This window comes from Hibiscus syriacus, unplaced genomic scaffold (genome assembly GCF_006381635.1).
Source record: "Hibiscus syriacus cultivar Baekdansim isolate YM2019G1 unplaced genomic scaffold, ASM638163v2 tig00110577_pilon, whole genome shotgun sequence".
In the NCBI taxonomy this organism is placed as follows: domain Eukaryota; kingdom Viridiplantae; phylum Streptophyta; class Magnoliopsida; order Malvales; family Malvaceae; genus Hibiscus; species Hibiscus syriacus.
This window is the reverse complement of record NW_024062788.1, coordinates 1,849,638-1,921,726: the sequence shown is the minus strand read 5'-3', so window position 1 is coordinate 1,921,726 and position 72,089 is coordinate 1,849,638. Positions and strand designations below refer to the sequence as shown.

Sequence of the window (72,089 nt, the reverse complement as noted above, 5' to 3'; positions counted from 1 at the left end):
TTGATCTTCCAAAAGACAAGAAACTAGTCGGCAACACATGAGTGTTCACAGTGAAATACAAAGTCGATGGTAGCATTGAAAGATACAAGACGAGATTAGTGGCAAAAGGATTTACTCAATTGAAATTGGGTACTACATCAGTTAGACAACAAAAATGCCTTTTTAAACTAGAACTTGGAGGAGAAAGTGTATATGCGAATTCCACCTGGTGTGAAGAGTAGTACAGGAAAAGCATGCAGACTATTGAAGTCCTTGTATAGACTTAAGCAATCTCCAAGAGCTTGGTTCGAAAAATTTACAAAGGTAATCATTCAGGATGGTTACAAGCAATGTCAGTCGGATCACACCTTATTTGTCAAAACAGCCTCGAACAACAAAAAGGTAATTTTAATTGTCTATGTGGATGATATCATTCTAACAGGTGATGATTCTACGGAAATAGAAAGACTGAAGAAGCTATTGGCAAAAGAATTTGAAACAAAGGACTTGGGTACTCTGCGATATTTTCTAAGGATGGAAGTTGCAAGGTCGAAAGAAGGTATAGTGATAAATCAAAGGAAATATATCCTTGATCTATTATCTTAAACTGAAATGAAGGGATGCAAACCGACATAAACTCCCACGGAAGCAAACCTTAAACTAAGAGAGAAGAATTGAGAAGTCCAGTGAACAAAGAACATTATCAAAGGCTAGTAGGTAAACTCATTTATTTATCACTTACTAGACCTGATATCGAATTTCCTATCAGCATAGTGAGTCAATAAATGAATGATCCAAGAGAAGAACATTTAGTGGCTGTGAATAGAATTTTAAGATACTTGAAAATGATACCAGGCCATGGGTTAATTTTCAGAAAGAATGATGACAGAACAGTAAGGATTTTCTCAGATTCAAGCTGGACATGCGAGTTAACTGATAGAAGGTCTACAACTGGCTATTGTTCATTTGTATGGGGAAATTTGGTCACTTGGAGAAGAAAAAACAGGCTGTGGTATCTCGAAGTAATGCAAAAGTAGAGTTTAGAGCAATGACACTTGGAATTCGTAAAGGAATCTGGTTACAAAGATTGTTAACTGAGTTGGGATTATGTTACAACAAGTGTTTTGAACTTCAGAATGATAGTAAATCTGCAATAAGTATTGCAAAGAATCTTGTTTATCGTGACCGGACGAAGCATGTAGAGATCGACAGACATTTTATCTCTGAAAAGGTGAATGGTGGCATGGATCGATAAAACTCAACTATGTCTCAACAAAGAATCAAATAGCAGATATTCTCACCAAAGCTCTTCCAAGACTTACCTTTGATGAGATTACATCCAAGTTGAGTCTTTTCAACATTTACACCCCAACTTGAGGGGGAGTATAGGTTATACGATATAATTATACTGTATATTAGTTTGCAACCTAATAAAATTTTAACTCTTAGAAAGGATAACTTCTAAGTAGTTTGCTTCTACTAGGAAACTTATCTCTAACTTTGTGTATAAATTAAGATCTATCTTTTTCTAATAAAACATTCTGGAGTTTTTCTTTTTCCTCAAAATATGTTGTGTACCGTATTCAACGCCTAACAAAATCAGAATAAATTTGTCAGCTTCTTTTCAAAAATCTTTCGCAACCAAAATTATAATTGGCCAATGATGCACTCCATCATTAATTAATAAACATGCGTGTTAGGAATTTGAGAGCGAAAAAATAATCATAGCGATATCTACATAAAATAAGATATATACGTGATTTAACGTGGTTCAGCGTTGCCTATCTCAACGGACGAGATGAATAATTATCAATTATAAACCTAAAGAACACAAGAGTGCAAATACATGATATCACATATATATATATGTATCCCAAAACCCGGTATAGATACCAAATCCTGGTATATGCCAAAACACTCTTTCAACATCGTGCAAAACTATCTCTACAACATAAACCCCAAAAGTTGCAGAGACATCTCTCTAAAATAATCCTATTTCAAGACAAGACATAATCTCTATTTATAGAACCAAATACTTGGTTATCAAGCAAGATTTTTTTTCTATCTTGCCTAAAATAAATATTACTTTATTAAATAAATTTAATTACCAATTATAATTTATGTCAAAATGTATAGTTTTTTCATTTTTTAGGGAAGAATTCATTGTAAAGCCATTAACTAAGCTTTTTGAAGTTAAAAGGTTGAATATTCACCACAATGAGATGTTACCTTCTGGCCATTTTGATGCTCTCGTGATATTATTGAACCAGAATTTTGCGATACATAAGTGTGGTGATCCAGGGATGACAAATCGTGCTCACTGTGAGTATTCTCAACTTGGACTGGACATTGATCCTTAAGTTCCGTGGTTTTTTACAGCCCACATCTGCTGCCTTTTGAAGTCTTGCTTCTCTGAACACATTACCTTAAGAACACAAGCGACATCATCACTTGACGGCCTTTTAGATCCTGAATGTTTAGCACATTCAAGAGATGCTATCTGTAACATGCAACGTAATGAGAGAATGAAATAAGTTTCATACAGAAAATTTGAAAGCCATGTTCATGCTACTTCCCAACAAACAATTTTTCGACAGTATACATCATTTGAAATGAGATGTCGAAAGCTCAATCCCTGGCAGGAACTGAAATATCATAAGTTCAAAATTTTCAACTAAATTTGACATAACCACCTCTCTAGAATTCTAGAATCTTAAATGCTATTCACTGTTCAATTTTGTAATTTATAAACCATTTCCTATCAAGAAAATGACCCGAAGTATGTTTTCTCCGGTCCTTGGCCGCTATTACATAGTATGCATGTTCATATTATTCTACTCTTTCAAAGTATTCAAATTAATGAGGATGAGTGATGCATCAATATAATTATATTTCAACACCACGAGGACTGCGATTTTCTCGGAAAACCTTTATTGAACAATACAAGGAGCGAAGAACACGATAACAAGATATGGAAACAGGTCACCAAAGCATATCTTCATTCTACATCATATTCCACAAAGGAAAAATTACATAGAAGTAAAATTAAGCTACATTTGTCTTATCTTGTTGTATTGGCCAAATTCAGCCCTCATAACCAAAACAAGAACTTAAAAGCATCTGTTTTGTCAGTATATAAACTAATTGCAGATACAAACTAAACAAATTGAACCCAAAATAGGGTAAGTATAAAAGCTAACCAAGATACAAAGAATTACCTGATCTGATTCATAGAAGAAAGAAGCAAGAGCATGAAACTGGTTCCTGCTAACATTGAATTGTTGAAGCAAGATTCTTGCCTTCTCCTCACAAGAATCAAGAGTCCTCCCATTAATCTCCAAAGCTACACCGTTGAAACTAAAGAAAAACCAAATAATCCCAGTGCAAACAAAGGCTAAAAGCCATAGAAAGAGAAAGTTTCTCTTCCATTTCCCGGAAGAATTTGATCCATGGCCATGATTAGTCTCCTTTGCTTTCTTCAGCCTGGAATTTGCTGATAATCTACCATTAGAACCAGAAAGCTTGCCGTTCATAGACATCTTGAGTAAGCAAACTTATGTTTTTTTTTCTTCCGAGGAGCTTCAAAGCTACACAAATTTCCCAGTTCCAGAAGAACAACTCATGAAACTAAGACCTTCAAGCTGATCCGAGGACCAAAATTCAATCCAACTCATTTCTCAACAAAAACAAGATGCAATTAACTACATTACTGAGAAAGCAAAGTGGTCCAAACTCAATGCCATCCACTTGAAAATTCATATTATCCCATCAAAACCTATGCCTTTCTTTTGAAACAACACCGAAACAGGATCTGCAATCATGCCAAAACCAAAAATCTGAAGCCGGCCCAGAGTTCTTTTGGGGCAACCTGTAAGGGAATCATTCAATGAAATTACAAAAAAATGGCATTTTTTCCTATACTAAGTTCTCTCAACCCTCCTTCAAAGCCTATAGATTCAAAAGAAGGAATTAAGAATGCAACTTTTTTTATATAAAAATCTCATCTCGAAACCCAATTTTTTTTTTTTACTTTAACCCAGCTGGTTTCCGAGTAACCCAACTGGAATCAATCATCAGACTTTGGATAAAAAAGAGTAAACTACTAGTTTGATCACTTTTTTTATTTTATATATATTTGCTCACCATAATTCAAACACCTTATGTTTTGATCACTTATATTGCCAATGTATTAAATTTTGATCACATATTATAGATTTAATGAATTTTGATGATTCAAATTCTCAATTAATTAATTTTTTATCATTTATATTATTCATTAATTAAATTTTAATCACTAAGCAGTTAATTTTAATTTTTTTATAAAATATTAATTTAACCTATAAGTTTTAGATAAAATATTAATTTAACCTCTAAACTTTAGATGAAACATTAATTTAATCTTTGAATTCAATCAAAGTCTTTTGTCGACTCACAAACCCTTAAATTCAATCTAAAGTTTAAGGGGAGAAATTTTTCTATCTAAATTTCATGAGTCAAACTAAGAAAATTTAACAATTCAATAATCAAAATGCATCAATCAATAACATAAATGATCAAAATTTAATAAATTAGTAATATAGACAACTAAAATATAACTTTTTTTAAATATTTCGAGTAAAAATACATAAACATGAAAGAAAATGATCAATAAGATAATTTACCCTTAACTTATTTTTACTTCCATCTTCTTCACACATTGAGGAGGGAAAGTGAGGTGTTTGGGGGGCTACATAATCATCTCATCATGTAGGTGTGGGGGGAAGGTTTTTAGGCCCCAAAAGCAAACAAATCCCTACACAAGGGAACTAACAAAAAAGGGTTTTGTCATCTTCCTTATTATTATTATTATTTTTATTGCTTAATATCACATCCAAGTTTTAATCTTTTTCACCATTTTTTTCTTTCCTTTTTGTGACTTGAAAGTGACTGCAGATGCAACATTATTTGTTTCGCACCGCTTTTGAATCAGAAGAACCAGTCAGAGAGTCTGACTCCGTGACAAGGCTAAACTCGGTATTTCAACACCCCGTCCTTCCTATATAGAATTCAAGGTAAATTATTATATATTTTAACTATTTTATTTTAATAATTTATTTTCACCTTCTAAAATTTTAAATTTAAATTTATAATTTCGTAACTGTATTAACATTAAAATGTAATGATTTTTTAATATCACTTAAATTTAATAAAATAGTAACACTAGGAAGCATCTACTTTATCGTAAATAATAAGACGGAACTAAATTTAGAGGGTATGGGCTAACATGCGCCTAGGGAGGGGGATTTTAAGATTCCTAGTGTGTGTCAATATTATTAAATAATGATATGGGAGCATCAGCCGAAATGTTGGTCGCCTATATCCTTACCCACCACCTTTAATAAATATTTTTTTAATTAATCATTTGAATTTAATATATTGACAGATTAATTCAGATCGGATTTTACAGATGCTCATTATGGGGCGACCCTCCCAACTAGGGGTGTAAACGAGCCGAGTCGAGTTCGAGTATTGTTGAGCTCGACTCGACTCGAAAACTCTGAAATGTAGATCGACTCGACGCGAAAACTCGCGAGCTTAAAATTTTCAAGCTTGACTCGAACTCGAAATCCTGAACTGAAGCTCGTGAGCAGCTCGAAAAGGCTCGAAATAAAAAAAATCTTAAATTTAACTCGATTAAAGCCTCAAACTCGAACATAAACCTTAAATACATGAAATCTTGATGTATTTTTTTTAAAAAAATCAATAAATAAATATTAACATTATTAATAATTTATTTTTAAAAAAATAAAATCTTAATATATTATATTTTCGAGCTGCTCACGAGCTTTTTGAGTCGAATATCGAAAAGCTCGTTTCGGCTCGTTAAGCACTCGAGTCGAGCTTGAGCTCGAGTCGAGTCCATTTGATCCGAGTATTTATCGAGCCTTGATCGAGTCGATCTCGAGTAGCTCGCGATCTGTCTCGTCTCATTTACAGCCCTACTCCCAACCCAGTTTGCTCCATATGCAAACATCAGGATTCGAACCTCTGAGCTTAAGAAATTTAGTGTTTCATCTCGCTAAACCAACTGATTATTAGTAATAAATAATTTATTAATAGCGACAAAAATAAAATAAAATTTGAGAATCCTGTTACTCAAAGCAATGATTAAAATAATAAAAATCATTTCTATGTCAATGCTATGATTAGTTTAACCATAATTATAATATATATATATATATATATATATATATATATATATAATATGCACTTTAACCGATTTTTATTTAGTATTTCGATAATAAAATTTTGGATAAAATGTATATTTAGTCATTTAAATATTATTTTAGTTTTATTTTGGGTCATTCAATTATTTTGTTTCAAAATTATTATTTTACGTTTCAATTTTATTTTGATAATCCAACATTAATATTTTAGTAGAATTACTGATGTAATATTTTTATTTTTTCAATCTGAAGGAACTTCCAAATCAGTTTACTCTTGTAAGAATATACAAACTTAAATTATACTTTATATGTATGCATATCCATTTAAAACTATTTACTCCCTTTTTATGGAAGAAAGTGTATTTTTTAATAGTCTCAAAATTATTACAATGTAATATTTATTTCTAATCTTTTTAATCATTAATAATATATATTTTATATATATAATTGATCGAACATAAAACCTTAAAAAAACACTTTTTAGATCACTAAAATTACTCAATGAATTATCGTAAATATAAAATTAACTTGAAAAAAAGGAACAAATTTGTAAGACAACCAACAAAATGAATTATAATTTCAACCAAATATTGGAATACAATCCAATAAAAAGGTGGTTTGATGTACTTTTTGTTTTCCTTTTGGTACTCAACTCAATGAGTGTCAAAGCTCTATCTCTATATGCTTGAGATTGACAAGTGACAACTAACGTTTTGTATGTTACTAGCACATGTGCAATTTGTATTTAAATGAGTTCGCGTTTAAGATATTTTTACTTACTGTTTTTAATAAAATTAATCTTTTATATTATAGTATAAAATTTAAAATATTTATATATCGTATATTGTATTCATATGAGTTATTGTTTATTTATCATATTTTAATTTTTAATATCTTATCAATATTTTTTTTGCAATTTGAGCTAAATTCGGGAAAATATTATTTTATTACGGTATGGGTATCATTCTGCAATTAAATATCTTTATTGATTCAATATGTGTATTTATACAATTACCCTTGGCGGTCCAAGCTATTTATCTACGATATTCTTCTCGCATTTATCTACAATATGTTAATTTTGCCCATTTATTATAAGAGAAAATTTCTAATATTGAAACTCATTCTTTATTTATGATATTGTAAAAATTAATTTTTCTCGATGAGATATTTAAAATTAATTTATTGTTTCTCACTGAGTCACTTGTAAGTAATAGACCTACTTTTTCTAACCTAGATAAATTGGTGAATGCGATCATTTATGAAGGGTCTTGGATATTTAATGATTATTTTAATTGAGTTTTTAGATTTAACGTATGGTTTGTTGCTAAATTTATAATTGATTTCTATATAACATTAAATTAATAAAGATTGATTACATAAAAATTGTAAACACTCGTCTAAATTAATTTTCTTAAAAGAAAAATTATGTCAAAAAATAAACTTTAAGTATTTTGGCTCATTTACATAACTTTAAAATATCTTTAAATAGTCTATTTTATAGAATTATAAAAAGAAGTTCTGAAATTCTTAGGAGAAATTTCTATACTTTTAGTCGAACAAGTTTCATGATTTTGAAACTCAGAAAAGTTTCGAAATTTGCACTAAAACTCTGTACTTTGGACTTCAATAGTCAAAATTTTCATAACCGTTCAAGAAATTATGTTACTTCCATGTAAGTGGCTATTAAAAGAGTATATGGCAAGAATTCACTTAGTGACACACATGTAGTGGCCTCAGTAGTAGGAGATAATATTATTTTATTTAGAGAATTTATATTTAAGTAATTACGTTGTAACTATTGTAAAAATCAAACGACTTTAGTAGTTATTAGTTGTTATCCTTTGAGGTCTTAAGATTAAACACCGCGCATACAGAAATATGAACATTTATTATCAAACGATTAAGAGTTTTCGAATAGATACTATATTCTATTTACCCAAATTTATATATAAAAAAAGTATGTGGCAAAATATTTGATACAATCCCTCAAATTATATATAAGTGAGAACTTTCAAAGTACAATGTCTCAAGTGCCCCCACTGAATGGGTCATCTTTAGGTTCAATTATTGTAAAATCCAGTTGGACATTGACCCACCTCTTTCACCTTTCTTTCTCCCAGTAAGGTCCAAAAGCAATGTGAAAACAATTTATCAACTGGGTTTTTTTAAAAAGTGAATACTTTATAGGGTAAACTACTTCAATGTCACTAATATTTGAGTATAATTTTATTTTCGCTACTGATATTTCAAAAGTCACAAATAGGTCACTAACGTTATCGTTTGTTACAAATCAGTCACTCGCCGTTAACAGGCGTGACGGAAAACACACGTGGACCATTAACAGTCATTAACAGGCTTACCTGGATGGTACAATTACACAAATAATCCATGTTATTTATATATTCTTTAAATTTGATCATAGTTTTAATAAATTAAAATAAATTTATCTACGAATCAGGGGTTCCATGTGTCATTGGTTACACACATGTGATGACACATGTCATCATTTGATTGAAAGACTAAATTTATTTTAATTTATTTTTAATTTAATAGATTTATTTCTACCAATCAGAGGGTGACACGTGTCACCATCTGGTTGAAAGAAAATAAAACAACAAAGAAGCAAGTAGGGGGATTCAATCGTAGGACTCTTGAGTGAAATAATACAAATCAAACCATTGAGCCAAGGCAACCACTTGATATATTTTGGACAACAAATGATATATATCTTGTATCTTAGTATGTAAATGTATTACTCAAAATTAATAATATGTTATATATCTTAAATTTTAATATTATCTTTATTTTTGTTTTAACTTATTAAATATTTTTGTCTTAATTTATTAAATATATATTTTTTTATTAAATATATTCAGACAAGAGTGAAGTTGATGGTGTCTGTTACCGGAAAGCCATGGGTAAGGTTATTGGGATTAATCTATTAATTTTACTCATTGTCTGAATTTTCTGTTCATGTATATGTATTGATAAGGCCACTCATGATCTTTCTGTTACTTGAATTTCTTACAAATTGCATGTTCAGACCTATTGTAAAAAGCCGAATATGGATGATGAGGGTGGCCGCATGAAAAATATACTAAAATTTATGAGCAATTGTTTGCAATTTCAATTGAAAACGTATCATGCAAGAGATGAAAACTGATTTGAACAATCTGTGAAGGTGAAAACTGGCCGTAATTTTTTTACGAAAATAATACGGGGCAGAAGGTTGTCAAGCATTCCTTTACAAAATTTGTGAGCAATTGTTTGCAATTTCATGACAACACTCGATCAAAGTTGAGATTCTTATTCAATAAACAACGGAATCTAGTTTTGTTATTTTGCAGACTTGGATTTTTCCTAGCGGAAATCAAGTTGCTCAAGAAAGGCCTATCCTTTGACATCTTAATTCATCAGCCTTTACAAGATTGGTTTCTGTTGTATTTTTCATTTTAGTCTCAAGAAAGGATTTAAAAAACTTTCGTCAACATTCCTTATGATTCTTTAACAAGATTAATCGTTATCAAGTTCAAAAGGTGGAAGTTGATGGGGTTCATGTAATGTTTGAGCAGAAGAATGAAGGGAATATTCAAGCTGAAAAATAAAAACAAAATATATTTAATAAATTAAGACAAAAATAAAAATATTTAATAAGTTAAAACAAAAACAAAGATAATTTTAAAATTTAAGATATATAACATATTATTAATTGTGAGTAAAGCATTTACATACTAAGATATAAGATATATACCATTTGTTGTCCAAAATATATCAAGTGGTTGTCTTGACTCAATGGTTTGGCTTGCATTATTTCACTCAAGGGTCTTACCTATGAATCCCCCCACTTACTTCTTTGTTGCTTTATTTTCTTCTAACCAAAGGGTGACACATGTCACCCTCTGATTGGTAGAAATAAATCTATTAAATTAAAAATAAATTAAAATAAATTTAGTATTCTAATACAATGATGTCATGTGTCATCACAGGTGTGTAACCAATGACACATGGAACCTCCTGATTCGTAGGTAAATTTATTTTAATTTTTAAATTGAAAGAATATATAAATAACATGGACTATGTGTGTAATTATACCATTTAGTTAGTAAGCTTGTTAATGGTCCACGTGTGTTTTCCGTCACGCCTGTTAACGACGAGTGACCGATTTGTAACAAACGATAACGTTAGTGAACAATTTGTGACTTTTGAAACAATAGTGGTGAAAACGAAAACTTACCCAAACATTAGTGACCATTAGAGTAGTTTACCCAAAATGTAATGGATGAGATGTAGCTTCCATGTCAACAAAAAAACAATTCACTTCAACATAATTGACTATCATATCGTCCTCTCCCTCTCGTTTACGGTTTAACGTTCAAATGAGAGAAACATAAGTAAATAAAAAGTGTATTGATTAAATTAAAATAAAATAAATTTTAACGACTAAAACAAGAATGAGGTTAAAATTGAGTGATGAAACTTACGATTTACCCTGAGAAATAAGAGTAAAGAAGACGGAAGGAATTTTATACTCGCGATCTGCAAGTAACGTCTTAATCTTTGTTTGTAGCTCCGGATGTCCATTTTAATTTCTTAAAAGGATCCTGAGAAGGCTGGTAAATTATTCTGGAGGGATCTTTTTAGGTTCTCTCTCTATAATCTTGTATCTCTTCCATTTACAGTCAGCCTGTATATATATATAACAATTTGAGGAAAAGGATCCCTACACTATTTTAACTCTCAACATTCAATACGAGTTCAACCTTTATTTAGGGATTCATGTGATTTCAAAACCATGCATACGTAGTTCCTTAAGCACCAATAACCCAATAGCCATACCTTAGACTGCATCAAACCAAATAAGCAGGCTACAATACAAATCAGCATAAATTCTTCACATCCAAAAGCTAGAATGTCTCTACAGAAACTGCTCAATGCATAAAGTTTTTGAATTTTTTTTGAAAATCTGCGATAACTCACCAATTTGTTAAAATCGTGAAACCCGCATGATGTGATGCTGTCTGTGCCTTCTGAGTGAAAACAACAAGCGAGTATCCCATTTCAAAATATAGTAGAGATTGTATCCTTCTTATATTTATCTCCACATAACCGAGGCCGCAGTCTCACCATCAGAACAACCAGTCCAATTGAGAAAGGGAGCAAAGGGTCACATGGGCTAGTTCCCCACACAAAACCATGATCCCAAAGCGTTATCACTAGTCACTGTGATTCCAAACAAGATAACGCTCAAGCAAGAACACTTACAAATTACACTAATCAAGAAAATTCAGAAGCCACTGCCGGAAGAGATGCTGTCAGATCTAGCAGTTCCTGTGGGACCATTACTAGTTTTGCTAATAACCCCCTTCCCAAAATATTCAGCAATTACGGAAAATCCGTCCTTTGAGCTCTTGACTTGTTGGAAGAATCGATCTTGATCTTTTGAATTCTGTTCCAAGCTTCTCTTCATTTCCATTACAGACCTGTACTCTGGAGCACACTCAGGACATTCCTTTTCATTATCACCAAGGCAGCGCTGATGAAATGAGTGCATACACATGAAGTGGACAGCAGGTAGGTCAAGGGTAAAAGTGCAAGCAGTGCACTTGCTCAGCTGAAATATCCTAGCATTTGTCCTCAGGTCCTGAATTTCTTTTCTCATAGCCATTGTGTCTTCCTGCGCAACAAAGACTCGTTGAATTAGAAAAAGAAAGAAAAATCGATTAAACATAGTTTTGTATTTCCCAAATGAGTATCATGACAAGTTCCACTTCCAAGATAGAAATAGACCATATTTCAACAAAGCTGAAACCATTGTGGAAAGGAAATGAATGAATTGTCCATAAAAAAAGGCAGCTAACATTACCTTTGCAGTACGACATCTTTGAATTATAATTAATTAATCACCATTTGTTTCAAATGTTCAAGAAAATGTCATTTTAATCTCTTAACAACACTTTAAGTAAACTTTGGCACTTCGTATGTTATGGAATGTTTTCTTGCTAAAATCTATTGTTACATGATTCAGAAACTACACGTGCAACTCTTACTACCTGGTTAGGTGATCAAAATGACCAGTAAACAACATTGCAAGATAAAAATCAATGGAAGAAACTAGGTACCAACCTGATACTTCTCTATAGCTCGCCTGTCCTCTTCAATCAGTTTTGACTCATGTTCAAGTTTCCGGGCAATATAATCTTTAATAACAGATAATGTGAGACAAGGGTTCCTAGAAAGTGTCTGAAGAACAATTATAGGGGGCAAGATGTCATCCCTCTCAATATATGTTAATACTTCCTTCACTTCTTTAGAGCAATCTTCCCCAAGTTCACCAAAATACTTTAGAAGATCCGCCCAAAGAGCAGGATCCCCTCCCTTACCAGAGTCCCCTAGCCTTTTGCAACATGCAATCAATCCCTCATGGTCATGGGCTTGCATGTAGCAAGCAATCACTTCTTTAAAAAGTTTCAACTTCTCATAGAGATACAATAACCCTTCTCTAAATGCATTCATCTCGCATAGGATGATAGCGAGATCAACATCATAAAGTGGATGTTCCAGTTCAGAAGGCCATGCACTCTTAAGCAAGCGTAGCCCCTTTTCCCGTCTTTCCAGTGTGTCCTTTTCTGTAGAAGAATTCTTACCCTCAGCAACTAACTTCCCATTGGACACTGTTCTTTCTTTAACACTAAAATCTGTTCCATTGTTAGCTTGGGAGATTGATGGGAAGTTCAAATCAATGGACAAGTACAACTCCAAGAGTGTGTTATGAATCTCAACTTGAGCAGGAGAATCTTTTACCTTGTCAGCATATTTTTCAAGAAAATCCATAAGAGATTGTGGATGATGGATGAAAATGTTGAGGAAATCAACAGGAGATGGTAACATAGATAAGTAACCACCATTTGATGTTCCAAGCTTAGCCAATTCCTTATCCTCAGTGCACAGCCTCATGAGTATATTAATTGTCTCTGCTGGTTTGTGCTCTACGAGAATCTTCCCATATTCCTTCACTGTCACCCCAGCTTGACTTGGTTCAAGGCTAGAGATATATTGCAAAGCTTCATCATATCTGCCAAGGTCTTCAAGCAAAATCTTTAAGTACCATTCATGCCGCCCTGCCTTCTTTGCAACATACATGGCATGCTCATGGTAATTTGCTGCTCGGCAAACCCTTATAGCAGTCTCCACGTCAAACTTATGTTCCCCAACACCATCCTCACTCTTAATGAACACATTCAACTTTTCAACATCTTTCAATTTAGTATAGCAGTTTAACAGAAGGGTGGTGTGATCTTTAGAGGCAAAGCCCTTCTCATGTAAATTTCTAAGTAATTTGTAAGGTTGTAGATTCTTTGTGCATCCAGAAACTTTTGGATTACATAGGAAGGTTCAAGATGACCAATGGTGTGGATGTACTGTGCCATAGCCTCATCATAGTCTTGTTTGCTATATAGATGATCGCCATACTTCCTCAGTACTTCAGCAGTTGCAGAAGCATCAGCTTGTTGAGTTTGAACAATGTTGATAGCTACAGTGTAAAGGTTTTTCTTGAACAGCATATCTAACTTGCTTTCCATATCCTTCTCACCAATACACAAAGCTGATTTATCAGTCATTATAAGTATTATATTACCCCATTCACAAAGCATGTGAGAAACTTCTTTAACAACTAGACTGTGCGCAATTAACTTGTTCTTCAGGTCATAAATATTAAATGTGTTCTTTCCATTTCTTGATCTGCAATAACACATAATAAATATCCACGGTACCACCCTAAGAACTTCTTCTCTCCTTCAAAAGCCCAACAAGGACCACGCCCATCTATCTCATAGAAATACACGGCTTCAGGTCGACCAATTATCAACTCCTAAAGACAAACAACAGGGAAACGCTTATCTTCTAAGATAATATATATATATATACATACACATACATACATCTATACATACATACATACATACATACATACATGCATACATACACATACACACACACACACACACACACACACACACACACACACACACACACACACACACACACACACACACACACATACATATATCGCTATTAAGGCACCATAAAGAATAGGGCACAAAAATGCATACCGAGCGGTCACTCATGGCGACACTATTAACATCGCATCCGATCTGATCTAATGTTTGCCGCCTAGGAGGTTGGCTCTGCATGCTGAACAAACTCACAGAATTTGGAGTCACAGCAAACAATAGAAGGGCTTGACCATCCACTCTAAAACCTAGTCCAGTAACGTATGAATTCCCATCTACAGATGCACTATCAACCTGAAGCTTGAAACGGGTTATTCTTTCACGTGCAATATCTCCCTTGATACAGTAAATGCAACCATTGTCTAACCCAATAGCTATAAGTAATATCGGCGGAGCTTCCTCCAAGACTAAAAATGATGTGATCTGCAATGTGTAATGCCTCACATTAAGAGTTTAAAAATACGCTGAACTCCAGTCTCAGGTACTCCACAAGTTGGTTTAGGTAAGGTTCAGTTTGGTCATTACTAGTGGTCATTTACATATTAAAATAATAAAATAATAAAATAATAAAAATGACAACTAATCCAGAATAATTGTTAGACAAAAAGGTAAAAATCAAACATTTTTTACATTCAAACAAAATTATCGTTTGCTTTTTGTTTTTGCAAACTGTTTATATATTTTTTATTATTTCTTCTGAAATTAGAAAATAAACTAGCAAATGTTATAATTTTGATATATCATTGGCAGTGAAAACAGAATTTAAGAAAAACAAAAGCAACTTAATATGAAATGAACAGCTAACTGTAAAAACGTTGCGAGTAAAAATAAATAAAATGAGGAAAGAAAGAAGAAAACCTTAGCTTGAGGAAATTGATTGGTGAAAATACGCAAAATTCCAATACAATCAGGACTAGTGGTACTCGATCCTTCCGGCTGCATTTTATCAAGATCAAATACCTTCAAGCACATCCCCAATTGCTGTGGCGATATTTGTTCATCTTCTCCAATACTCACCAAGAAATTCCGTTGCTAATTGAAGTAATCAATCAACCCAAAAAAGCCAATGAAGTTGCTTCTTTTATTATTGCAATACAAAGTTGAATCGTAAAGTAAACATACACAGATTCTCTTAATTTTACCTTGAGCATTTGGAGGAACAGAGCGGAGAAAGTATGAGCTTGAAAGGCAAAATTGAAGTTAAGACCGCGATCCAGGAGGCTTACAGTGCCGTCATCGCAACCGATCACCAGCTTTCCTCTTCCGCTGGAGGCGCACTGTATTTTTCCAGTGATTTCGTCTGGGATTTTGCATTTTCCTCCTAATTTCTCCTCAAAGAACTCGAATTTCCTCCACTGATACATTCCCCCCTTCTCGTTGATGGATCGGATTGTCCGACAAAAAACCCTACACTTTTATTTATTAATATTTTTCCGTGAATTATTGGCTCTTTGCTGTTTGCTATATGGCCAAAGAAGAGGAGGAGGAGGAATATAATATAATCAATCCCCGGATAATATGCTTTCAGATAGAAAACGGCGGCGTTTCCACCATATTCAATTCTGGGCTCTCTTTGCGTTCCTTGTGTTGTTGAGCAGCCCAACTTGGATACTACATAGAAATAATCTAAACTACAATACGCATAATCCTATTCTTATTAACATATCCTAATTTTATCTCACTTACTATGTGGATGGAAGAAGACATTTATCATTTATTATGGGTGATGTCAGTAAATAAAATATTTATCAATTATTATAGGTGATATCATAAAAGGCTTGCATATAAATATACCAGTTTTTTATTTTTAAATAATATTTTTAATTATTTTCTAACTCGGGAGACTTAATTAATATTAAATGTATAGAATTCAATATTTCAATTACACTAATCATGTGTATAGTCAAATTGTATGGCGCCTATAGTATTTTTTTAATAATTTAGAACGATATTAAGGTAACATTTATTAAAGATATTTTTTAGTCATTTATAACGCACACATATTTTATAAAAACAACGGTTCAAATTCAATATCTCTAAGAAGAAAAATATATTAATAAAGGAAAAACTGTGAATCAAAATTTTCTTTTAACAAATTTCAACCGAATGGTTTTACAGTGAAATTCCATATACTCATGAAGATATTATAATTAAACCTGAAATTTTAAAGGACTATAATGATCTTTTTAATTATTGAAATCGTTTGATATATACTTTAAAATAATGCGTGCATGAGAGAAAGGGAGGACATTTCCCAAGTCCATAAATGGCCACAAGAGAACAACGTTATCAATTGAACGTAGAAGATAATTGTAGAACGTGAATGTTTTTTAACCATGTAGACAGACAGGTAGATTGATTGTCCCTTAATTTGTGGGCTTCACTTGGTTAGGAAATGAAATGGGGGTCCATTTGTATTGAAAGAGACATCACATTCAATTGTTTGGATTTTGTTGATAAAAGTGAATCATAATATCCACCCACCCACCCACGATTCTTAGTTTTAAAAAAACATAATATAAAAATATACATTTCTTCTATTTAGGTATATAAATTATTTTTTTTTATTAATTTAAGTGTCAAATGTTATAAATATTATCACAATGTCTGCTTAAAAATTTCGTTAAGTGACACGTGTCACATTCAAGTACTTTTAAAATTTTGATTTACTTAAAATATTATCAATTTATAAAAAAAATATACTTTTTTTGAAATTACAAAAAACCCCTAAAATCTTTTATTTCAATCCCATATCAACCATCACATATCATCACTTGACCGTCTTTACCATCGTCGAACGGCCACTCATCTATAGATCATCCCTCTTTTCTTCATCTCATCTCTCCTAATTTCATAAAACCCTAAACTTAAATCTCTAACCCTAATTCTTAAATCTCTAACCTTAATCTCAAATTTATTAAATTATTTAATCCACCAAAACTCGCGGTACTTAATTTCTACCACATACAAACGTTATCCCGGAGGGAAAGAGAGAGGGACGATCAGGGATTGAAAGGGTAGGGTGGAGAGAAAGAGAGAGGGACGATCGAGGGACAGGGAGGGGAAGGGATGAGGAGAAATGAGGAAGGGTTTGAGAATAATTTTTAAAATAGGTTTTTAAATCATTTTTAACTAATCAATTTAAAAAATATATAAACGTGATAGGTGTCGGAACCGTCTTTCGGTTGGGCCCCGGAATTGGGCTTCGACTTGAAAAATGGATTGGAGTCGCCACCGATTATTTATTTAAAAATAAATAGGTTAATCGGATACCTTATATCTTACCTGATCTGCGTCTTACCAAAGATATGTCGGATTCGGGAGTCGGTTACAGCTAAGGAAGGATTAACACCCTTGAACTGCCCTTTCGGTACTATGTAATTTCCAGTTGTCTTTAATTAAGAAACTCGTAACTTTAAATTAAAAAAGGTAAAAGTTGATCCAAATTACTTACCGCTGACAGTTTTAAAAATGTATCATTACAAAAAACAAGAAATATGTTATAGAGAAAAATGAAAGCAAAATAAAATTGAGAGAGAAAAGGAAATAAGGAATTCAACATGAAGATAGAAAAATAAAGAAAATAAAGAAGAATAAAAACAAAAAAAAAGAAAAAAAAAGATAAAATAGTAAAAATCTATATACAATCGACAAATTAAAACAAGAAGAAAGAGACAAAATGAACATCAAGAAAATAATAAAATAAATAAATAAACAAATAAGAAAAAAAGGAAATAAATTAAAAAAGAAAAATATACATATGCAATATAATGTAAGAGAAGAAAAAAAATCAAATACCAAATAAACAAAATATCAAAAGTGTAGTGTATGAAATGTATATAGCAGTGATAAAAAATATATATATTAAAATAACGATAGAATAATAATAAAAGGAAAAAAAATAAAAAAAATAAAAATAATAAATAGGTAATAATAAACGTAATAAGAAAAATTAAAATTAATAATCATAAAATTAGAATACAAAGCAGGGACTAAATTGAAAAGAAAAACGAACTGTATAGCCAAATTAGAACGAAATCGGGGTTTAAATGCAATTTTGGGACCAAAACAGAAGGTTTTAAAACCCAGAAGGACCAAAAGTGTGATTTATCCAAATTATTTCAGAAACACGCGGGTCATGCATCGGGTCGGGTCGATGCGCTGGTCGTAATCGGGTCATCGGGTCCAGGTATAAAACACAAAACTTGTTTTAATTTTTCATTTCTCTCTTCTGGTCGAGAGCTTCTCCTCTTTTCTCTCCATCGTTCATCAAACGGATGAACACGGCCATGGGTTCTTCATGAACCCAGAACCCGGCCACCGTGCGCCGCCTCGCCGCCGCCGTTGAACGGTGACGGCCGCCGTTCATCGGCGGCAAAAATAAAAAGCTTTTACTTTTTTTGAAAGATCTTTGCACCCTCATTCCGAAAATCAACATGGTTTTTCTTAAATCGCCTCAGGGGAGTGTGAATCTAAAATGAGAGTTCCGAAAAACCCCCTTTTGGTCATTGACTCAAAAACGTTTTTTGGGTTCGATTCGAACCAGATCTCGACGAAAATACATGCAAAAGCGGTGAACAAATAAACAAGGTAAAAATAATTGCTACCTTCTTCTTATTTCCTTTTGAAACGTTTACAGTAGCTTCGATTTGCTTCGTACTTTTTGAGTGTTTAGTGCGTAATCTCTACCTCGTAATATTTCGTATGTAATTGTGTGATAATTTCTAGTCCCCTGGTTTCAAAAATGAGTTTTGTTTTCTTAAAATCATGCCTCGGGAGGCTAGATCTGAGTAAGATCTTTCGACTGCCCCCCCTTTCGTTCATCGGCAAAATATCATTTTTCCTTTGCATTTTTGACTAAACATCAAGAAAAGAAGAAAAAAAACAAAAGAAAGCCACATGCAAGTTGAACCTAATCAGAGGTAAAAAGAAAATAACCTTTTATTTCTTCTGTTGTCGAACGATTACAAGACTTGTACTTTATGTAGTATGCTCTCTGATCCCTCGTGTGTGATATTGTGTGTTTATATGTGTGGTTGTCACGTAGTGATCTCTTCTACTGTGTGGTTACATTGAATATTTATAGTCTAATATTTAGAGTGTTTGAGTCCTATAAAAAATCTAACTCCGTTATTTGTTGGTGGTGTCTTGCGAGACCCTTGCGCCGGAGGAAACGGGGTCGGTGGTGTGGGAGAAACGTGCAAGCTGAGGGGTCCTCGGGTAAGCGGCGCCGCTTGGAATGCTAGGGTTTTGAGAAACCTAGCTTACTGCATGTTTGGGATTCTGTTGGGTCAGCATGGGCCTGCTTATTTCTGGGGTATTGGGCCTGTACCATTTAAATAATAAAATTAGTAATTATATATGTATAATATAATAATATTAATACAAAAGTCAAAATTGAGTGTCTTCAGCTGCCCCTCTTTGCTCATTGTTCGTGTAACAAAAATAGAGCAAAGATTAAAAGACACGAATTCCGTCCTTATCGAATATCCTCTGTCGTAGAGTTGAAATCCGATGTTGAGACTGGTTTGTCAATCACAAGATGACTTCATCGTCGTGAGGTTGAAATTCAAGTATTGTTTCGAGTCCAATATCCTTCGTTGTGAAGTTGAAATTGGCTCTGAAATTGAGAAATGTTTGTTGACAACCAGCGGTCCCTTCGTCGTGAAGTTGAACTTGCGTTGTCTGGAGTCCAATATCCTTCGTTGCGAAGTTGAAATTGACTCTGAAATTGAGAAATGTTTGTTGACAACCAGCGGTCCCTTCGTCGTGAAGTTGAACTTGTGTTGTCTGGAGCCCAATATCCTTCGTTGTGAAGTTGAAATTGGCTCTGAATTTGAGAAATGTTTGTTGACAACTAGCGGTCCCTTCGTCGTGAAGTTGAACTTGCGTTGTCTGGAGTCCAATATCCTTCGTTGTGAAGTTGAAATTGAGAAATGTTTGTTGACAACCAGCGGTCCCTTCGTCGTGAAGTTGAACTTACGTTGTCTGGAGTCCAATATCCTTCGTTGTGAAGTTGAAATTGGCTCTGAAATTGAGAAATGTTCGTTGACAACCAGCGGTCCCTTCGTCGTGAAGTTGAACTTACGTTGTCTGGAGTCCAATATCCTTCGTTGTGAAGTTGAAATTGGCTCTGAAATTGAGAAATTGTCGGTTGACAGTCAGCGGTCCCTTCGTCGTGAAGTTGAACTTGTACTGTCTTGAGTCCAATATCCTTCGTTGTGAAGTTGAAATTGGCTCTGAAATTGAGAAATGTTTGTTGACAACCAGCGGTCCCTTCGTCGTCAAGTTGAACTTGCGTTGTCTGGAGTCCAATATCCTTCGTTGTGAAGTTGAAATTGGCTCTGACATTGAGAAATATTTGTTGACAACCAGCGGTCCCTTCGTCGTGAAGTTGAACTTGCGTTGTCTGGAGTCCAATATCCTTCGTTGTGAAGTTGAAATTGGCTCTGAAATTGAGAAATGTTTGTTGACAACCAGCGGTCCCTTCGTCGTGAAGTTGAACTTGCGTTGTCTGGAGTCCAATATCCTTCGTTGTGAAATTGGCTCTGAAATTGAGAAATATTTGTTGACAACCAGCGGTCCCTTCGTCGTGAAGTTGAACTTGCGTTGTCTGGAGTCCAATATCCTTCGTTGTGAAGTTGAAATTGGCTCTGAAATTGAGAAATATTTGTTGACAACCAGCGGTCCCTTCGTCGTGAAGTTGAACTTACGTTGTCTGGAGTCCAATATCCTTCGTTGTGAAGTTGAAATTGGCTCTGGGTAAAACCTGCAAAGATATGCATATATGTGATGTTATGGATGTCATGCTCTTAGGTATGCCTAAAATGCATATGCACATATGTTATTCTGAGCTCTGGAGAGTAATCTCGATCTCCGGTGGCCTGTCGTTGTTGACTCTTGAGCTTGAAGTTCCGATCTCTGATCTTAAATTCTTCAAACGTTTGATGATTTTTTTTTTTTGAAGATGCTCCTCAACCATCTCAAGCATGTGCATGAGCCTTGATCGGCTTCTGGGTACCTGTACTTTTCAATGAATCTTTGTACAGCAATATGCGATTATCTTTCATAAAAATAAATAAACCATTAGGTTTAAATCTAATTCAAGATGCTCAAAAGGTATTGGAGGAAAGATGGTCTTTATTCATAAGGGAGGAGAAGAACAAATAATACATGGCAAACATTCTAGAAAACGAATACACAATGATGTGTAAATGAATGTCTTAGATCTCGATAACGTGGGCACTTCTGAGTTGAAAAGCCGTTTGGTGACTTTGAGTGCAGCCTTTGCCAAAGGATCTTTGAAAATGCGACAACGTTTGGGAGGGTGCGACATTTCTCCGATTTGTTGGGTTCGTAGAAGATTCATGTGCCGGGATGTTTCCACCGTTGATATCCAAATTGCCCTTTCCGGGTTTTCAACTTGGACCCATCCTTAGTTGCAAGACGCCCTTTGCGGGTTTTCATCTTGAACCCACCTTATTTTCTCTTCTTTTTCCTTTTTTCTTTTTTCAATTTAGGGCGCCCTTTCGGGTTTTCACCCTAAACGTTTTTTTTTTTTTTTTCAACTTAGGACGCCCTCTCGGGTTTTCATCCTAAGCGAAGTATTTTTTGACTGCGTCTGAGTTAATGGGATGTGGCAGCTCAGGTCCGTCCATTTCAGCCAGAATAAGGGCTCCTCCGGAGAAAGCCTTCTTCACGACATAAGGACCTTCCCAATTTGGCGTCCATTTTCCTCGGAAATCTTTCTGGACTGGCCAAATTCTTTTTAGCACTAGATCCCCTTCACGGAATATTCTCGGGCGCACCTTTTTGTCGTGTGCTCTGATCATTCGTTTCTGATAGATTTGACCATGATGAATGGCTTTCAGTCTTTTTTCATCTATCAGATTAAGCTGATCATATCTGGATTGTGCCCACTCTGTATCATCTAGTTTGACTTCTGACAAGACCCTGAGAGACGGAATCTCGACTTCAATGGGTAGCACTGCTTCCATTCCGTAGGCTAGTGAAAATGGAGTTGCCCCAGTCGATGTACGTACCGAGGTTCGATAAGCGAACAAAGCAAAAGGCAACTTCTCATGCCAGTCTTTGTAGGTTTCAGTTGTTTTCTCCACTATCTTCTTAATATTTTTGTTTGCTGCTTCTACTGCTCCGTTCATCTTTGGTCTGTAAGCAGTGGAATTGTGATGTTTTATGTTGAACTGTTCGCAAGCAGCACACATCATCTGTTGTTCAAGTTTGTTGCGTTATCGGTGATAATCCTTTCAGGTAGACCATACCGACATATAATTTCTTTCTTCAGAAACTTGCAAATAGTGGATTGAGTGACACTGGCGTATGACGCGGCCTCTACCCATTTCGTGAAATAATCAATTGCTACGAGAATGAAACGGTGACCATTCGAAGCCTTCGGATGGATTTGCCCGATAACGTCCATGCCCACACAGAGAAAGGCCATGGTGACGTCATTACATGAAGCGGATGGGGTGGAACATTTATCTTGTCTCCATAAATCTGACATTTATGACATCTCCTAGCATAGTTGATGCAATCACTTTCCAGTGTGGACCAAAAATATCCGCATCTCATTATTTGTCTTGACATCATATGCCCATTTGCATGTGCTCCACAAACCCCATCATGTACTTCTTCCACTATCATTTTTGCCTCTTCAGCATCGACGCACCTTAACAGAACTTGGTTATGGCTTTTCTTGTATAAAACCTCTCTGTCAAGGACGTATCCAACTGCCAACCTTCTAAGGGTTCTCTTATCGGTTTCGGTGGCTTTCTCTGGATAACTCCGATGCTTGATATACTGCAGAATGTCGAAGTACCAAGGCTTAGTATCTTTCACTTCTTCAATTTGGTAACAATGAGCTGGGTACTCATACGATTGCATGTTGATTGGCATCATTTCAGACTCCCCACCAACCCTGAATGCGGCTGCCAATGTAGCTAAAGCGTCAGCCATCTGATTTTCTTCTCTTGGCACGTAGTGGAAGGTGACTTTGTCGAACTCTTCGAGCAGATCCAACACTAGTTTTCGGTACTCTAACAGCTTTATATCCTTAGTTTCCCACTCTCCTCGGAGCTGATAGATTACTAAGGCTGAGTCTCCATACACCCGTAAAGTCTTTATATTTGCCCCAGTGCAGCCCGAATTCCCAAGACACAGGCTTCGTATTCTGCCATGTTATTGGTACAATCAAAGTTCAGTCTGCTCGTAAATGGGTAGTGACTCCCTTCTGGGGAGACTAGAATTGCCCCGATGCCATGTCCTAGTGCATTTGATGCCCCATCGAAGTGCATTCTCCAGGAACCGTCCGTTGAAATGCTTGCTTCCTCTAAAGATATGGCCATTAAGTCCTCGTCTGGGAAATCAAAGTCCAGCGGCTCATAGCTCTCATCAGTTCTGCTTGCCAAAAAATCGGATATGGCACTGCCTTTTACCGCTTTCTGGCTCACGTATTCGATGTCAAATTCAGACAAAAGCATCTGCCATCGGGCTAACCTTCCGGATAGAGCAGGTACACCCATCATGTATTTTAGTGGGTCTAACTTGGAAATCAGCCAAGTGGTGTGATACAACATGTATTGTCGAAGTCTTTTTGTAGCCCATATCAGGGCACAACAAACCTTCTCAATAGGAGGATATCGGACCTCGCAATCGTGAACTTCTTGCTTAAGTAGTAGATGGCTCTTTCTTCTTCCAGACTCATCGTGTTGACCCAGAACACACCCCATGGAGTTCTCGAATATGGAGAGATACAAAAACAGAGGTTTTCCTGGGATAGGGGACATCAGGACAAGAGTGTGAGACAAGTACTCTTTTACCTTCTCAAATGCAGTCTGACAGTTTTTATCCCATGCTCCAGGGCTATTCTTTCGGAGGAGACGAAAGATGGGGTCACATTTGTCGGTTAACTGAGAGATGAACCGAGCTATGTAGTTTAGTCTGCCCAGAAAACCTCGGACTTCTTTTTGGGTTCGTGGTGGAGGTAGATCCTGGATAGCCTTAACCTTATCAGGATCGACCTGTATGCCTCTCCTGCTGACTATAAAGCCTAGTAGTTTTCCAGATGTTACCCCGAAGGTACACTTGCTAGGGTTTAGTCTCAGCTGGAACTTTCTCAATCTCTGGAAGAGCTTCCTTAGATTCTGGACATGTTCACTCTCGGTCTGTGCCTTGACAATCATGTCGTCGACATAAACCTCGATTTCTTTGTGCATCATGTCGTGGAACAGGGTCACCATAGCCCTCTGATATGTTGCCCCAGCATTCTTTAATCCGAAAGGCATCACTTTGTAACAGAAAGTTCCCCACATTGTGACGAAAGTGGTCTTCTCCATGTCTTCGGGATTCATCTTGATCTGATTGTACCCCGAAAATCCATCCATGAATGAAAAGTAGGCGTTCCCGGCCGTATTGTCCACCAGAGTGTCTATGTGTGGCAGAGGAAAGTTGTCCTTGGGACTGGCCTTATTAAGGTCCCGGTAATCGACACACATGCGTACTTTCCCGTCCTTCTTCGGCACAGGCACTATGTTGGCCACCCATTCAGGGTATTTAGCTACTTGGAGAAAACCGGCATCAAATTGCTTCTTGACTTCCTCCTTGATCTTAAGGAGCATTTCTGGTCGCATTCTTCTCAGTTTTTGCTGCACAGGTTTGAATTCTGGTTTGATTGGCAGTTTGTGAACTACCATATCTGTGTCTAGTCCCGACATGTCTTGATACGACCAAGCAAACACATCTTCGTACTCCTGAAGTAAGGCTATCAGGTTTTTTCTTGCTTCAGTCGAAAGAGTTGTGCCGATTTTAACCTCCTTTCGATCTTCCTCAGTGCCCAAATTTAATATTTCGATCGCCTCCTCATGTGGCAGTATTTGCTTTTCTTCTTTTTCTATCATTCTCAACAATTCGGTAGGCAAGTTGTATTCTTCTTCATTATCGCATTCTTCAAATTCCCCAAGGCAAATGGTTGATTCAAAATCCACCTCCGGATCAGGATCATTAGTGCCCCCATTATCGTTATCTGGGAACCTGAAAGAAGAAAAATGTGCATGTGTGAGAGGATAATATCCCACACGGAACGGTCAAGAACTAACTTTGAGAGTAACTGGAAATGAAGTACTGGAATGAAGGAGATAGAGAATGAATTCAAAAATAAAAGAAAAGTTTGTTTGCCATGGAAAAGAAAAATGCATCTTTTATTAAACTTAAACAAAACATTTATTCACCCTTACAAAAGATCACCTATTGCCCCGGGTATAGGCAAATAGGGATAGTTCGAATATTACTCTGAAAGATTCTTGTAAACCACAGGTAGTTCTTCCACCGACCAACTGCTAGGCACGAACCCATGTGGCAGAAGGCATATCCCGGATCTACCTCCGTTGTCAACATCTTCTGTGGTCACGGCATTAACGTTCAGATCTTCCAGAGCCGTTTCTAACTCGGATGTGGTGGTCTCAAACACATAACCACCTGACTTGAATGTTCTGAAGAGCGGCGGGAATGTCATAGGCTTCCATTGGAGTTCGTTCCCAGTTAATCTGGCTAACCTTCTCTCCCGGTTCTTTTGGATTTCCTTTCTCTTTTCATGATAACCGGGCTGAAATCCGAGCCCAAATTGGTCTAATTTTGGGATAGGACGGACAGATTTGATCATTCCTTGCAAATATTTCCCAAAACCTCTCCCGGTTCTTGCGCCTCGGCCTAGGGTTTGCTTGATCTCCATCCTTGTGCATTTGGAGAGTCGAGGTCTTGGGATTCTCTTTCCTTCCGCCACGAATGTGGCATTCACAAACTCCAAGGAGCGGAACGAACATTCTACCGCTTCCTCGTCTACTTCGATGTATGGAGCCTCCGTGGTCACGCTTGCCACGATATCTTCCTCAGCGTTGATAGTTACTAAGGCTCCGTCAATAACAAATTTAACCTTTTGGTGCAACGTGGAGGGTATTGCACCTGCTTGATGAATCCATGGCCTTCCCAAAAGACAGCTATAGGACGGCATGATATCCATCACAAGGAACTCAACCTCATAGGTGGCTGGTCCAATGGTCAATGGTACCTCGATTTTTCCGATTACCTCTCTTTTGGTCCCATCAAATGCTCGGACCACATTCTGACAAGCTCTTATATGAGAGGTATCGATTGGTAGCCTCTTCAATGTAATCGAAGGCATCACGTTCAGGGCTGAACCATTATCGATTAAGACACTTGGTAAAGCGTGCCCCTTACAGTAGGTAGTAATATGTAACGCCTTTGTTCGGCCTCTTCCTCCGGATGGAATCTCATCATCTGAAAACGAGATGAGATTATCAGCTTGAATATTGTTCACCAGTCGATCCATCTTGCTGACTGGTATGTCTTGTGGCACGAACGTTTGATTAAGGACATTTAACAATGCTTCTCGATGTGCTTCCGAGCTTAAAAATAGTGCTAGCATTGAAGTACGTGTAGGTAAGTTGTGGAGCTGTTCTACAATGTTGTATTCGCTGTGCTTCAAGATCTTGAGGAACTCTTTAGCTTCTTCCTCCTTTATAGGTTTATTGACAACTAGCACATCTTCCTGGAACGGCTCCAGTGGTCTTTGCCCCACTTTACTATTACCTCCTCCGGAAGTACTCACCTGACACTCGTACTTCCATGGCACTTGCCGATTGTCCTTATATTGAAAAGGGCGAGGCGCGGAGATTACCACCTTGGCTGGTGTCGTTACTGTCATGCTTGCCTTAGGGGTAATTATCAAAGGACTACCCCTACCAAATTTTCTATCTGATGATTCTCCGGTGGCACAAACATCTGCTTCCAAAGAATCTAAAATTTCTTCATAAAACTCCAGCTCCTTTCGATCCATCATGAGCTGGACTAACAATCTGAACTCCGAGCAATCTTGCACTTTATGCCCTTCTTTGTTGTGGTAATAACAATGATTACCGTCTTCATTTTCTGTCGTATCTGGATATGGTGCAAGAAATCCTGCCTTTACCATTTGGCTCCATACCCAAGCCAAAGGAGATTTGATTTCCGAAACACTTGATTTAATTCTCCTTCCCCTTTCAGTAGTAATGGCATTGATTCCTGTCTCCTGATGATTGGGCAAGGGATTCTGGGCGACGTTTGGTGCTCCGGAGTTGAAAGTGATCCAATTCTTGTTTCTCATTCTTTGCACAAGTCTCTTGAATGCGAGACAACTTTCAATTGAATGCCCCTGCACACCGCCATGGTATTCACAGTGAGCGCTCTCGTCATACCATTTCGGGTAAGGAGGATTTATTGGATTCATAGGGTAAGGCGACACTGCATGAGTGTCGAAGAGCTGTTGGTATAATTCTTTATACGTCATGGGAATGGGGTCAAACTGTTCCCTTTCCCTTTCTCTTCTTGGTTCTCTCTGGTTCTGTCTAGAAGTACCGGATGGTACAGCTGCTGTGGAATTTGAGCTTGAGATCGTAACCCCCTTGTTGACGTTATAGGTGTTCACATTGTTGATCTCTCGCTCCTTGTTTTTCGTGGGAGGCTTTTTACTGGAGTCTCCTCCCTCAATCTTTCCTTGTTTAATGGCCAACTCGATCATTTCGCCGGCCATGACTAAATCTGAAAAACTCCCCGACGTGATTGCTACCAAATGCCCGAAGTAAGGTGCCCTCAGGGTCTGTACAAACAGCTTTCTAGTTTCCTTTTCATCCAAAGGTGGATGAACTTGCACAGATAAATCCCTCCATCTCTGTGCGTACTGTCGGAAACTCTCATTGTGTTTCTTCTCCAGGCTTTGTAACATGACCCGGTCTGGTCTCATATCGTTGATATGCTTATACTGCTCCAAGAAAGACTTGGCTAAGTCTCTCCACGTCTTGATATGAGTTCGGCTAAGCTGGTTGTACCACCGAATAGCTGAACCGGACAGGCTCTCCTGAAAACAATGGATCAGGAGTTGATCATTCCCTCCATATCCTGTCATCTTTCGACAGAACATAGTGATATGGGCTGAAGGGCAACTGTTCCCGTAGAACTTCTCAAACTCAGGAATTTTAAACTTTGGTGGAAGCACCAAGTCTGGAACTAGGCTTAGCTCCATTGCGTCTACTCCATAATAATCATGGTCTCCCTGGACCATCTTTATTTGATCTTCTAATATTTTTATCTTTTCTTCCATCTTTTTGGCTTTATCTTCCTCGTCAAAGTCTGGGACATTATAATCATCCGGATGATCATCAGGGATGATTGTAGAAGTTTGCATCTTCGCAGCAGGTGCAACTTTTGCTTTGGTAACGAATGAGTCCCCGGGTAGTGCTACTTTCCCTTTAGTAGCAGATGCGTCCCCGGGTAATATTCCGGGTGAGATAACCACTTGCGGGGTTGGTGGTATGGCCACCCCCTCAGAAGAGATGCCCCCTGATGCACTAGCTTGCTGTAGACCCGACAACTTGGCTACGATTTGGTCGACCAAAGACTCCTGATTTTTCTTGATGGACTCAAGAGTACTTTCGCTGTTCTGAGCCATCTTATCTTCTAGTTCCTTTTGAAGTCTTGCCATGTGTTCTTCGATCTTCTCTATTCTGGCTTCCATTTGTCTCTTTTTTGCTCGAGTATTGTGCGGGTGATGTGTATCTGATGCTTGCGGTGGTAAGCTCGGTGTCTGAGACATGTTCTGTTAGTTAATATGAATGTAAAGACATGGAAAATATAAAATAAACAAACATGAAATATAAAATGCAAGAAATGCAATGTATGATGTATGCAATTGGAGGCATTGATCCAGAAAAGTGTTCATTATTATAAATAATCCTTATTCAGACAAAAATGTTTTATCTTTTTAGAGACATAAAAACATATTAAAGGTACATTCGGACTAAATCCTCTAGACCCCGAACAGCTTCCAGTAGGTTGACAAGTATTCTGCCTTCATCTGTCACTGGTTGAATGCCTTGTCGAGCCACACCAGCTTCCCTTGCTAGACCGTGAAGATGACGGGCTGCTTTTTGCACTTGATCCAGGAAATCTCGTATGGTTGCGTCTCGGGCCCTCACCCTTCATTGTGCTTGTTCCCAACGGAAACGCCATTGTAGTCCTCCGTCGAAGGGCACCATCTGAAGCTCGTTTGCTTGCCTGTTGAACCCATCTATAATAGCTTCTAACTCAGCTATCGTCTTGCCATCTTTCTCATGCTGTTTCTCTAAGTCAGCTACCCGAATTCTCAAGCGTTGGTTCTGATATTGACTATCTGCCAAGCGTCTTTGGGCAGTCTTTGTTTGTTCTTTCCAAGCTCTCTCATCAGGCCCCTCGAACTTCCTTTTCAGGCTATGAGCTTCGTCTTTCCAGTATTCAGAGGTTACCTTCAACTTGGAGTTATCCTTGACCTTATCTTGATACCCCTTTCTCAAGTCTTCGAGCTCAAAACGGACTCTTTTTTGTTCTTTTTCCAGTTTTTCTGCCCGATCTTTCTGAGAGTCAGCATCAAGCTTCCACTGATAACGTTCAGCTTCAAGTTCCTTTATCCTTTGCTTCAGCTCATTATTCACGGCTTCAAGCTCGGTCTTGGCTATCTCGAGTTCAGAAGGGACATGCCTGAGATGTTCCTCCATGGTCCGGGTGTCATCACAGTCTGGCACAGGGATATTGTCATTCTTTCTCAATCTTCGCCACTCCACATAATCCGGAGTGAGCATACTTCTGGCAGCTACAACATCCATCCGGAATACTTTCCTCCACGAATCGGCTACTTCTTTGATCATCTTCTTATAGCTGTCGCCGTGATACTCAAACTCTGACCTAGCTAACCCGCATGTTGCTGGGACAAACTGACGTGCTCCATATTGTCTAAGTGCTAATAGCGGAGCATACCCGACTGCTCCCCAAAGTCCAAGTAAGGTCACAGTGTCGGAGTCACCACATCGAAAAAGAACATCACTGAGGAATAACCAAGGGGCTCTCCAAACAATATCTCGGTCTTGAAGATGCGTAAAGACCTTCATCCATTTTTCTTTCGAGGCGCCTTCATGCCATTTTAAGGTAATAAATTCACCTAGAGGTGAATAGGTGGTGCTGAAACGGCGGTAGGCAACCCCGTCAGTCTTCCAGAAGTGGCTGTGAATCCAGACTTGAAGGAGCTGAATGCACCCGGTGAATCTTCCTCCGCCAGTTCTTCGGCAATGATTGAGAGATCGAAAGGTCTCAGCCAAGATGGCTGGTGCTGGATTGACTCTTCTCGAGAGTTGTTCGAATAGCTCTACTACGGTGGCATCGATGTATCCCAAGGTCTTTGGGAATAAAATTAGACCATACAGACCTAATGCAAACAGGTCTATTGTCTTCCACTCATCAGGATGGTGCTTCATTAGTTGTTTGATATGAAGCCAAGCGATTCCTTCTCCACTACCCTTACATCGAGCTCGGTCAGTTACCCATTTTTCATCAACTCCGGCAACCTTAGCTAGTGTATTTTTGAAAGGTTGACTTTTAATGTGCTTAAGGTAGGCCCGTTCGAGTTTGATGTTTTCACAATGCAGCAGTGTAGTGTACTCTTCTATGGTGGGCACCATGTCTTCCCGGTTAAAGGTGAAGCAACTGTATCCCGGATTCCAGAATTGAACCAAGGCTCTAATTAAGGGCTCATCAATCTTAACATGAAGCAAAAGTGCAACATCACCGTACCGTTGGCTGAACTTCTGTTTCACCTCATTCTTCCAACTGTCCCAGATATCCCGGAGCTCTTGTACGTCATTCTGCTTTAGGCTGATCGAGGCGTAGCTAACCAGCTCTGACACATAGCTGTCTTGAAGACTGTCTCCCTTTTCCTTCTGAGTCTTCTCGGACCATAGTCGTACCTCAGGGTTTTTAATCTCTTGTATTACAACACCTTTATCCATTAATTCAGATTATTTTGTGCGTAATGAACGTCTTTTTAGGGATCAATGGCCTCTGTTATGATGCAAATGCTAAAAACAAACACAAAGGCAAATGGTTAGTAAAATAAAAATAAATGGAAATAAATAAAAATAACAAGAAATAAATGGCAATAAAAACATAAGAAAAAACAAATGGTTAGGAAACAATTGTCCTAGGTTTTGGAATGTGGTTTTGGGGTAGGCTCTATTTCTTCGAAGTCTCCTGGTTTAGGTTCTAAAACACGGTACCCGAGTTCTCCTTGCTGGTGCCCCCTTGGGCTTACCAGACCCTTAGTCCTAAACCCATCACAGGCTTGTGTGGACTAAGTTAAACTCGAGGGGACACATTCCCTTATGTCTATGCGGAGAATAAATTCACACGAAGACATAAGGTGTATGAATCCCGAAGGCTACTTTCTAGGCATATGCGGTGAATAAATTCACACGAATGCGTCGCTTTCACCCCCACTTAAAGGGTTCGGAGCTCGGGTATAGAGCCTTTGGATGAAAAAGTTTGGAAAACTGAAATCATTAGAAAACGGTCAGTCCAACTATTTACTCGAAAAAATATAACCAAAAGTAAGTAATAAGGATCGAAATGTTACCTTAAAGTTTAAACTTACCCTTTTCATTAAAAAGACAACTGGAAATTACCTTAGCCTGACTCACTTACCTGTGTCCCCAGCGGAGTCGCCAAGCTGTCGGAACCGTCTTTCGGTTGGGCCCCGGAATTGGGCTTCGACTTGAAAAATGGATTGGAGTCGCCACCGATTATTTATTTAAAAATAAATAGGTTAATCGGATACCTTATATCTTACCTGATCTGCGTCTTACCAAAGATATGTCGGATTCGGGAGTCGGTTACAGCTAAGGAAGGATTAACACCCTTGAACTGCCCTTTCGGTACTATGTAATTTCCAGTTGTCTTTAATTAAGAAACTCGTAACTTTAAATTAAAAAAGGTAAAAGTTGATCCAAATTACTTACCGCTGACAGTTTTAAAAATGTATCATTACAAAAAACAAGAAATATGTTATAGAGAAAAATGAAAGCAAAATAAAATTGAGAGAGAAAAGGAAATAAGGAATTCAACATGAAGATAGAAAAATAAAGAAAATAAAGAAGAATAAAAACAAAAAAAAAAAAAAAAAAAAGATAAAATAGTAAAAATCTATATACAATCGACAAATTAAAACAAGAAGAAAGAGACAAAATGAACATCAAGAAAATAATAAAATAAATAAATAAACAAATAAGAAAAAAAGGAAATAAAATTAAAAAAGAAAAATATACATATATGCAATATAATGTAAGAAAGAGAAAAAAAAATCAAATACCAAATAATAAAATATCAAAAGTGTAGTGTATGAAATGTATATAGCAGTGATAAAAAATATATATATTAAAATAACGATAGAATAATAATAAAAGGAAAAAAATTAAAAATAATAAAAATAATAAATAGGTAATAATAAACGTAATAAGAAAAATTAAAATTAATAATCATAAAATTAGAATACAAAGCAGGGACTAAATTGAAAAGAAAAACGAACTGTATAGCCAAATTAGAACGAAATCGGGGTTTAAATGCAATTTTGGGACCAAAACAGAAGGTTTTAAAACCCAGAAGGACCAAAAGTGTGATTTATCCAAATTATTTCAGAAACACGCGGGTCATGCATCGGGTCGGGTCGATGCGCTGGTCGTAATCGGGTCATCGGGTCCAGGTATAAAACACAAAACTTGTTTTAATTTTTCATTTCTCTCTTCTGGTCGAGAGCTTCTCCCCTTTTCTCTCCATCGTTCATCAAACGGATGAACACGGCCATGGGTTCTTCATGAACCCAGAACCCGGCCACCGTGCGCCGCCTCGCCGCCGCCGTTGAACGGTGACGGCCGCCGTTCATCGGCGGCAAAAATAAAAAGCTTTTACTTTTTTTGAAAGATCTTTGCACCCTCATTCCGAAAATCAACATGGTTTTTCTTAAATCGCCTCAGGGGAGTGTGAATCTAAAATGAGAGTTCCGAAAAACCCCCTTTTGGTCATTGACTCAAAAACGTTTTTTGGGTTCGATTCGAACCAGATCTCGACGAAAATACATGCAAAAGCGGTGAACAAATAAACAAGGTAAAAATAATTGCTACCTTCTTCTTATTTCCTTTTGAAACGTTTACAGTAGCTTCGATTTGCTTCGTACTTTTTGAGTGTTTAGTGCGTAATCTCTACCTCGTAATATTTCGTATGTAATTGTGTGATAATTTCTAGTCCCCTGGTTTCAAAAATGAGTTTTGTTTTCTTAAAATCATGCCTCGGGAGGCTAGATCTGAGTAAGATCTTTCGACTGCCCCCCCTTTCGTTCATCGGCAAAATATCATTTTTCCTTTGCATTTTTGACTAAACATCAAGAAAAGAAGAAAAAAAACAAAAGAAAGCCACATGCAAGTTGAACCTAATCAGAGGTAAAAAGAAAATAACCTTTTATTTCTTCTGTTGTCGAACGATTACAAGACTTGTACTTTATGTAGTATGCTCTCTGATCCCTCGTGCGTGATATTGTGTGTTTATATGTGTGGTTGTCACGTAGTGATCTCTTCTACTGTGTGGTTACATTGAATATTTATAGTCTAATATTTAGAGTGTTTGAGTCCTATAAAAAATCTAACTCCGTTATTTGTTGGTGGTGTCTTGCGAGACCCTTGCGCCGGAGGAAACGGGGTCGGTGGCGTGGGAGAAACGTGCAAGCTGAGGGGTCCTCGGGTAAGCGGCGCCGCTTGGAATGCTAGGGTTTTGAGAAACCTAGCTTACTGCATGTTTGGGATTCTGTTGGGTCAGCATGGGCCTGCTTATTTCTGGGGTATTGGGCCTGTACCATTTAAATAATAAAATTAGTAATTATATATGTATAATATAATAATATTAATACAAAAGTCAAAATTGAGTGTCTTCAATAGGCTTTATTTAATCAGATTTTTAATAGTTGTTACGATATAGATACTTAAAAAATGATATATAATAAGATGTAATTTGTTTGTGTGGATATATACATAAAACATTATTTTTTTATGATTTTTAATTATGTAATAGAAAAAGAAAATGGTTAATTTTAATTTAACGTCTATTTTTTATAATATTTAATCATATTTGTAGGACTATGATTAAAATTAGGGTAAATTACGCATTTAGTACTTAAACTATCAGTTTTTATCCATTTTAATATCTAAACTTTTAATTTTTTCAAAACCTTACTTAATGTTTAGTTTTCATTTCACTTTAGTACCATGCCGTTAAAAACTTAACGCGTTTAGTGCCTAAACTATCAGTATTTGTCTATTTTAGTACATAAAATTTCAAAATAAAAATTCAAAACTTAACGTTAAATTTTGAATGGGAAATTAAAATGAAACAAAAACTGAAGTTTTTAACGGCGAGATACTAAAATGAAAAAAACTTAACTTTAGGTATGATTTTAATTGAAAGTGTAGGTACTAAAATAGATTAAAATTAATAATTTAAGTATTAAACGCATAATTTACCGTTAAAACTAATGAGTATAATATACAGTTTGTGTAGCCTCGAACCAATGTTTATTCCTAAAAATAATTAAATTTGAATACAAAATTACTAATATATATATATATATGTCGCTGACAAATTTAGTAAAAAAAGGAGATTGTCTAAGGCAGAAAAATATAAAGCTAAAAAGACATCATAATCGAAAATTTGATTTTTTTTAATAAAATTGGTTTAGCGTGATCGAAAATGTTGACTTATATATAATATATTAGGTTGTAACTATTTTTAAATAATTTAAAATAGTTTAACCGGAAAATTTATCTTACAGGTTAAAAGCTAAACACAAAATGTTATAATACGGAATCAGAAAAATTATCATTGTAGTAACATAATAGGTTATACCTAAATTGTTATAAAAGGTAAGAAAATAATTTATAAATTGTAAATGTTATGAATGTTAACAGTTCAGGTTGCATCTAAAATATTAGAAGAGTTTAAAGTGATGGGCCCTTAGACATTCCAACAATAACAAAATAAGTTAAAAGCTGAAAATGTTATGAATGTCTATAAGAAATTCAGTTGCGTCAAAAAATGTTATAGTTCATTAAGAAAGTATTGCTATATGGAATGTTAATTTTCTTCGTAATAAAATCAGTTGCGCCTAAAATGTTATCAAATTTTAAGTTAATGAGGCCTTAGACATTTTACAATAACAAAATAAGTTAAGAATTGAAATGTTATGAATATTTATAAAAAAAAAAATTGGTTGCGCCCAAGAATGTTATGATTCAGTAAGAAAGTAAGTTACTATCTTGAAGGTTAATATTTTTATTATAAAAAAATTAAAAGTATCGATACTTTTCTATAAGTATTAATACTTTTGAATTTAAAAAAAAAGGAAAATGAGAAGACTACAAAATATCAATACTTTTCCACAAGTATCGATACTTCCAAATTTAAAATAATATGGAAAATGAGATTATGCAAATATTGATACTTTCGAATTTAAAAAAAATAGAAAATGAGAAGGCTATAAAGTATGGAACTTTTCCACAAATATCAGAGAATAAATATCGATATAAATGAAAAAGTATTGAACATCATAATATATGTATCAATACTTTACAACCTTCTTATTTTCCATATTTTTTTTAATTCGAAATTATCAATATTTGTGAAAAAATATTGATACTTTTGAATTTTTTATAATAAAAATATTAACATTTTGTTGCGCAACCTACTTTCTTAATGAACCATAACATTTTTTGGCGCAACTGATTTTTTTTATAGATATTTATAACATTTTCAACTCTTAACTTATTTTGTTATCGTAAGAAAATTTAAAGTCTCATCAACTTAAAATCTATTAACATTTTAGGTGCAACCTAAAATGTTAATAATATTTATAACATTCACCGTTTATAACTTATTTTCTTATCGTTTATATCATTTTAGGCACAACCTAAAATGTTAAAATATTAATAACATTATCATTTGTAACTTATTCTCTTACAATTTATAACATTTTAGGTGCAACATGTTATGTTAATACAATTGATAACTTTTTAGTTTCGTATTATAACATTTTGTATTTCTCTTTGATTTTATCATCTTTAACCGGTTATCTTATTTATTAGCCTTATTTTAGATCCCTCACACCAAAACTCCCCAAAAACAATATTGTTTCCTATCAGATTTGCCAAAAGCAATGGAAAGATAATGTTGTTGTCTCTACATCGAGATAGAGAGAAAAATCACACCTAAGACCTTATTTACGTACGATGTAACAGTTGGTAACAACATTGGACAATCTGCCATGAAAATAATGCTTGTTCCTTTAACACCATAAAAAATTTAAAACCTCACCTTCTCATTTTATTATTCACCCTTTCCTATTATAAGAATATTGTAATTTTAATACGGTTATGGAAGATATTGGGTTCGATGAAGCTCGATTGATCATCCTAAAATAAATCAAGAGATGGTGAATTGGTAATTTAAAATTTAGGGAGAAAGGAGTATTAAGATAGGGAAATTTGCACAAAGATTTATAGTATTTTGACTTATCAACCAAATCTGCATCTACTACCTAAGTTCCTCACTTAGGATTTTTCAACAAATCCATTAATTTGTTTTTTCTTTTTCAAGGATCAAGAGTAACCTTTACAACTCCATAGTTTTCACTTGGTTAAACTATAACCAAAACCCCTTTAGAAAAGGATAAGAAAGTGTAAACAAGAAACATCTCAAAAGGAAGATGTTTACAAAATTAAGCTCACTAAAACACAAACTATTTACAAGAGAAAGGAAAAATAAGAATGAAAAATTCTTCTCTTGTGTTTGATTGTTTGGATAGGTGTTGTTCACATTCTTCAAGTGTCTTGAACATATTTTTATATGTTGGAATGAATTAATAGCCATTTATAACCTTTTGGAAAGGTTTGGAGCCGTTGGAAAACATCATGCACACAAAGTTTCAAAATTCTGGGGAAAGTTTAGAAACTATTCGAAAGAGCCGTTGGAAAAATATGACTGTTGAAGCCAAAGTATCGAAACTTTAGGGAAAGTTTCGAAACTTTTGAGATAGTTTTGAAACACTTGAAAAGTATTGAAACTTTTTGGACTATTGTCTTGGAAAGTTTTGAAAATCTTGAAGAAGTTTCGAAACTTCTGGTCAAAGCTTGTTTAAAAAGATAGTTTTTGACATTTTGAGAAATACAAGACTTTGAAAAACATTCTAAAGTATTTGAAAGATATTTTTAATATAATTTGAACTTAAAAGACTCATTTTAAAGTTTTGATAAAGTTTAGAAACATTGAACACATATCTTTCAAATTTAGTTGGACTTTGAATTATTTTTGAAAACTTTAAATAAATTCAATTTAGTCCAACAAACATTTTGCCCTTATTTGTTATATCAAAATATAAGTTCTACAATCTCCAACTTTTTTATATAACAAAACCTTTGAAAAATAGTTTTTGGCAAAACTCCCCCTTTAATAAAACATTTAATGAAAAAGAGCAATATTTGGAAAATATTAAAGCTCCCACTTTTTTCATTATTGAAATTGAATTTTTTCAAACACATACTTCTCCCCCTTTTTGTTATATAAAAAATAATTCAAACTTTAAGGTACAAAATAACAATGGAGAGTAAGTAGAAATTTTAACATTAAAACTTTTTGAAAAATCAAAAGCTCCCCCTCAACAAATGCATTTCAAGAAAAAAATTTAGACACTTCAAAGAATATTGAATTTCAACAAAGATGAACAAACAAGTTAGTAGCATATGAAATTCAATATATCCAAGTCTAAACTACTTTATGCAATTTAGCATGAGACATTAAATATCATATGCATAAAGCTTTTCAATATGTTATGTATTTGAAAAAAAAGTGATATCAATTGTTAGAGAGAAATCATTTGCAATGTAATCACATGCATAAGCATTTAAATTTAAGGTCAAAAATAAGAATTTTTTTTTTTTTGTTTAAAACAACATGAGAAACAATTTTGACCAAAAATCATTATGATGAACTAAAAACTTATGAAAAATCATTGAAACCTTAAAATGTTCATCATAACATATTTTTAACATACGTGAGCCAATAAACAATGTGTAAATCATTCATCTTCAATATTCATGCATGCATAAAACTCAATAGGCAACCAATATACAAAATCAATCAACTTTAAGTATAGAGGTTACCCATCATTCTTTTGAAGTGTGATTAGAGCATTTAAATTTCTTCACTTTTATCACAATTACTCTCACACACCTACAAGAGACATTTATTTGGATTTTGGTATCCAAATTGCTTTGGATCCTTGATTGTTCGTACTAATGTCCCTTGTTCCCTTTGAAACTCAAACTTGTTTAATTTTGAAACATTTTTCTTTCTTTAAAGGACAAATATGTTCCAAATGACTATGATAATGACAATGTGAACATTTTAATCATATTTGTAGGACTATGATTAAAACTAGGGTAAATTACTCCTTTAGTATTTAAACTATCAATTTTTGTCCATTTTAGTATCTAAACTTTTGATTTTTTTTTTCAAAACCATACCTAACGTTTAGTTTTCATATCATTTTATTACCCTACCGTTAAAAACTTAACACGTTTAGTGCTTAAACTATCAATTTTGGCCCGTTTTAGTACATAAACTTTCAATTTTTTCAAAATTTAACGTTAAATTTTGAATGAGACACTAAAATTGCATGCTCATATACCACAATTGAATACCTATGTAACTTCAATTCCTACTTTTTTTTCACTAAAATTGTTCTCTTCTTTTATTTAGTCCATTAACTTTCCATTTTACTCAATTTGTTTTTTTATTACAATTGTTTACAGGTTCTTTCTTCTCATCAATTCATTGACTACTTTATACTTTTATCAATATTTTACCCTCAAAAGGCTTTCTTTATAATATAATATTATGAATTTTTTTTTTTATAATTTTAGATTGTATTTGATATAATAAGAATATAAAATATATACATATATCTTGTATGGTTAGAAAAAGTAAAAAAAATTGGAACAAATCATTGCCATAATACTATAAATAACTATAATAAAATTGGTATAGAATTTAAGGGTGAGCAAAACTCGACTCAACTCGAAAAATTGTTTTTTTTTTAATTTTGAGTTACTCGAGTTAATTTGAATTATCAATTCGGTTTTCGAGTTCTAGACAAGTTGAAATTTTGAAATTTCTAGTTACTTCAAAAACCAAAGTTTTGACTAAGTATTTTGATAATTTTACGATTTAGTCCCTAATTTAATTATTCTTCCAATTCCTTCTTCATTTTAAGTCTATTTTTACTAAATTTGAATTGCGTGCTCCTAAACCATCATAGAATTCATATGTGCTTTCAATTCATATTTTTTATAACAATTTTTTTATTTTTCAATTTAGCCTCTCAATTTTTTATAATTTCTTTATTTCTTCAATTCATTCTTTATTTTAAGTGTGTTTTTACCAAATTCTAACCACATGTTCATGTACCACAATAGAATACCCATGCAACTTCAATTCTTATTTTTTTTCACTAAAAATATACTCTCTTTTTATTTAGTCCTTTAACTTTGCATTTTAATCAATTTGGTTTTTGACTATACTTGTTTACAATTTTTTTCTTCCCATCAATTCTTTGACTCCTTTATATTCTTATCAATATTTTACCCTCAAAGTGTTTTCTTTAAAATATAATATTATGAATATATTTTATAATTCTATATTGTATTTGATATATTAAATAACATTATAATGTGAAAAGAATATATATATATATATATATATGGTCATAGAAAGTAAAAAAAAATTGTAACAAATCGTTGCCATAATACGATAAATAATTATAATAAAATTAGTATAGAAATTCGAATAACTCAACTCGAATTTCTTAAACTCGTCTCAACTTGAAAAAATTTAAGTTAAGTTTGAGTTGTAAAATATGCTTTCTGGCACTCAGAAGGTGGAACTAATGCTAGTTGGAGCTTCAGAAAACTGTTGAACCTTAAAAGAGAAGCACAAACTGTTTTTTCTACAGGAGCAATGTCGACTCGCACAATATGAGATGAGATTAGAGAAAAGAGAGACAAAGTTAATTGGCATAATCTAATCTGGTTTCCTCTACACATACAAAAACACATTATGATTGCTTGGATGGCTATCTTGGACAGACTATCAACTAGGAATAGGCTTCAACAAATGGGCATTATAATCGATGGCTTATGTGTTCTGTGCAATGAGGATCGAGAGACAAGAGACCACCTATTCCTAGAATGTCCACTGGCGGATTCCCTTTGGAAGGCCATTCTGCATCTCTCCGGATTCAGGTCACCTTCTTTGTCCTGGAACAACTTGTTAGCATCGGCTTCTCATGCTTGGAAAGGTAAATCCCTACTTATCACTATTTTAAAACTTGCATGATGTGCATTTCTCTATTCTCTATGGGAGGAACGAAACATAAGGTTGTTCAAAGGAAACTCTAAAAATGCAGCTGAAATTCTTAAAGTTATAAGGAGATTGTCATAATTCAACTAAGAGGTCTGAATATCAATAGACTTGATAATGTTAATATTACTCTTTGTAAGAATTAGAGTATTAAATAACTTATACTCTGTTTTGTGAATAGGTTGTTCATGTTTTTAGGTTGATTTTCTATTGATGATTGTTTTGTAGCAGAACACTGCTCATTTGGGTAATAAAAAATTTTAATTATCCAAAAAAAATATGACTTGTCAACTTGAATAATTCGAAATTTGTTAACTCAACTCGACTCGACTCAATCGAATGCTCACCCAAAAAAAAAAACTCGAATAACTCGACTTGAAAATTTCTCAAGTTAAGTTTAAGTTGTAAAATATGACTCGTTAACTTGAATAATTTAAAATATTTTTATTCGATTCGACTTGATTTGATCGAATACTCACCCTTAATCGGTAGATGTCTAATTTTACTAGCCATCTAATTTTCCTGCAGTGTGAACAGGATATCGCAAACAAGGAAAATCAATGAACCACTGTGTATTCATAAGAATTCTATCAAGTTTTCTGGTAAAAAAACGTGTCATCCTGATGATTAGACCAAGTATAGAAGGGTCCACTAAACGGATGATCAACAAGGCTAAGCTCCTCCACACAATCTTGAATAACACACGTCTCAGCAGTAGGCGCCTCAGAGTCCCCCATACCCGAACTTTCAAAGCAGGAAATAGAGACATTAGTCTCCCCCACAATCCAAGGAATAATAGCCATATCAGCCTCCCTATCCTTCAACTGCTGCCAAAGAGACTGCCTAATCACTCCATCGTTACTGTTATACACAACAATAATGCCAAAGTTAATACCTCTAAAATTACCAATCATCGAAATAGACTACTACTGAATACAAGCATCTCTAAGATGAACTCCATTCCTCCAAACCACTCAGATTCGACCATTACTCGTATTATCATAATTTACCATTCAACTCCATCCAGTAAAACTTCCCTTCACATTTTTATTAAGCAAACAAGCAACATCAATGTTAAGCCTACTCAGACGCTTCACAATATGAACTTGTTTATGTAATGCATTAAGCCCTCTAACATTCTAAAAACACAAATTCAAGTTTTAATTGACACATAACCACTACCTCCAAACCCCTCACAATCTTTTTTATCTTTGTCCAATGATCTTTCATTTTAGCCTTCATCTCATTCAAAAGATTTGCAACATCAAAGCAGCAGCCCGCGATTTCCGAGACTGAACCTCCACACTCATAGACAAGGCATTCTGATCTTCACCCAACAACTCAAATATATTCCGAGTAACTACCCCTTACTTACACAGTTAATTCTTGATCCTCGACCTTTGCTTAGTAGGTTGAGAAGAGCTAGCAGCTCCCACACTTACACCATTAGCAACATTTGAATCAATAACCTCAGCACTTGGTCTTTGATTCCTAAAATCAATCTTCTCACTCACACCCTCTATTAACACTTCAACGCCACCAACAACAGTTTCCCCCTAGCTATACCAGGTTCCACTGCCTTAGCGCTAACAATCTTCACATAACTATCATCCTCATTTTTCTTAACCTGTCAAACCAATTTAGTAGCCTTAACCTTACTATGACAAACCTTATCAACATAAAAGACGAAATGCGATTCTCGATCGAATCTTGATCTTTTTTTTTTTCTATTTCTGACCCTCCTTTCTATCTCGACAAAAATACACAATTTTAAATATTATTATAATATTTACAAAATTTACTACATCTTTGAATAGAAAATAATTCAAAGTTTTTACCTTTAACAACCGCAAATGATTAATCAATTTGAATGAAAATAAGTATAGACGTGTTTAATCAACAACTCTATCATTGAAGCGAATACAACATTGATGAAAATGATGCTATTGGTTGGACTAGCAGTGGTAATACTAGTAGAGTAGCATCACTCGTCAGTAGATATATGAAGCAAATATCAAATTCGATTGCATTGTGTATAATAACTTTGTATCGGGGCTAGAGAAAGGTAAAATAAAAAGATTTGGATTTTAGTCCACCCTAGTTAATACCTACATTTGCCACTTGCCTTAATGGCAAATGAAAAAAGTATCTTACTTGATTTTCTACATAGTGTATTGTCAAAGATCATGTTGTTACTAGGAACAATACATATGCGATATATGTTGAGGTGATACAGAAGTAGCAAATCAGATAAACAGTATATATTTTTTGGCATCATCAATTTTTCTTACATGCCAATTGCTGCTGCATGTGAGATACATACATGGCAGTGACACGGAACTTGGGAATACAACTAAATGCACAACACACTTGAAAGGAACTGGTAGCTGTGGTAATACAAATGAGTACATTTTGGAGCATTAGTCTTCATCACCACCGAGATCACCCCATCTAACATTGTACTTGGCCGCAAGATAATGTGCTCCCACTGGTCCTCTGCTCCCGTAAGGGTTCAGCTCCGGAGCAATCTTTTTTTCTTCGAGTTCCTTCAACAACGGCGTAAACAGCGACCAAGCAGCATCGAGCTCATCGCTTCTAATGAACAACCTCCGCTCCCCTGCTATTGCATCTAAGAGCAGCCTCTCATATGCATCTGGGATTTCTCTCAGATATCTGCATGTCATAACCGGCGTCCTAAGTTAACATCATAGGAGAATCTTGGAAGCGAATAAGACGTTTCATACCGAAAATATCTGTTTTGATAACAACAGTGGCAAGGATCGTTTTTACTATACCGAACATTGTAGCTTCAACATCAAGCTCATTGTTGATACACTTTGCATTTGAGTTACGCGCAGGTCAATGAACCAAAGCATCATATTAAGTTCATGAATAATTAATAATCTCCTTACCTTGATCGATAAAGCAAGTTAAGGTCACTGCGGTCTAATCTCATCCCAAGACCAGGAACTTTGTTATTGATCTTCAGATAAATGGCTTCATCAGGTTGCACACGCAGCACAAGCTCATTTGTAGCCTTGTCCAAATCAGTTCCGAAATTCCGCTTGTACAGATTACCTGGAACGTGTCTGAACTGAACTCTGATCTCTGCCCTGGATTTTCATATCCACAACTTTTCAATCCATCTGATTATAAGGATGATCACACGGTGTAGGCCCTCAAGATAAAAATCAATGAATAAAAACATACACCTACCGCTTCAGATGGAGAGCTTTTCCAGCCTTCATAAGAAAAGGGACACCATCCCATCTAGCATTATTGAGAAACAAAGCTGCTGCTGCAAATGTAGGTGTGATACTGTTACTCGGTACAGTCGAGTCATCGGTGTAACCTGGATATGTTCTACCACCCTTGTTGTGACCCTTATACTGACCAATGGTTTCATTGATCTCAGAACCTTTACCTGAAAAATACCAGCCATGTTGTACCGGATTTTGCAAGAATAGAGTTACTGGAAAATCGAAAACAACGCAAACGTAAATCATGTCGAAGGAAATCCAAATACCTTTTCATTCCTAATGTCCTCCGCATCCAAGCTGACAGGAGTCTCCATTGCAAATAGTGCCAGAATTTGCAGGAGATGATTCTGCATTATGTCCCGTATGATCCGGTAGTTATCGACACAACGGGTAACAGCATACTGTGCTTTTAGATATAACATGATAGAGATTAATCAAATTACTTCAGCATGATATCGCTCTCACCTCTTATCGATTCTACAAGTTAATGTTGTACAAATCATATTCCTGAGCTCTTCATCTGTCAGTTTAGTACGAGCATAACCAAAAATTATAAAGTTTTGCAATAGCAAGAGAAAATAACATAAGAACAAAAGACTCGCTAATCATTTCTCCACCATACATAAATCATGTAGACTCCGGTTAACCAAATGCATTGGCAAAACTATGTTCAGAAATGAAGAACATTACCTCAGGAAGCCAATCTTCATAGTAAAGAGCAAAGAGTGCAGGAAAAATTTTCTTTTTAGCAAGGTCCCCTCTCCAACAACAGTTATGCTGAGAGTAGAGTGAGCTTCCTCTCCATCTGAGATGTCGATGAAAAAATCGTCTTCTTCTTCTGCAGGGTTGATTGCTTTGGCCAAAGGACTTCCATCCATACCTAATCCGAAAAGCCCTCGAGGGCTCCAAAACAAACGAGAATCCTAAAACATAAGGCCAAAAATCACATGATTTACAGAATCCTAAAACATGCTTTGAATTGACAATATCAATAGCATCATAAACTATTGCTCCATTGGACCAAAACCATATTAGCACATAGCATTAAAACTTTCCAGAAGTCACATAGCTAAAAAAAGGCGGCTAATATCATTCAACAATTTCAAATGCCAACAGATAGGCAGCTAATTTTCAAACATAAAACAGACCATGAAACAAAAACAAGAAGTAATTTAAATTGACTGACCACCCTGCGAAGAAACTGCGTTTAATGGATGTCCGTTGGAGGATTTGATCTGGAAATGGTTTCTTGTATGGATTATTGGACAAACTTGAGAAACCCTCTTAAAGAAACAACATTTTCTCGGCTTGAATTCAGAAGGGAAAGCACGGGAAGAAGATGAAGATGAGGAAGAACACGGTGTAATTTGTGCAGCCATGCAAATTATGTCAATGAACCAAAAAAAAATCCTTAAACAAATGTCAAAGCAACCATTTTGAGTGTATTGTTGGATTTTATACCAAGTAAAGAAAAGAATGTAAAGAAAATATCTTTGGAATGGTGGCCTTTAGAGTTGTTGAAAAGTTGATAAATACTAATGAAATCTGGAATGTGAGGTCGGGATTTTGTTCTAATCTTATCAGGTTTTTTATTTATTCTTTTACTATGTAAAAATGGCCTATTTCATTTCATTACCTTTGAGCATCGCGGATTCGTTTATTCGGTTGAAATTCATTGAAAACGTTGAGAGATTAGAAAGAATTTATGGGGCAAGTTCCAATCTTCATTTCCTCAACTTGAATTTCCTTAGTTTGGGTTCGTACGATATTTATTCTCAACTATAATAAAATACTAAATTATATGTGTATTGGATTATTTTTTATAATATTACGAAGCATCCGGTTTTAGGTTAACTACCATAAATGTGAAGAAATAAATCGTTATCTTCGTTAATTATGAGTCAAGGTAGTATTTAGAGTATGGGTAAATTTCAAATTTACCTATCCAATTTTTTACTCTTATTTTGATCACTAAAGTTTAAATATTTTAATTTACATTTTACGTTGAACTATAAATGGAACGGTGACATGGGAACCAAGTGTGTTAATGTAGACTATTTTTTTGTTGACTCCATGCGTCATCCACGTTATTTTTTCCCTTTCTTTTTACGATTTTATTTTCTTTCTCAAAAGATGAAAATTTTACAGTTTGATCCCAATGTCAACTAGCGCTACAATTACTATTCTCTGGCGTTTTCTCCGATCATTCAAGATAAACTCGTCTCATTATCTCCTACCACTGTCAGTGAGATGCTAGTGTCAAATATGAGTATGTTTTCAATACAAAAGCATTTAACTTATTCCAAAATTTCATTCTTTATGAATACTTCTACAAAACTCAGAGCAACATAGTCCTAACATCTGTGAACGTGCAAGATTCAGTGTACGAGCTAGAAGGTAATCGCCAATGCAGCGCAACAGTCGGGAAGCTATGCATGAAAAGGAAGAGTTCTGAAGGGAACTCCGAACCTCTATTCCTCTCGAGAAAATAGAACATACTGAACTCAACTCCGATATCTCCATGCTGTGAGCTAACTAAACGAGAATTGACCGACTGATTCATATTCCGGTAAATCAGGTATGTATCAAACTCAGGTACGAACTTTTAATAGGCAGCATAGTCTGTTACCAGTAATCGCCGCAGGAACACTTGCCATCTTCAAAATGATGAAATCTGTTCGAGTCCCGAAGTATAATTAGCCTACTGACGATCTTTGATATATACTTAAATGCCACGTGACAATCCCCGCAAACACGAAGGTTTTTCATTATCCTGATTGGTAATCTGGAATAGCGTGTGAGAACAAATGCAACTGCAAGTTTCTCACTGTGGTAGCCAAGGAGTTCCTCTTTACTCTCATGTTCCAAGTCGTACAATGCGAATCTTGTCTGTGGAACGTATCCAGCATCTCTCATTTTTCGGTTAAGTTCCTTGAGTTTTGCATAGATCAAATCAGTATCCGGGTGCGACTTATCACCTGCCACGAATACGTGGATGCCGTCTTTCATCGTGACCCAACTACAACCAGCTTCTTTCTTTGCGTTGCCCTTCTCATCGCCACCCTGGCCTCTGCTACACCATCCCACTTTCCCCCTGAAGCATACATGTTAGCAAGAAGGACATAGTTCACTGCATTTTGAGGTTCCAAGTCAAGGAGCATCTCAGCTGCCTTCTGACCCAACTCCGTCTTCTGACCGTTTGTTCTGCAGCAAGCCCTAAGATTGTCCTCCAAATAAGAACATTAGGCTTAATCGGCATGGTATTGAGAAAATCTTCTATTTTGTCAAGTTCACCAGCTCGCCGAGGAGATCCACATACATGAAAAATGTTCCATCTTGGGAGTCAAACCATACACTTCCTTCATAGAGTTGAAATGAGAAAATCCTTCATTGACCAATCCCACATGGCTACAAGCCGATAAGACCCAACAAACGTTACGTGATCCGGCAATTGACCATCTAGCTTCATACGCTTAAAGAGCTCAAGAGCTTTGTCTCCATGTCCATGACGAGCGTAGCCTGATATCATAGAATTCCAAGAATATACGTTCGTTACCGGCATCATATTAAAAAATCTCGAAGCATAATCTATCCTTCCACTTTTTGAGTACATGTCAACAATTGCACTTCCAACTACAACATCAGATTCTAAACAAGCTCTTATGGAACAAGCATGAACTTCCATGCCACGCTCTAATGTTGCAACTGAAGCACAGGCGCTTAGAACAGTTGCGAAAGTGAAAACCATCCAGTTTTTGACCCTTCTCCATCATAAACCAGACTAAATTGACCGCTTTGTCCAAGAGTTCATTATGTATGTACCCAGAAATCATGGAATTCCAACTAACTTCGTCTCTTCTCTCAGACATCCTGGAGAAGATCTTCTCGCATTCATACATCTCACCACATTTTCCATAACACGCCAAAAGTGCATTCTCGATGGAACTGTCATTCGCAAGTTCGTGTTTGAGTGCTAGAGCGTGTATCTGATGGTTCAATTTACTGAGTGAAAGAGATGACGCTGCCGCAAGAATGTTCATTAAGGTTATTCTGTTAGGAACCCACCCATAACACATCATGTCCAAAAAGTATTTAACTGCTTCTGAAAATGAAGACTCTGAATCAGCTAATGCTCCAATCACAGAATTCCATGAAACTTGATCATGGCCCAGCATCAACGAGAAAACGTTCTTGCATTCAGAAAGGCATCTGATAGTTGCATATAATGCAAGAAGAGCGTTTGATACCGAAACATCCAGATCAAGTCCCAATTTGAGAGCTTCACAGTGTACCTGTTGTCCGATTATGCTCCAGCCCAAGCTTGCACATGAACTTAGAGCACTTATTACCGTATAATTCGAAGGCATTAATCCAGTTCGTCTCAATGCATCGAAGCTTGTTACAGCATCTTCAAAACACTCATTCTGGTCAAGACCAGAAATCATGGTATTCCAAGAGACTAAATCCTTATTAACCATAAGTTTAAAAACAGAGCTAGCTGCAGTAATATCACCGCATTTAGCATACATGTTAATAAGTCCATTTCCAATTGCAACAACTGTGTCGTTTAAGCCCCTACGAACTAAATAACCATGAACTTCTCTACCTTTTTTTCTCCCTTGTTCTGACTTGGTAAATTCAGCAAAAGAACTTAATAGAATAACATAAGAATCAAAATTTATATCAACCAAGTTCATCGTCTCCCTAAAAACTTCAGTTGCTTCTTCACCACATTTCTGCCTTACCAATCCAACCATCAAACCATTCATAGAGATCGCGTTCCTCTGACTCATTTGCCCAAAAATCTTCATAGCATAGTTAGTTAAACCAAACCTTGCAAATCCACTCACCAAAGCACTACCCACGTAGAGATCTGAAAGGAACCCAGACTTTGTAATCCTACTAAGCATTTGGTCGAGCAAAGAGAAACCGAAGTCAATGGAAGAACAAGTAGCAGTTATCAAACTCCCAAATGTATATTCATTAGGCTTGAAACTGAATTCTATGCCCTCTGTTTGCATCCTTGAAAACAACTTGAATGCAGCCACTGCATCTCCAGTTTGTGAATAAACTGATATAACACTGTTCCAAGATACTGAATTTTTAACCTGTAAATTATCAAAAATGCGACGAGCATCAGAAACACACCCCAAACAACTCCCATACATTGATATCAGCACATTACAAACAACTACATCAAACGAATACTGAGATTTTGAAATCAACCATGGATTTGCAAACCAAATTGAAGACCACAGGATCCGAGCTCCTGACAAGCTCGAAGAACACTGCCAAAGGCATAATGAGTAGGCCAAAAACCCATAGAAATCATCTCTTTAAAAGCCCCACACGCCTCATTGGGCATCCCACTTTGGCTATACCCTGAAATCAAGCAAGCCCATGTAACAGGATTCCTCTCACACATTTCGTCGAACACTTTTCGCGCAGACAATAAATCACCAGCTCTTACATACACATTAATAAGGGTGTTCGACAAGTACAAATATCCATAAAACCCATGTTTTAAAATCAGCAATTGAAACTCTTTTGCGTCGGTTAAGCTACTAGCATATTTGTACCGAGTAACCAAAGATTCGCATAGCTCGAAAGTTGGCGCTGAGAATGATGGAGAGGAAACTCCAGATTGAGATGATTTATAGTGATTAATCAAGTTTCCAATGGGGTCAGAGAAGGAAGAGAAGGGTTGATTAAGGGATCGAGGTTTTGAGGTTTGCAAAGAAGTTGATTGGTGGCGTACGTGGCCAATGAAGTGAAAGCAAGTGATGAGTTGCTGGCAATACGATTGGGAGTTTGAATATACGGTGGGAAGAGAAACCGGAGCATGGCGGCGACGAAAGTCGACCTTTCTGTTTCATGCTTTTTGGCGCCCCTTTGTTTTCATTCAAATTATCAGCTTCAACGAACTTGTATACTAAATGGGTCAAGAGTGAAGAGTCCAAATATAACACTGAAAAGTTCTCGTTGAAATCAACAAAAAATGCTTTAAGATTCAGTTTTTTTTTATCTATTTATTTTGGTACAGAAACAAAAACAAACTCCGCCCTTTTTCCACGTAAAATAAGTAAATACAGTGGCTCAATAGTTTGACCAAATGCTTTCATAGAACAAACAAGAAACAAAACAGGTTTTCTGCCATTTACAAACAGAAACAAGACAACATAAATACTATCAATGGATGGAACAGCAAAGGGTCTCAAGAAACGCGAAAGTCAAATGCCGATCCTCTCAACTCGGACAAAGGATAGCTCGAACTACAGGTTTTCTGTAACTGAAACTTGGAGCCAAGGGGAACTATGGCACCATCTGCTCTGCGGTACCAATACCTTCGAGATGTTTGTAATTGTTCGAGAAGGATCCGTCTACATCCTTCTGCATTTGCATGTGACAATCAACCAGTGTTCTGAAACTGTGTCTCCTCCATAGCTAGAAAAGAGTTCATTATCAAGTCAAGGATCATTTAGAGGTTCACTGTACAGTAGCTTCTTATACACCAAAGCAGCAACATCGGGCACCATATGATGCCCAGGCAGTTAGATATTGCCTCAGTCTATGGAATAGTAATGCAAGAAAGATACATAACGTATCCTAAATTAAAGAAGGTTCTAAGATATTCAATAATTTTTTATCAGGTTTTCTCGTTACAAAAGCTTCGATTCTGCAGCGAACTTTTCGCCTGCGTTATAAACCTCGCCATTTGCGAATGCCCCTTGATAGGTTGAGCAGCATCAGGTATCATCCAGACTCAGAAAAACCACAACTTGACCCCGAGGTATGAAGACGTTTGATTGGTTGAGACTAGAGAATACAAGCCACTGATACGGCTCATGTGGAAGTTGCAGTACCGTTGTTTCAATGCTCATCAGACTCCCATGGACATGGGTTTTCAATGGTGACCCAGCTGGTGAGCCAGCTGGTGAGCCAATGGAAATTCTAGAAGAACAATGAAGGATGATCTTTCGGCCTCTCTAAGATACTGTACAGTACCATTAATAATCTTTACAAGCTTCTGACTGATGTATAGGCCTAGACCTTCTCTTAGACACCCTGCCTGTGGTGGAACATACCCCGAATTAAATCTTCGGGGATACTCGGTGCTGGATGAGTGATCCTGCAATATAATCACTCAAAGTCAACAGCCTTATTTTGATTCTTTATCTGAGGATATATAGAAACATGACAAAACTGGTCTATTCTATCCAGCTGCATCTATTATGAACATAATAAAGCATACAGCAAAGGGATTTTACCGAAATTCAAGATAAACAATGTGTATCTTTGTCCATATACGATCCTTCCGAGGAATCACCCTGAATTCAACTGATGATTCCTCAAATGCAGGAGTGAAAAGGAGTGCATTTGTCAAAAAAACGGAAAGGACTTGCTGAAGCCTCAAATTGTCTCCATACAAGTACATGGATGAGAGTCCAGAAGGTAACTCTTGGATAACCTGAACTTGGCGATCCTGGCTCATTAACATAACTTGTTTCAAGACAGCTTCCAAGGCTTCTCCAAGGTTAAACTCCCCAGAGTCCATTTCCATGTAGCTACAAGTGTCAGATAGAGAAAACTTCCGTTAAAAAGAGAGAGAAGGTTAACTTATGAACATCATACAAAAAATGAGAAATGTTAAATCCATGAAAGATTTTGATTGTAAAAAACCCAGAATTAGGTTTAATTCAAAAAGAACAAAGATCAACAGCAACAAGGTAACAGGCATGTTAAGTACTCCTACAACTCCTCGATAATTTCAATGTCTGTGTCATCAACAATCTTGGTCATTTGTTCTTGACACGTTATACTTGTCCTCAGAAGCCACTTCTACTCTACTCAAATCAGAAGACACCATTAGATCCTGCATTAATGCAATTCCTTTCAAAGGCTTCCTGAGTTCTTGAAGGATGTAAGCCAACTTGTTGAAGCTACTAGCTGCTGCCTGTTCAGACATCCTCTGCACCTGTAAAGCATATTGAAGCTCAGGGTTAGATACATGCAAAAAACACAAAATGCTAGTGATCCTTCTGTTCGCATCAGTCCTTTTGTTTGCCGAAAGTAATACTTCAACAAATTTACCCTGCTGATCAAAGAATCCAAACAGTAATTTATCTGCACCCTAACCCGCAGGCCGCAATTATCTCATTGAATAATATTCTTAGTTTGGTTAAGGTGTGATGATCCTTCACCCTACAGCCAAACTTGTCCAGTGTAAAAACCTCCCCTAAAAGCATCCTATCAATGGCTTCTTCCCTCTTCATGCCAGTCAACTTTTGCATAGTATAGTTCCACTCGAAGCATCGGCTGAATTCATCGACCATAAAAATTGGGGGAATAAGAGCAGATGGGTTCCTCATAATACCAACATAGTCACTCTGGACACAGGCATATTTGTTCACGACTGTCTTTTGGCCGGTGAGATCTTGCCCAACAAAGCAAATTCCAACAACATTTTCCTTTATGTCTCGACTACAACATGCATTAACAACCAAGACTATAGGGCCATTATTTCACTGAAAACCAAAAGTCTTAAGCTTGATTTCAATGCTTCGTTCTTCTATACCTGCCATTTGTCATCAACGTGAAAAGCAAGCTTAACTTCAAAAAACACCAAAATAAAAGGAAAAATTAGAGAAGATAGATGCTCAATAAAAGGGGAGTAATATTTAGAGCAATCTTACAAAGGAAATGCTGAATTAAATGGCTCATTGAAAATAAAGAGTTAAAAACATCACTTCATTTCTCTAAGGGGCTATCACAAAAGGATCAATTAGAGATAAACATGATTCAACTATTTGATGATTCAACAAGTTGTCATTGTTTTTAAGATAGATGCATAATTGATAATATGTCAGAAAGCAAAAAGAAAAACCTTTATCCGAATACTCATATCAAAATGCCTACAAACATGTCACCCGAAAATAACACAGCTATGCACTCCATAATGCAGTTGAGCTGCTGCTGAATTAACATATAAAATAATGGATGAAAATGTAAGTTGATGGGGGATCTCCCGATTGCACAGTCAGTCAGAAACCCCAACAACCGGAATTGGTCTAGTGGTACCAGGGGTGCTCAACAAATCCCCTTAAGGGTTTTTTTTTGGAGGGGAGGGGCGGGTTCTATTCCCCCAAACGTATTTCAACACCAATTGGTCCTCCAAGGTTCGCCATTTCTCCATCGGGTCCTCCAAGTCTCTAAACCTGGGTCCTTGTGGCTCTTTGCCCAAATCAATTGGGGTGAACCACACACAATTGCTCAGCACTCGAGGTAAATCACGGTAAGTATGACACGATTCAACCAGGCGCACCCAGGACCTTGTCAGGAGACAAAATCTCAAGGCTAAAAACGGCCCACAAGCTCGGAAAACAATAACTTTCGGTTGGTGGGGGTTCCAACTGATTGCCCAATTAGGAGATACCTAAACAATAAAACCTCAAATGTCAAGTTGCTGTTTGTGGTTCACCCATGTTGATTTGGCAGAGAGCCACGAGAACCCTTGGAGACTTGGAGGACCCAATTGGAGAAGTGGCGAACCTTGGAGGACCAATTGGCATTGAATGGCGCAAGTGGTGTTGAAATGCATTTGGGGGAATATAAACCGCACCCTCAAGTCGTAAGGGGAATTGTGGAGCACACATTGTTCTATTCTCTCAAATGCATTTCAAAACCAATTGTGCCATTCAATGCCAATTGATACTCCAAGGTTCGCATCTTCACCAACTAGGTCCTCTAGGTCTCCAACCCCTTCAATTGGGTCATTGTGGCTCTCCACTCAAATATACCGAGGTGAACAACACACAAGCTCGGCATCCAAGGTCAGGCATGGTAAGTACAACATGATCTGCGTATCATGCTCTCCTCAACCGAGGCGCTCCCAAGACCCTCTTAAGGGTTAGGAGACAAAATCCTAGGGCTAAAACGGCACACATGCACCCTGGAAAAACAATACCTTCCAATTGTTGGGGATTCCGACCGACCGTGCAAGCGGGAGATCCCTCAACATAAGCGATACGATTAAAATAGAGGTATATAAGAAAGAAACAAAAACATATATATCCAGAATGCAGAAATACACCGTTCAATTAAACATGCATATAGTTTCAAGACAAATAAAAAAGTAATATCTAATAAAGCAGCATGTTCAAAAGATAAATCCCACTATTACTTTCTAGGGCTAATGAATGCATGTTTTTGACAATATCGATCGAATCATCCTCAACAAGATCAAACAATGGCATGCCAATGGCTTGCTCAATTGTCAGGCCAGTGAGTTCTGCTGCTTTGGAGTTCCATCCATTAATGTTACCAGAGGAGTCACCAGAGAAGATTGGGACAGCAGCTGTCTCAATCAGGTGGACCATTTCATTAGTGACAACACGCAGTTCATCCACCCTCTGAATCCTGTCATCTACAGATGGTACATTCACAATCATTTTGGAATCATCAGCAACCTCATCTTGGAAGGAGACTTTCAATATCACCTGTAAGGAATGAATTGCATCCATTTCTGTATCCTCCCAAGGCAGGCTACGCCACTTGACAACCTCCAGAAAAGTCTTGAATGGTGATCTGGGATGCATCTTTCTTCCATCATCCTTGTCACCCGGATCATGCTTTGCACCGCCCCACTTGATCTCTTTTGCTGTATGGGACCAGAACCAAAACATAAAGTCTTTAGCAGTGATCCTAACAGCAGCCATCCCACAAACTGCCTCTCGAAGACCAGAAGAACCTGGATAGCCAGCTTCCATAAGGCTGTCAGTACTTAAGCCTGTAGTGCTAATATGGTACTTGAGAAGCCACTCAGCTATATCCCTGATTTGTGCCTTTGTAGGGATAACTCCAAGCAACCAAAATTTCTGTCTGTAGTAAAGTGCAGCCCCATCACAATTAACAAGATCCATGACATTTGGAGATTTAGTAACAATTCGTACAGGAGACTCTCTAAACAACATGTCACAAAGAACGGTCTGAGTTCACAGAATATGCTTCTCCCTCATTTGGGCAACCAATTACACTTCCTTGTTAACTTGCACAGAAAATACTTGATCCCATATTTGCCATATACTGCGCTCATGAGGAGATCTTAACGTGGATCCACAAAGACTTAGTGGTTGAGCCAATCCTTTGTCTTGAATCATCTTAACTGGTTGGGCAGAACAATCACATATCATTCTAACTTTGATTTTCATGAAAAGGAATCTTGAGGCTTGTGGTATGTCAGTAGCTGGATAATGCAACCCTAGAAGGCTCTAAATCAGGTCTACGACTTTCAGCAATTACTTCTCCATGTTCATCTTCATAAATTTATAAGCCGTTATCCTATCATAACCTGTTAAATCACTAACTTCCTTAACTAAAACATCGCATAACAGAGATATGTTACCACTTGGCAAGGACTGTAATCTCGAAATTGTTTTGGATGCCAACTTATAGGACTTCAAAGCACCAGCAGCAGTTATTGGCACCTCAGCTGGGTTAACTGGTTCTAGATCTATAACTAGTGCAGCTTCGATCCTATGCAAAATAGCATAAAAGGGCTTGCCTGATGTTTTACAATGAACCAGTATCGGATTGAGAAGATTAACTTCCTCAAAATTAGCATCTTTCTGCAAGGCCGTCGGACCTGGAGAACTAAATAACGCTATTACGTCGCTTCCAAAATTCAGAGCCTGTTGCTGCTCTATGTTTGGAACAGCATGAGGTCCCAAGTCCAACATTTCTGGAGCGTTTTCGCTATAAGCAAGAACCGTGAAGTTCTGCTCGTCGACGGCAATTAAGCATCCGAAGGGCTGAATCAGATTCCCTCTTTGCATCTTTTGAAGGTAAGCTGACACAGTAGAAGATGGAACATTACTGGTTGAGCTCGAAATGTTGAAGTCAACAGAAGTGGAGTAATCAAAAGGCCTCTTGGATTCTTCAAAGTCCACATGGAGCTTGGCATCAATTGTGGTCTGTGCAACCACACGAGCGTGTTTTGATCTAGCATAGCTGCTCCTAAGAACAGTTACTCATGTTTGTCGACTTGGATGACATATTCTTAAACACTCCTTTTCCTCTTTCTTCTTCTTCTTTAACCCATATAAACTTAATATTTCAAAATCACCATTACCAAAAGAAAAAGCTTAAAGCTTTATATGGAATCCGCTAATCTTTGTACTGTCAGTGCCAGAACAAAACATGAATACTTTGTTTGTTGTAGAAGACGGCTATAGGATAGAGTAAAATCGCAACGGATAATTTGAGAAAAAAAAATGAAGATAAAAGAGACACAAAATTTAAATGAAAAATCCCTAAATAATATAAGGTAAAAATCACTGTCAACGGTAAAAAAAGTTCACTATGATAAAATATGAATTACAATTTTTCTCGATCTACCAGAGAAAAAATAATGATAATTATCTCTTGATAAAAAATGAGAAAATAATTCTCAATAAAATCTTTAAATTTTATAGTATTGAGAGAAAATTAGAATGAGTTGAGATGATTTTTAAGCTAAATGAACTAGAATATTTATAATTAAAACTTAAAGACTAATTTATAAATACCTTAAATTACAATGGCTAAATTATAATTATATAATTTAACAAATTTCAACAATTATATGTTCTTTTTTACCATTACATCGAATTGTGCATTAATGCACCGTGCTAACTTTTAACAGAAACCTATTCAAAATTAAAAGCATATTCATTGTCAGAAAACTATTCATTGTCAGAAAGAATCTCCTGGACCCGGGAATCATGAGCAGAGTTAAAAAAAATCCCACATTAACCATTAAAAGCAAAAGTTACCAGCTCTTTCTCTCAGATAATTCTGACGATTCCATTCTCAACTAAAAAATAAAAGGTCACCAATGAAATCAAAAGGCTCAACAGAAGGGGGGGAAATAGATTCCACCACCTTCACACAACCTAAACGGTTTGTAGTACAGCTCATAATTCCGTGAAACAACTCTGCTTTGACAAAATCAAACCCCAAATTAAACCCAATGCTCGAAAAAAAGAAGCTTTGTGTGAATTGAAGATGTATTATAGGGTAAGCCGGTGAGATGGATGGCGAAGTATTAAAAAGTAGGGTCAACTACGTATTTTGTCACTCAACTCTCACTATAATTTCATTTTGAGCACTCAACTATTGTTTCCAAAATCACAACTAACATCACGTTTTATTTCATTTTAGTCATAGCGTCGTTAAAAAATTAACAGAACTATTAGTTTGATATATTTAATAGTTTTTTTGTGGTAAAATGATTTTTTTTTTTATATCGACACATCAACATCGCCATTGTTTTTTTATGATATGCGACGAAAATGAAATTAAAACTTAACATTAATTATAATTTTGAAGAAAAAATAGTTAGGTGACTAAATAATTAGTTTACCCCAAAAAGTAAAAACAAGGTAAACTACTTAGATAGTCCTAGACTATAGCTTGTTTCTTAGTTGCGTCTTCTGACCCTAAAACATTATTAAATGATCACTTGAGTTGTCAAAGTTTATAAAAAATATAAAGGGGATTTTAAAAAAATTAGTGCGGTAATAAATTTAATTTCAAATATTTATATTTTATTTAATTTTAATTTTAATTTTAAAAATTAATTCTTAAAATTTAAATATTATACCAAAATAAAATTAATTTATATAAATGTCAAAGAAAATTTATTATTATATATTAATTATTTAATGAAATAGGACTATTTTATAAGTTTCAATGGACGTAACTTCACCTCAAAATCATAACTTGAGTTTATGCAATTCAGGAGGGGCTAACAACTGCCTTTTTGCGGCTGTGTATGGTGTGTTGCAGGCTTCCTCGCCCACATAGGATGTGAGAAAAATAATTTTCTAATGCAAGGAATCTATCATATTATTTCTTAAACTATGATTTTTTTATTAGTCTGAAGACGTCGTGTACTTCTGGGGTTTCAACATTTGTCTGAAGATGTCAAGCAGTCATGGAGTCTTCTTTATTTATCTGAAAATATCATATAGCCTTGGGGTTTTCTTCATTTTCATGAAGACGACATGCAGTCATAGAGTCTTCATATTTAGCTTGAACACGTATAAAATATCTAGCGTCTTTAAATTGATATTGTGCAATTCACCATAGATAGAGAAATAATCTTTTGGGTAGATTATATTAAAAAAAAAATTTCACACATCATTTACTCACCCATTTTATTGTGTGTTGCACCCCTAAAATAAAATTTCATCCATAAAATTATGTATTTAGTTCTCTATTTATTTATATGATATTTTTAATTATTTAATTATATATATATATTAAAAAATTATATTTAATATTACGATTTGATTCTGTTTTAGTTACTCAATATATTTAGTCAATATTAAAAAAATATAAGTATTTTTGTTTATTTTTTAACGATGAATGTCAAAAATGTAATATGAGATATAATTTAAAAATAACAATTAGATGAACATGGCAAAACTTTGAAAATATATAGGTGACTAAATACATAATTTATTTCTAAAGAAAAAATAAACGTTTAGAGAGAAGAGTTTTATAAATTAAATATTACATAAAAATTTTACAAGAATTATTATTGATGTTACTAGAAAATATTACAAGAATACATTTTTATTAATATTAAATCTCTCATTAAGTTAATAATCAATTACGAAAATAATTAAAAAAGTATTAATGAAAATAATTAAAATTTTCTTTTAAAATAGTAATAAATATTATTTATAATGGTATTAATATATTTTATTTTACCAAAAATGATATTAATATATTTTCATCTATAATCTTTAAATAATACAATTAGAATCACTATTACAAAGACAATTACGCATTCAAAGATCAAATACGTGAATGGTAAGAATTTATATAAATCCTTTACCACAATTTTATATATTGTTACTCTCGGTGGAAGTATAATTTTATCATGTTTTAGCATATGAGTTAATAATAAATTAATTTCGCACGAAATTATTTAAATGATAAATAAATTATTGTTATTTTAGATACCGTCTTATTTATCTTAGATTAATCAAAAAATAATAAAAATTTAATTTCATTAGGTCACTTTTAACCATTTAATGACTTAATTTCATATATAATTGCCTAAAATAAAATTTTTCTCTCATTGGTATGTCGCTCATTTTTTTTTCCGACTTTGTTGATCGGTAATAGCAACGACTTTAATGTTGGATCCCGACTAGGGCTATTAAAAACTTGATACCCGGAATTTTTTAGTACTAAAATCTCGGTATGTGTCCCGACCCATTACATCCGGGTACCCGTATTTTCAGGTCACGGGTACCCGGTTCATAATTTTTTTAATTTTTTTTTAAATTATATTATTTTAAAAAATATCTATATAGAAAAATTCTAAAATTTAAAGGTTTATAATGTATAATTCACACATAAAGTTTAAAAATTCAAATTACATAATTAAAAGAAAATTTATTAAAAATTAAATTAAAAAAATAATTAAATTTCAAATGTTTCGAAGTTAAAATAGATAATTAAAAATAATATTTTAGAATGTTAATGTGAAATAATTTAAGAAATTAAGAATTTAGAATATTATGGTGGTAAAATTTAAGAAATTTTAAATGTTAGAGTGAAATAATTTGAGAATTATAAATAAAAATTTAATATAAAATAAAAATTAAAAATATAATAAAGTGGGTACTAGGTTAGAAGGTACTTGGTTAAGTAAGATTTTGTGACCCGAACCCGACCCGAAAACTCGAAAAAATTAGTGGGTCGAGTACCCGACCCAGAAAATCGAGTATTTTCAAAATAAAATACCCGTATCTTTTAACTGGGTCGACGGATCGGGTATTTTTTAACACCCATATTATCGATCACTGATATTCTTTATTGTCTTTTTCTTTTCATATATCACATCTCTATTTTCTTTTATTTTTTATTTTCTATAAGTTTGTCTATATGTCATGTTTTCATATGTCTTTGTGGCACGTTTTCTTCTGTCTTTATGACATGTTTTCGTTTGCCTTTTGACATATTTTTGGTCATATGGTCGGTTTTTATTTATTTTTTTCTAAGGATTAACTTGACAGTGATCCTCTAAGGAATGCTTAAGATGGCATTGATATGATATCTTATTGATTTTCCTCGTTTTGAACCCTCTGATTGGATTTGGATACCCGATTTGCGTTCATGGATAGTATTTCACGTAGCTCAATCCTGATTTATGGTTTGTTGGTGATCTTTTAATAGCTTGATTTTCTTCTGTGGTTTGTTTGCCGATGCAATCAGATTTGTTTGCATCTATCTTTGTTCGAGTTTCTTGGTTAGATTTTTAATCTTTCCTTGTATGGTCCTTATGTGATCTTAAGTTGTTAGTTTTATTTCAATGATTATAGGAAATTGTTCTAATTATGTGCTTAACTTACGATTATGATCATAAATCTTTATTATAATTTGATATATTTCCTATTTTAAATAAAAACTAGTTGATTGTATAAAAAAACCATTTATATGACTTAGTTTGAATAAAAAGAAAGAACATATATTAATATTTTATATAATTACTAACCATTTATATAACTTAGTTTGAAAAAATATAAAGAATATATATTAATATTTTATATAATTACTATTTTCACATTGATTTTTACATGTATTTTTATTTTTCAAATTTAAATTTATACTAATTCTTCTTTATCTTATACCAAAATATTATAAAATCTTTTTTCACTAAGAAGGCAACCCTTAACATATGATACAAACAGTTAAACATCATAAGTCCAAATTCATATTTTAATTTAACACTTTTAAAATGATTGTTCCTCGATCGTATATCAAGCATATTTCATCTTCTTGAACGACATATTGACGTAGATTGGTCATAAAGAAATCACAAGCCTTTGTTGTCTCTCCTTCAACAATGAAGAATGTAACTAGGAAGATATTTCGTTCACCACCTTGCGCAACTGCTAGCAATAATACATGTTTACATTGATCACACAACTATTTTATCATTTACTTGGATCATACATTTGCAAAATGGAAATCCTTCTATGCTTGACTCGAATGCCCAAAAGAGTCTATGAAATATTTTTATTCCATGGAACAAGTTGACATTCTTTGTCTATTGCATGCATAGTTTGAGACTTCACTATGGTTCCCGGAATGAATCGCTTCATTGTTTGTAACAAATCTGGTAGATCGTTGTACGATCTATCCCAATCTACATACAACAGCTTCATTGCCTTCAACTTCGCATTCGAAACCTTAACGTATTTTACTTGGTATCCAAATTGGCTTCAAATGGATGCATCTAACACTGAACAAGGGATCCTTGGATTTTTTCAACCAACACCTTCACGTATTCGCATATTACATCAGAGTCCAATAGTCGGTGGTCTTGTTCGATGGAGTTTCACAAACAAGTGTGAGGATCATTGTACATTGTGACGACCCAAGCATCACGCCTCTGAATTTTTGACACTCTGATCTTTCACTTGCACTCTAGGTCATATTTAACATACTTCGCATATATGATTTTCTGGTCGGACTCTGTAACGTGGACATCAACATGGTCTTTGATAGAATACTCTTTAATCGCCAATGTAGCTTCATTTTTTCCTCTAAATTGCATCCCAACTTAAAATTCACCCGAATTTTCTAATGATCCAGCCATGCGATATGGAGTTAAATGTGGCATGTATGAGAATTCAAGTGCCCTCATCGCATCATAATCTAAATTGTACATATGAGGGGTAGGTTGATACGCTGCCAAAACTTTATCGATGGCCAAATCAGGTGCACCACCACCATAGATATTATCATCGTCAGCCAAAACGAGTTCTTCGATTTCTTCATCTTTGCTAGAATCATAATGTATTTCTCCCCATCGATTTTTAGCATCAACGTCAACAGTAAATTCTGAGTGATGTATGATTCTCGTCCATACTCTACTGACGTGGATACCCCACCAACTTCATTTCCACTTTTCAATAGCACCATAAAATTGTTTATCAACTTATATGTCAGGTCCTCAAGCTCAATTCTGAAAGCCATTTGAGATGAATTTTCAGTCACATTTCTTGATGACCCAAGAACATCATATATGTTACGTTCATAAACAAATAACTCAATAACTGCAACATTTGTTGACTCATGTAATCCAATCATGGTCCTAATATCATCATCTTCTTTAACTGATACTGCAGTATATCTAAATGGATTGAGACACACCATAAACATGTACTTCAAACCATCAACAGTAGCTCAAAATTTTCTTTTTATCCCCTGTTTCATTGTACAAATGTGGTGTCTCTTTTAAACATCATATTTATAGGTATTTCATACTAAAAAATAACTCCGACCTCATTTTCAACAATTATCAATTATAATAGACAATTTTGAAAAAGTTGTTGTTCATTTTCTCTACAAATTAAAAATTATATTTAGAATAAAAAAATGCAGGTACATAAATAGTTATATTATGATCATAAATCTTAAAATGATATTTTATAATATAAAAATATCATAATCATAACAACAACAATAAATCTGTAAAGATAAAATACAACTACAAATATTATAAAAATAATATTAACATAATAACGAATCGTAAAATACTTCAAATAAAATCTATTTAGAGTTACCTCATCGTTTCTTTCAACAACTTGACTTGAAAAAAATCTCTCTTTTGTTCTCTGTAAAAAAATTTAACATATTAAATAAATAATTTCACACAAAATAACAAAAATTTAAACACATAATTTCACACTTACTCAAATCAGAATAACAGAAAAAACGCACTAAATAAACAGGCAGAGAAGAACACACCAAATGAGCACTCAAACCTTTCACGCTTATTTCACCAATTGTTGCTTTCTTCTTTACGATCATTTCGAATTCATTCTTACATATATATAGCTGGAAAAATATTTTTTTTAGCAACATGCAATGCCAGAGTATGAATTATACAAGGAATGATTCGATATAGACACTACAACAAATTTGTCAATTTATGACAAAATTTCTATATGACGTTACGAATATCGTCCCAAAACATACTATAATGTGACGTTTTTTTTATTTTCGTCATATTTATTGATTAATGATATATTTTTTATGACAATTTTAAAAATAGTCATTGATTTTTGTCACTATATGTTTGGCGCCAAAATCTTCCCACCAAATTTTTTGGTGGGAAACCTTTTAATGACATTTAGATAAAATAATGACGTTGTAAAATCGTCTCCAATGAAAAACAAGTATTAGTGACGATTTATTATAGTGACGATTCAATTTGAATTAGTGGCGTTGCACATTCATCACTAATAAGTTTTATTCGTGACAATTTAATTTGTCATATTTTATAAGACACTAAAAGTGACATTTTATTATTGTCACAAAAAATAGTTTTAGCACGACGAAATCAACTATTTGTCACTTGTTTTTATCTCTCTTTTTTATATAACATTTTAAAAGACGTCATGAAATTATGTCACTTAGGGTCCATTTGGTTAGGGGAAACATTTTATGGAAAATATTTCCCCCCTTTTCCCGTGTTTGGTTCCTGTAAAATATGATAGTCAACGTATGTTGTTTTCAAATAAATTTGTCACTATTAGTAGCTTTTTGGTGACAAAATAAAAGTTTTATAGTTATTGTTATAGAAAACTTATAACAACAAAAAATCTATTTTTAATTAATAAATGATTTTATTATTTTATGAAAAAATATGCTTGTCGTTATACATTTTGGTTATAATGAGAAAATATAATTATTATTATTATAAAAATAAAATGTTCAAAAAAAGCAATTTTTATGATATATAATTTAATGTAATTTTCAAATAAAATATAATAACAAAATATATTATTAAAATGTTTTCATTTATTTTTTATGAAGCTAGTTTGAAATTTTTTTCTTAAATATAATTATGTAAATAATTTAATCAAGTAAAGAATTTGAATAAATCAATATGCATAATTGAACAAATTAAAATTAATTTCATTTAGAAGCATACAAACAATCGTAATTAATTAAACTAAATAATATATTTTAATAAAATAATTATCTCACGTAAAATTATAAGTAATATTCCTCCTCTTCTTCGTCTTCATATTGGTCGTCCATATCTTCATTTTCACCACCACCACCACCACCGTTATTATCACTATCATCATCTAACCCAATGATTATCAATTTTTTAATAAAAAAATTTAAAAGATATAAATAATAAAATAATTATTTCATAATTTTTAATAATCAAAAAACTCAATAAAATAATATCTTACCATTATAAAAATATTTTATAAATTTTAATAATAGGAAGAATTGCAGCATATTGTATAATCAAGTCTTTTTCTCTTATCGTATATGTAGACACTCGTTTTTTTCAGGATTTTTTTATCTTTTTTGTTTTTTATTATTATAATTATTAAATATTAATTTTATTTTATTATTTTGTAGGTCAATTTCAAGACCCAAATACTGGCCCATACGAACCCCAAGCCCGTCTAGCCATCATAAACATTTTTGTGAGATAGGGCAACGAAGAAAGGAGGGTGAACTCCCATTCTCAACCGATCCAGGGAGAACAATAAAAAAAATGCTCACATTCTCTCTCTTCCGCTGATCGGAAGAGAAAATTGGAAGCGTTATGGTTAAGGTTCAGATGCAAAACCATAATTTTTCAATCGTCTATGGCGACCTCGAAGGCAATCAACTGAAAGATCACCAGAGCGATGGAGTTTACTCTTCCTCCACCACGACCTCATCCTTCACTTCCGCCGCCTCCGCGTTCTCGCTCTAGAATTCTCGCATCCTCATGCAACATCATTAAGATATGGGCGAGACCTGAGATCACCAAAAGAACTGAACAAAATCCCTTCGAGTTCTGAAATATGTGGAGAAGGCTACTCACTTCACAGTTCAAAATCTCTGTCCGCACTTCTCTGCCGATTCGCTTCTAAAACGGCGTCGCTTCCCTTTAAATCTCACATTTCTCCTTCCTCTTCTGCTTCTTCCCTCGTTCGTCATTTCTCTGCCGAGTCAGTAGATACTTATGTGAAGAAAATAGTTGAAGACGTAATGCCTATTGCTACTAGTCATGAGCGCGAGGAACTTGAGTCTGAGCTGCAGAAAATCCTTGAAGATGTGAACGATCATGTAGGTCTCTTTGGCACAAAGGTTAGTATGCTAATGTTTCTCAGGGTCTATTGCAATTGAGGAAAACAGACTGATTTGATCATGTTCATGTCTGTATCATCTTATATGGAACCTATGGATGAAATCTGATGGTGTTGAGACATTGATGATCATTCCCTCTTTTTTGCTATGAATTACTACTATATTTTACTTCCATTTGCATTTATTCCTTTGTTTATTCCTTAATTGTGTCATGTTGATCTAGATCACAGGAGAATACTAAGAACGTAGATTCGTATACGTTTTTCATATGTACTATGCATAATTGGTAAGGTTCGAGTCTTGTTAAGAATGTGTGACAGGTACTAATCTATATTTTTCTAATTTTTAATAATTATGTTTAGATATAGTGGAGGTAATTTTTCAACTTCCCTTCAAATAAAATTTACCTTTCCTCTAATAAAATTGAATATTCCTTATTCATAGTAGGATTTTTTTTCTCATTCATAATGAATCATTATTGCTTTCCTTATTTATTGATTTTCATTTTATAAAAGCATATGTGTATTTGATTTCCTTTAGGGTTAAGAATACTATCATAAACAAGTAGGCAAAATAAGAAAATTCTTTTATATATTCTATATTGAGATAATTTTGCTTTATAGTTTTATTATTTTTATAATTATTTTTTGTTTTGATTCAGATTGCAATAGTACAAAGGTTTCTCCAACTTTAATTTGCAGGTAATTATTTGTTTTCTTTTAAATTTATTTTCTTTGCTGTTAAATATGATTTTTTTTTATATTGTTGAATTCATATGGTTTAGGGTTAGTTTTATTATTCGATTTCTAATTTTTTGCTAAACACTGCTGCTTTTTACAAAATAATTGTTAGTTTTTTCTTTTAAATTTTGCTAAACGATGTTGTTTTTATTATTCGATATTGTGCAATCTGATTGGAAAGCTCATTAAAAAACATGTGCATGTCTTGTTTCTTTTTTCACATTGATAATTCTTCATTTAATAAATTAATGTTGCTGATGTAAAATTTCACTTTCACAAGGTATGCTCAAACTCTGCTATGTTTTTATGCTTCCTTTAGGTGCATGTGTTTGTGAATTCTGAATTTATATCTTAATTTTTGTTTATGTTAATTTATTTACATTTTCATTTAAACTGATTGAAAATTTTGTTATTAACATCATTTCAGTGTAAGTTTGCAAAATTATGTAATTTAGCATAATTATTAATGTAGTTGGATTGCAAATGAATCATTCTCTCAGTGTAACCAAATTGTTGTGTTTATGAATTAAGTTGTAGAATGCTTTGTCAGTGGAGAGCAGTTGTGCTATAATAATTGATGATTTTGGTTGTGGTTTAATGCGCCTTTGCAGTTCCCTCTAATATCTAAGAGCAATCGATTACAAAAGCTGGTGAAAATATTTATAAAAGTTTTTTATATGTTTTAGGATGGCACCAGGCAAAGTATCTCATAAAAGGATTTGAACACAAGAAAATGAAACTCAAAAAGTATTCAGTAAACTAAATCGAATCCAAGAATCTGAACCTCAACAAGTTATTGATGCCACATACTCAACATCAACAGAATCACAACCGACTCAAGGTTTGGCTTGAGATTATTACAACGAAATATTCCACAAGTCATATTATTATCATTTTATTTTTATTTTCTATAAACATTTAAACATTTTTATATTTGTAGAAATGAAATTATTATGTATTTAGTGAAATATTTGTTTAAATCTTATTATTTTGCAATAAGTGAACTATTTTATTTTTTATTTAGATTTGTATAAATAATTTTATTTTAATATATATTGTCATTAAAAATGTCATAGAATATAAATTATTTGTGTTTTGCTACAATATCTCTTTCATCACATATAAGTTGATTTTAATGCATTATTTGTGACAATATAAATTATCAATAATGAAATCTTATTTAATTTAGTGACGTAATCAACTGTCATAGAATTTAAATTATAAAGTGACATTATCCATAAACGTTATTCATAATATTATTATGTAACATTTATATTATGTCACTAAAAATGTGACAATCTCTTTCGTCTCATATAAGTTGATTTTAATGTATTATATGTAATGATAAAAATAATCAATAACGAAATTTTACATAATTTAGTGACATAATTAGTTGTCATTGAATATTAATTATATAGTGATGTTATATATAAATGTCATCCATGCTAATATTAGGTGACGATATATTACGTTACTAACAATGTGACAATTTTCTTTTCGTCACATATACAATGAAATTATTGTGTTATTGGTGACGATATGATTTATTAATGACGAAAATATACATCATTTCGTGAAAAAAGTAATTGTCACTGAATGAAAATTAAATTGTGGCGTTATCCATTAGCGTCACTATATATTTAACAATACATGACGATAACACATATATCATCACTTTTGACATTTAGTGACACACCTAGGGTGACGATCGTCGTGACATTGACTTTTACATCACAAAATACATCTAGTGACATAAATTAAAGTTTTAATGACAATAACCTAGATGTCACTAATAAGAAAATTTGTTGTAGTGAGATGTATGTAATGAGCAGGCTAGGTGATATAGCTTTGCATTGATCATGCAGACTGAAGATGCACTAGGCTTATTGCGTCACACCCTAGGTCGTTAAGATTGCATGGCATCTCTGGTTTCACTGTACCAAGTAACCTATTTAAGAAAATAGTCATGGTTAACCATTATTCCAACTATTTTTTCCAAATCATTATCCTAAAAATAATCTCGCCTAATGATAAAAAAATATGTTGGTAATACGTACAATTATATCTCACATTGAGTGGGAAACACTACTGGGCTTGGATATTTATAGTGTTTATTCTTTATTCCTTCGTTAAGTGATAGAGAACAATGGATAATCTCGCGTACCGCCACCACCGTCATCGTCGCCGTCCGACATGGCTCGGCTCGTGGCAATACTTGTCTTTGACACGTCCGTGTAAAGTCTATCTTTTTAGAGAAAATTCTTAAGGATTTTTCTTGAGCATAAAAAGATTGTGAAAGAATTGATTCTAATATTTATAGGCTGCAAAGTGTCCTGGTTTGATTTAAATTTCAGAGGGTAATAGCTATTTAATTAGTTGTTAATTTGATTTCTGAACATTTTCGAAATCTGGAAAATATTTCAGCTATGTTCAGAGTGTTTATTGTGTCAGTTACAGAGTAATTATAAGAGTTACAAAATGTAATTACATGAGTTACAAACAGCTGAAAATTAAAAGATGAATCTGGACTGCTTTGAGGCTAGATTCATTCGTTTATAACAACAGTTTCAGACAGTTTAAATTCAAAAATTAATCAGATTTATATATGATTTTATTTTGGGCAATTTTACTCCTGAGCTAAGCCAATAAATTGAGAGACTTTCTAAGCTTCTCAACTCACTCTCAACTATCACATATTTTTTCAACCTAAAGCATTTCAAAGCTCCTTTTCTCTGTTGCTATCAAAAAAGCAGTACCACGACAGTCCACTTTGGTTCGGAACGACCATGTTAACCTCGAGAGACGATTCGTCTGTTGTAATGATTACACACATTGGGCTACTTTGTTTCTAAGGCAATGGTTTTCACCACGACACAATTTCGGTTGTTCATTTGTTCAATGTTTTTTATTTTGTCCTGTAAGTACTAACAGTGTTATTTTGCCGTCTATATTTCCAACATAAAACACAACAATTTAAAAATGAAGTTGAATACGCTTATGTTCATTAGATCATTTTAAGATTTTAGAGGAATTTCATTTTTTTTTAAAAAAAAGAAATTTTCCTAAACTGGAAACATGTATAATTCGAAAGACTTTTCATTCTTTAATTTTTTAAAATTTTAGGAAAAAAAATTATTTTATTTTTATTCGTACAATAACTTCATTTTCAGGTTGAAGAATGATCCGCACAAAAATTAACAAAATGATTTCCTGATAATTTAACCATATATTTTCATGATTCAAAAACTCATTCTAATGGTCTAAATAAACTCTAGCCATTAATGAAGTCAAAAGACGAAAATGCCTATTGTTTGACGCCATTATAATTTCAAAAAAAAATATAAGTCTTCTAAATCATAATAATAAAACATCACTAGTTGAAACTAGTTATTGGTATCACTATTAAGGACAATTAATTCTATCCAAACAATCTCTCTCTCAAGATTCAGGTAAAGATTACCTTGACCCAATCTAGACGTTACAATTAAATCTTAAACATCACATTGACAATGATCTATTCAATCGATAAGTCATCAACGATTACCAACTCGATTTACAATTAGAGTTCCAACATAGGTTTACAAAAAATTTATAAACAATAGTTAAGATCATAGATTTAAATAGTTGTCGAGTAACGATGTACGGCCACTATTCCACGATCGCGACGGCATTTGAAACCGGTGACATGAAAGATAGTGATGCGAAGCAGAATCACACTAATAGTGGTGGGTAGCGGCCACTATTTAGCGGATGGGGACCAATTGCTACAATAAGAAACCGCTATAGAGGTCACTGTGACCTAATATTGAATTAAAATGTGATATGACATTGGTCGTTCCTCCGAGTACTAGAATTATACTACAGCCAAAAAGATCTGAAAGGGAGTGAGCTATAGAGGTCAATGTGACCTCCAAATACAAGTCAAACAACAGAGAATAAAGTTCAACATACAATCAGTACACAATGATCAATAATGTAGACATGACATGTTCAAACAACATCAAATACGGCATAAATGCAGTGCAAACTAACCATCCGATAAGAATACTTCGGTTCTCACTTCCCATGAGCATACAGTGATGCCCCAGCAAATCCATATTTTAGTTAGCACACATCTCCCTTGTGAGCCCCTGGCAAAGTACAAACTCCTGACATAAAAGAACAATCGATAAGAACACAAAAAAAAAACATATTGTATTGGGGGGTGGCCTGAGAATGAAGCTCCATCAAACACCCAACAAATTTCGTTGATATTGTTATAACATCTCGTCATCCCATTGATGAAGTCAACATTTATCCGTACAATTAATCAGCCTAATACCATAAATTTCCTCTTAATGTAGCAGTGAAGTAGTTTCAAGACCTTAACATAGTGGCCTTAGATTCATATAGGCTCAAACAGAGTAGGATAAAAAGCCTAATGTTAGGGAAAAAAGAAGCTCAAATTGGTGTATGCATGTTACATAGGCCTCTTAACAGGTTAACGTACAAGAATTGATTTGCATTGACTTGTATCTCCTAGGACAAGCATTGAGCATCAAATTGCTTTAAATTCAATAAGAAAACAAGAATAATCTAGTCTCTTTGCAGCTAAATTTGGAGAAAGAATATGAGACTTCATCAACGTTGCAAAATCATAACTCATAATCTATATATTTCTATAAACTATGGAAGAAAGTAATCCAGATCTCACCGGTTACGACAGATAGAAACCTAAGATGCTCAAAACTCAACTCAGCACAGCTAAAGATGTGCTGTATGAATGGTACATTTGAGCAAAACTCAAGCACAGTTGATGATCTCTGTGATCCCCCCAGCCACCCCAGCCCTTAAACCCAGCTTTGTACCCAGCTTGATCGTGATACACATGCACACCCCATTCCGATCTGATATTAGCAACCTTATCAACATCATCTACCTGAATGTTCACTGATCCATTATCAATGCAAGCATTACTCTGCCCTTGGCCCTGATGCAAACCGCACTTCCCAAAGTGAACTGCACTAGTTCTTGGACCTCGTAATGTGTACACCGGCCTACCAAATGAAGGATAGACAGTAGCCCACATTGTTATATCCCAGTTGTAATCGTCAAAGAAGCAAAACTCTTTAGCCCTCCAATGGATTTTTCTCCAAACAGTCCGATGAAACACCGAGAAAACCGTCGGTAAACACATGGGGCGAATAAAGTGCAAAGATCTGCTTCACTTGGCAAAATTTGATCCCTTCCACAATCTTATTCATTTCTTCAAAGTATCCACCGTGGCTAACTATCAGCAATGTCTCACTTATCCCCGCAACCTTGGACAAGCTTTCAACAACCACCCGTAGATATTGCGGCCGATTATGCACGTATAAAACAATGGTTATATGATCTTTAGCTAACTTAGGATACAGATTTCTATTCCTAGTGGGCAACTGGTTTTGTTTTTCCAATAGAATCGAAAACTCATTCAGTTTAGGAAGGTTGAGCCTGCCGCTAAAGCTCTGAACATCAATGGTTTCACTTAAATCTTCATCTAATCGAATTAAACCAGGTGTTGTATTGGTCCTAAGAGAAACTACCAAAAGTGAAACTCCTAATAAAGTAACTAAAAACTACAGATAGCAAACGCTTAAGAGCTGCATCTTTCAAACGCAGTTTCTTGGTATTAGCCATAGAACAAAACAATACACAATCTCAAACAACTTCCAAATCAATTTTTGTTCTCTTAAATAAAAAGCTTCACATTCATAAACAATCTAACATCAAAGAATAAAAGCAACCCATTTTAGAAGAAGCTGAAAAAGTAAAAGGGTAAGCGCCGAAAAAACTCCGAGCTTTTTCCCTTGCCGCAGAACAATGGTTTTAGCGGTTAAAAAGAGACCGCAAAACTCATGGGAAATGGGGATCGAAGTTTGGATTCCAGGGAAGTGGAGAGATCGAGAACACGAAATAAGTAAAAGGAAAATAGATAGCAGCCATGGCCCCATGATGAGAAAAGATCAACGGTGCAAATTACTTGGTTGACGGGTTTAAAGTGAGAAAAGTATTTGGACAAGGAGATTTTAACTTTTGTTAAGACATAATTAAGACGGTAAGTTGATAGATAAAGGCGTTAAAAACTCAAGTGGATGGTTTAATGATGGTTGTGTTTAATTTAATGAACAAGTTAAGCTTTAAATTCAACCGGTTAATATAAACAATTTAGAAATGTTTTGCTGTTTGTTTGGGGAGCTTCTTTCTTCTTCTTCTTGCCTGTTTCTTCTTCTTCTTGCCTGTTTCTTCTTCTGTCTGATTGCAGACTACAAGACAAGATCTATGTTGAAATAAAATTACATTTTAAATTTATTCTTTTATCTATTT

At 34.7% G+C, this 72,089-nt stretch overlaps 2 protein-coding genes and 4 pseudogenes across 2 annotated transcripts; all 6 read right to left on the bottom strand.

Moving 5' to 3' along the window:
- The window catches only part of LOC120133222, a 12,323-nt pseudogene extending 8,655 nt beyond the window's left edge, over positions 1–3,668 (bottom strand).
- Positions 3,669–11,062: 7,394 nt separating this feature from the next.
- LOC120133168 (vacuolar protein-sorting-associated protein 11 homolog) lies at positions 11,063–15,624 on the bottom strand. Its single transcript, XM_039149818.1, is given in 7 exon segments — positions 11,063–11,859; positions 12,309–13,510; positions 13,513–13,923; positions 13,926–14,055; positions 14,297–14,620; positions 15,056–15,229; positions 15,340–15,624. Coding segments are annotated over 7 exon segments (2,853 nt in total). The 5' UTR covers positions 15,562–15,624; the 3' UTR covers positions 11,063–11,469.
- A 27,365-nt stretch (positions 15,625–42,989) lies between these two features.
- Positions 42,990–45,362, bottom strand: LOC120133217 (annotated as a pseudogene).
- A 924-nt stretch (positions 45,363–46,286) lies between these two features.
- Positions 46,287–49,753, bottom strand: LOC120133098 (putative pentatricopeptide repeat-containing protein At5g09950). The gene is given in 8 exon segments (XM_039149748.1): positions 46,287–46,883; positions 46,886–47,053; positions 47,056–47,153; positions 47,155–47,263; positions 47,266–47,581; positions 47,583–49,063; positions 49,066–49,512; positions 49,515–49,753. Coding segments are annotated over 8 exon segments (3,207 nt in total). The 5' UTR covers positions 49,684–49,753; the 3' UTR covers positions 46,287–46,464.
- Positions 49,754–49,909: 156 nt separating this feature from the next.
- LOC120133169 lies at positions 49,910–56,038 on the bottom strand (annotated as a pseudogene).
- A 13,675-nt stretch (positions 56,039–69,713) lies between these two features.
- Positions 69,714–71,775, bottom strand: LOC120133171 (annotated as a pseudogene).
- Between the last annotated feature and the right edge of the window lie 314 nt (positions 71,776–72,089).